The 72,089-nt window shown below is 40.8% G+C and overlaps 1 protein-coding gene across 2 annotated transcripts; it reads right to left on the bottom strand.

Moving 5' to 3' along the window:
• Nucleotides 1-22,435: 22,435 nt before the first annotated feature.
• Nucleotides 22,436-28,143, bottom strand: LOC136222150 (protein NLP9). Of its 2 annotated transcripts, none has more exons than XM_066009650.1 (7): nucleotides 27,951-28,143; nucleotides 27,608-27,799; nucleotides 26,358-27,503; nucleotides 25,489-25,533; nucleotides 24,551-25,306; nucleotides 24,281-24,404; nucleotides 22,436-24,038 (listed from the first exon to the last, which is right to left on the bottom strand). In XM_066009650.1, exons 3-7 carry the CDS (start codon nucleotides 27,297-27,299, stop codon nucleotides 23,014-23,016), a joined length of 2,892 nt encoding a protein of 963 aa, XP_065865722.1. In that variant the 5' UTR covers nucleotides 27,300-27,503; nucleotides 27,608-27,799; nucleotides 27,951-28,143; the 3' UTR covers nucleotides 22,436-23,013. The 2 variants fall into 2 exon arrangements, with proteins under 2 accessions (XP_065865722.1, XP_065865723.1); XM_066009651.1 differs by having other exon boundaries at nucleotides 24,614-25,306.
• Nucleotides 28,144-72,089: the final 43,946 nt, after the last annotated feature.

Here is a 72,089-nt window from a genome sequence, read left to right as displayed (position 1 = left end):
CGACAAGTTCCTCAAAACAGAAGAAACCCAATGCTAGAACCATGGTAAAGGTTCACACGAAATTCCACAACCTGGAAGTCCTAAAATGCCGCTGGTTCTCTCCCAGCTTCATCACTGCCGAAAAGCCATTTTATGAATGGATTGAGAAGAACGAGTGGACATGCCTCTTTTCTCTTCCCGGAACCACCTATCCTCGGTTGGTTAAGGAATTCTACTCCGGTCTCCATGTTAATAAGGACGATGCCGACTATTTGGAGACACACGTTAAAGGTCACAAGATTGTAATCACTCCGTCCTACTTGGCAACCTTACTCAACTTGCCTAACAAAGGAACCGAGTTTCGAACAACAAAAGAAAAGGTATCAACGGAAAAGCTTGACCAGATGAAGGGATTTTGCAAACCCAAAAATTACAAAGGAGAAATACCCAGCACCAGTATGGGGCAAAACCAGAAGTTGGCGCACTACATATTCACCAACTTCATCTTCCCTAAACTCAACTCAGCCTCGTCTGCCTCCAACTTTGAGCAGTGCTTTATATGGCACATACTAACCTATTGCCCACTCAATATGCCTGTATTTTTTGTGGGAGCACTTCAACGAGGGGGTAAGAAACTTCGACTAGGTTTTCTAATCACCAAGATCCTTGAAGATCACAAGATTGAGACCATCACTGAGACTAAGAGTTTGGGATCAGAAATCACTGCGGCTCTATTTTTTGGGTTATTGTTCAACCAACCTCTAAAGGGAGGTGAAGATGTTGAGGAAGATGAGGAAGAAAACGATGCTGAACAAGAAATCAAAACTGAGCTAGCAGCAGAAGATGCTAAGCAGAAGTTGAACCAGAGGAAGTTACTGCCGAGTCCCCTAAGGCAAAGAAGAAGAGAAAGACACTTGCCACTTGTGCAAAGGATATTGAAACTGTGCCCAGGAAGAGGAGGGCTATGACTAGAGGAAAGAATGTTGATGCTGACCTACCTCAGGGTACACCTAAGTCAACAGAGAAAAGGAAAGGGCAAGCTGAGCCCGAAGAAGAAGATGAAGAATCCCCAGAACAACCTCTAAAGAAGAGAAGTAGAAATTCTGGGTTGAAAGTTGTTGAAGCTGATCCAATTGATTGGGTTGTGACACCCAAATCTCACTGCACTCAGAACATTGGGATTGATCTTGAGAAAACTCCAGTTGAGCAAGCTGATGAAGGAGAAGAACAAAGACAGGTTGATACTCAGTTTAATGCTGAAGAAAAAGATCATGCTGAGCCGGAAAATGTTGAGCAAAATCAGGAGGCACATGTTGAACAAGAAGAAGAGGAACATCAAAGAGAGGATCTGAATGTTGAAGCCGAGGTTGAGGATGTCAATGGTCAAACTGACCCGTCACCTCCAAAAACTAAGTCCCTAAAAAGACTGAAAAAGAAAGCTGTTAAAACTCCTCTCATTGATCTCTTGGCAGATTCTCCCTCTTTGGAGCAAACTACGGATCCATCCAATATCCAGTTTGAGTATTTTTCCCACCATGTTGAGTCTCCTCCTAAGGAATCGGAGCAAAATCAAGCCTCTGTTACTCGCACTGAGGAACATGCCAAGACTCCACAAAATCCAAATCATGCCGAGCAAGAGCTCGAAGATCCAGCCACTCAACACGGGGAGAAAGCTATGGATCCACCTGTTCAACCTCAACATCCTGGTATTGCACCTCATCATGACCCAATTACTCAAGCTAGTAAGCAGCCAACTCCACCACCATCCAGCTCCACCTCCATTCCTGCATCTGAGCCAACTTCCACTGAGCCACATGCATATCTCAGTGCAACTCAGTCTGGCCGATGAATCATTGAAACGGCTCAATCTCTTCTCCAGGAGTTCACCACTTCTGATGCTGATAGGTCTGCTCATCCTGAGTCAACAAATATCTCTGCCATCACTCAACTTCTCACTGAAATTAAGGGACTCAAGGATCTTATCAGTGTTGTGACCACCGTCCAATCACAGCAACCTAAGCAAGATCACATTGCCAAGCTGACTGAGCTATTCCTTCTGATGATAAACCACATGAACTCCCTTGAAGGTAAAATCAACAATCTCTCTGCACCTAATCCAGGATATGCAACTTCGGCTGAGTTAGATCAACAATTTGCCAAACTGAGAACAGAACTACCCAACCTTGGGACAACGGCCAATCCTGAGTATGCCACATCTGCTGAGTTGCAGGGATGCTTTGCCAAGCTAACTGTCGATCTCACTTGTACACGTGAGCTGGTTTCCTCCACTTCTCAATGTACAATTGATCAACTCAGTGAAGCCGTGAGTCTTCTCAGTGTAAATAAAGCCCAGATAGATGTTGACCCCATCAATGATAATCTGTCAAAAGGTATTCTGCAGGCCATTCACTATGACAATGCTCAACGCATCTTCTATGATTCTGCCCTATTGAAGATGCATCATCAATCCTTTGCTTAGATTACCAGCTCCCTTACTTGGCTTAGTAAGTCCCATGAGTGTATTATCAACCTGATCACTGGGTCCATCCCAGTTCCTCGAAACATTCAAGATGATTGTGTTCCTGTGATAGATGGCTTGAGTGAGAGCACAAAGCGCTTACAACGCTATTCAATTGTTCTATCCTCTGCCGCTAGAAATGACACCTTTGTCTATAAACCCGATGCTGGAAAAACGGGGGAGAGAACTCAAGATGGAACTCAACAAAAGATAGGTGCATCAGGGAGCAAAGTGAAAGGAAAGGGTAAGGCCTTAGAGTGAGAAAAGAAAGGGTTAAGGCTGTGCTTGAAGCACAAGTGAATCTTAAGACTAGTGAAATTTTGTATGACTCTATTGTGTGTGGGCACAAAGTATTTTACATTTGTATGTTTTATTCTTCCAATGAACTGTGTTTTTTAATTCTGTTCAAATGCCATGCTTGTCAATACACATTAACATAAGCAAATTGAACAAACAAATACTCAGTATACATAATAACGAGTAAATCAAACTGAGTATTCAAGCATTTCTGAAAGCTGACCTAGACTCAAAATAAATTAGAACTAAATCTAGTCAGTACACACATCCTTAGTTTGTCTCAAATAAATCTTGGAAGGTTTAAGAGGTAAATTAACAGATGCAACCCTTACGGGGGAGAAATCTCAGAAATATGAAAAATAAATCAATCATGGGGAATTTCAAAACTGAGTTCCATAATTATGCATTTTGCCAACATCAAAATGGGGGAGTTTGTTGAAACACCTTTCCACAAGATTTTGATTTGACAAAATCATCCATGATTAAGAGACAATTAAATTTAAGTGCTTTATTTTAATTGTACTAATCCGTTTGTTCAATGTTGAGTATAAATATAAATAAAGATAAATATAAAGAGTAAGACAAGAAGAGGTCAGCATAGAAGCCTAAAGTATCAAGCTGAGTGGAATCAAACTTAGCATCAAAAGACAAAGACATACACGCCCACAACAACTGTCTCACGAAGCTGAGCTGACTAAAAATATACTCAGCTTGGAAATTGCCGATGACAATGATTTACGCAGTAGAAGCTGAGTGATTCTTCAGGACAGTATGAAAAAGTCGTTTGCTAAAAGACAATGATTACCGCCCCTCTGCACCAATAATTGAATCCTTGGAAATACACAGAAGACACATTCCGAGATGTATAGGTCAATGGATTATTGGTAAAGGACAACTGACACAAACAGACAAGCCAGATGCAAGAAGACAAGCCTGACGTCTGAAGGAATGCAGAGGAAGGGAATGGCCGGAACAGTCTGAAGCTGACCAGAATCTGTCCCCTAAAAGATCCGTTTTAACATCAACGGCTACATCATTTCAAAATGATCCATCACAGATTTTCCCTATTTAAGGACAATCAAACTTCTTGGATCATTGCCCAATTACAAAAAGAAAAATACAAGAGAGAAAAGATACAAAAGCACTTAGATACAAAAAGAGATCTTACACCCATCTTCTATTCCTTGTGTAAATGCTAGAGTGATTACTTGTAATCTTCTAAAGTGTTCTTTATTTGAAAAGGAACAAGTGTTTATCAATTGTAAAATTGAGAGTGTTGTGCTGAGTGTTTGGTTGTAAACATTCAGTGGTAGAGAAATCTAGGTGCTGGGTTGTAGCACTTAGTAGGAGTTGAGTAGACGAATAGAGGAAGGTACTCTTGCATATTCAACTGCCTTGTAATTGGTTTGTGATCTACCTTTAAAGAGCTCAGTATTGGATTCTAAAAGCCCGGAAGACTCTGGGGACTAGACGTAGGCGGAGAGGCCGAACCAGGATAAGTGATACTGAGTAATCTCTAAACTCTCTCTCAATATATATGTGCATGTGTTGTGTGTGAAGCTTACTCAGCATATAAAATTGTTTAAAGTTGATTCTGAGTAATTTCAAGTGTTGAGTTAGAAGCTGACCTCCAAGAGTGTCAATATCTAACTTATAAATAAAACAACTTTAGTCAATATCCGGCCAAAGCTGTCTTATAGCATATCTGGCCAAGCTGACCAAAAGCTGAGTTGACAAACTCACAAAAATAACTAAGTCAGCATACAATTAAACGAAAAAGTTATATTAGTTCCTAACCCCCCCCATTGGAACTAATCACACGGGACCAACAGGTGTTTCAACAAACTCCCCCATTTTGATGTTGGCAAAAATATTCAGTAAGGAACTCAGTGTTGAGCTCCCCCATGATAGTTGACCTTGTTTTTCTCAAGATACTCCCCCATAAGGGTTGAGCTACTGACTTAGTTTTACTTTAAACATTTCAAGGTTTAATCAAGTAAGTCTAAGGTCAGTTTTCAGAATTAGGTCAGCTCATGGAACATATTATATTTAACTCAGTTAAGTTATATGGAAGATTTAGATATCAGAGTACGCTGAGTATATCTTTGTTGAATGAGTTTTAGTTTAGAAGACATATAAAAGAGGTCAACTTATAGATCAACACATCAGACAATCATGAAGCAATGTAAGCACATAACACAGTTGATTTAATGAAGATACGTTAAATGTTTAGCACAAAACATAAGTAAGCATCACATAAGATTAGTCAATTTTGAAAAAGGTAGATGCATGCATAGTTTTGGATTAATGGTCAGCACAACAAAATATATCAGGAAAACAATACAAGTTTTAAAAGCTAAATCTAGCAATCCTGGTCAAGCAATTTTTTCTTGTAGTTGATGTGGGCAGAATGCTCTTTGGCTTTTTCCTTTTGTTTCTGCTGACTTTCGGATGCTTCTCTTGTATGCTGAGTTCTTTCAGCTTGTTCTTTCTCCCCCGTTTTGCCAGCATCAGGTGGAGGAGGAAAGAAGGTGTCGTTGAGGGAAGCACGAGTTAACCGTACAGAGAATGCCTTAAGCTTTCGCGTGCTTTCATTTATACCATCAAAAACAGGAACACCATCATCCAAGACAGAACGGGGAACCCTGACTGAGGCACTGAGCATACTCAGAATGTATTCTTGAGACTTCCCAACCCAGGTGATACTGTCAGTCAGCATGGCATAAGCTTGATGAAACATTTTAAGCAGAGCCGAGTCATAATACTGACGTTGAGCATTCGTATGACGCACATGTTTGAAGATGGATTGGGAGTATTGCAGAAGCTCATTTGTCTTGAGTTGGTCAGTTTCCATCTCTTCCTTACTCAAGTTGAGTAGACGGACAGCCTCACTAATTTGCTCAATGGAGCATTGGGAGGTGGAAGAGAGTTGCTCGTTGGTTCTAGCTTGCTCAGAGTGAAGCTGGTTGAAGAGTTGATGAACTTCAGCGGAAGTTGCATACATGGAGTTCGCAGCTGACAGGTTTTGAAATTGACCCTGGAGAGAGTTCATGTGATTGACCATTGTCAGCTGGAGTTCGGCCAGCTTTACTATTGATTCCTGCTTGGGCTGTTGAGAGTGGAGTGATGTCATAACACTCAGAAGATCCTTAACACCTTTGATTTCTGTGAGAAGCTGAGTGACAGAGGAAAGTTGAGTTGGCTCAACAGGAATAGACCTAGCGGCATCGGCATTGGTTTGATGAAGGTCCTGGAGTAGGGCTTGAGCTGAGTCAATGATTCTTTACCCAGACTCAGTGGCATTCAGATAAGCATAGGATCCATCAATGTTTGGCCCAGTTGCCGGAATATGAATGGAACCGGATGGAGGTGGTGTTTGGTTCAGTTCATTATTAGAAGTGCCAGCATGATCAGCTGCTGGTCTTGAGTTCAGATTGCCAGCAGAAGCTGACTGGTTGATATTCTGCATTTGAGGATGTGGAAGAGGGTGATCAGCAGAATTATCTACTTGCTCAGAGTCAGGCTGAAGCTGACTGGTTTGGGGAGGTTGAGGAGTTTCAGCACTGACCTGAGTAGGTGTTTCCTTTGCTATCTCAATGTTTTGAGCAGTAGGGACTTCGAGGATTTGCTCGGTATTATCTTGACCTTGAGTAGCAATTGAGTCGGCATGTTCCTTAGGCTGAGAAACAGAGGCTTGCTTTTGCTGTTACTCTGGTGGAGACTCAATGGGATTGGAGAAGAATTTGAACTGCATATCAGAGAGATCAATGATCGGATCCCGTAGAGGTGAGTCATCCATAAGGTCAATGACTGGGGATTTATATGCCTTCTTCTTAAGTCTCCTCAATTTCCTAGTCTTTGGAGGAGAGGGGTCAGCTGGAATAGACTCAATTGAGTCAGCAGGTGAAGTTTCCCCTTGATCAGCATGATCCTTTGCTGTTGGCTCAGCTTCTTCTTCAACCTGCTCAGTGTTGGTTGTTTCATATTGCTCAACATCTGTTGTCTCATGTTGCTCAACATCTGCTGTCTCCTCAGCATCAAACTGACCTCCTAATTCTTCTCCATCTTGGTCAGTAGGGTTTTTCTCAAGATCAATGCCTTGACTTCTCACAAAATTAGAGTCTTCAGAGATGACAACGTCGAGTGGAGGTGCATCGATAGGACTTAACGCAGAGGAGATCTTCTTCTTCTTTCTTAGTGGTTGCTCAGGAGTGTCCTCTTTTTCTTCTTCCTCAGGCTCAGCTTGCCTTTTGAGGTTCTCTGCGGACTTGGGTCCAACCTGACCTTGTTGAACTTGAGGCTTAGTTCCCTTGGACACAAACCGAATCTTTTTCGGTGGAGCGTCAGCGTCTTTGGAAGAGGTTTGAACAGCTTTCATCTTTCTGTCTTGCTTATCAGCTTGAGCTTTCCTTTCTTTCTTTCCTTCTCTAGTCAGCATCCCCTCAGATTCCTTAACAACTGCCCCTTTTCCTTTCTTGGGTACAATCGGTTGGTCGTAGACCAAGCCGAACAATGCAGCTGCGGTAATTTCAGTTCCCCAGATATTAATTTCCTCAACCATACTCACTTGATAATCTTTGAGGATTCTGGTAATAAGGGAGCCTAACCTAAAGGTTCCAGTACTTCTTTGAAAACCACCAATTAGAAAGACTGGCATGTTGATCGGCTGGTAGGTCAGCATGTGCCAGATGAAGCACTGCTCGAAGTTCGACGCTGAGGAAGTGGAGTTGACCTTTGGAAAGAGGAAGTTGGTCAATATGTAATGGGCCATCTTTTGATTCTGACCCATGGAGGTACTCGAGATTTCCCCGACATGACCGCCAGGTTTGCAAAACTCAGCGGGATAGTCAATTTTTTCGTGGTCACCGGTTTTTCAAAGTTTTAGCAGTTTGACTAGGTAAGGAGGGTTGATGAAGATATCTTTCCCTTGAACCTTGGTGACCATGTAGTCCCAGTCATCATCAGCGGCTCTTAGGTTAGTGTAGAACTCTTTCACTAACTCAGGGTATGTGGCTTCTCGAGTTGAGAACAGCTCGGTCCAGCCGTTCTTTGAGATCCACTCACAGAAGGGTTGCTCAGCTTCCACAAATCCCTTCGAGAACCAGCGGGAGTGGTCAACCTTATATCCCCTTACGCTGTTGTAAACTAGGGAGTAGGTACGTTCCATCGGCTTCTTTGCCTTGTCCTTTTGTTTCTTTGATGATGTAGCTTGGTCAGCCTGGGTTTTCTTGCTCGGGGTAGTGACCTTAGAATGGTCACGCTGACCAGGTTCTTGAGACTTGGTGGGAGTCTCGCTATATTCCTACTGAGCAGGAGATGGAGGGTTTTCATCGGAGCGGTTATCGTCGTAACCGGCACCGGAGACATTCTGAGAATCGTTAGACATGATTCTTAGAGAAATTTGAGAAGTTTGGGAATTTTAGAAAAGAGAGGATTTCAATACTAGAAATTTCTGAGCGTAAAGAGGTACAAGTGGGAATTCGTCCACTATTTATAGAGGTCTCGAGTTGATCTGAAGCGTTGAGGTGGCGGTTTGACCCCGAGATACTCAACCGACAAAGATTCTGGCATTTATGACACAATCGGCGCATGTATTTTCTAATTATTGCGCTTACGTCATCCTATGTGGCTATTTAATTTGCGTGTGTAGCATTAATTGTGCAACGGATCTTTACTCAGTGTTAAGAATTCTAAACGTTTAATGTTCTGAGTAGTCAGTTTTACGCAAAGGAATTATTCGTGTGCTTAGTAACTCAGCTTAAGATAACCGCTCAGCGTGTATATCTACTCAGCATGTAATAGTTATTGATTTAGCACAAATCACTCAGCATGGTAATCCACTCAGCATGCATATATCACATATTATACTTGGAATTTATTGAAGAGGATTAAACATACCAATGGCTTCTCTAAGTATGTTGAATTGCTCACGAGCCAGTGGCTTTGTGAAGATATCAGCAAGCTGCTCATCCGTTAGGACATAGGTCAGCTTGATCTCTCCCTTGAGTACATGATCTCTGATGAAGTGATGTCTTATGCTGACGTGCTTCATCCTGCTGTGCTGGATTGGGTTCTTTGATAGGTCAATGGCACTCTTGTTGTCACATTTGACTTCAATTGTTTTAGTCTGAACGCCATAATCTTCTAGCTGTTGCTTAATCCAGAGGACTTGAGCAACACAGCTTCCAGCAGCAATGTACTCAGCTTCAATGGTTGACAGGGCTACTGACGACTGCTTCTTACTGAACCAAGACACAAGACAGCTTCCAAGGAAGTGACATCCTCCTGAGGTTCTTTCTCGTTCAAGCTTGTCTCGTCCGTAGTCAGCGTCCGTGTATCCAATGAGTGTGAAATCATGAGTATTGGGATACCATAAACCTGCATTCACTGAGCCTTGGAAATATCTAAGGATTCTTTTTACAGCTATGTAATGAGATTCCTTAGGGTTAGATTGATATCTAGCACAATAACATACTGAGAACTGAATGTCCGGCCTACTAGCAGTTAAGTAGAGTAGAGAGCCAATCATACCTCGGTACAATTTACTGTCTACTGACTTACCATTTTCATCAGCGCAGAGGACACCAGATTCATCCAATTATTTTCAAAGCCCGATTTCGTCCATTTAAAGTCATTGTTTGCTTTCAATCCCTTCAACAAAGTTGTTCCTGACGTCCTGAGGTTCAATCTAGTATATTTATTTTCCCAATTCCGTGCTCAGAAACTATAGTTACAAGCTAATCTTTACAGCCCAAATTCTTGTAGATATTCTGTTTCCAAAATTTTCCAGATTCAACCAGTTATTTTCAACTCCCAATTTCGTCTATTTAGAGTCAGTTTTAGCCTTCGGTTCCTTATAGAAGTTTGTTCCTCACTTTCTGAAATTAAGTTTAGCCTGTTTACTCGTCCAATTCCGTGTTCTTAAGCACTTAATTAAGTCTACCAAAGTCAAGGGTTAAATCTGTCCCATTTGCCCAAGCTTTCCTTGATTTCTGAAACCAGAGAAACTCTTCTTGTCTCAAGACCGCTTCCAACTCATTCTGGAGCGATCTGAGAAGACAACTCAAGCTATGGTCGAATCTGGTCTCCAAACTACGTTGAATGCTTTCCATCCTACTCAGAATCTTCTGTTTCCTTCTAATAATGTGGCCAAAAATATTTCTATTCCACCCCACCACATTCCTTCTAAAACCTTCTGCAGCCATAAGCACATTGGATTGGGGTTTCCAGTTGTCATGGACAAAATTTTTGAACTCGGGGTGTGACTCCCAAGCCACCAGATACCTAAAGGGTCTTTCTCCTTTAGAATGAGGGGCTCTCATCAACCTGACCAAAATCGGGTAATGATCAGAATGATGGAAGGGAAGATTCAACACCGCAGCCTCAGGAAATCTGCTCTGGGCAATAATGTTAGCATAGACCTTGTCCAAACGAATAAAGGTACTATTCCTCTTCCAAGTAAACTTATGTCCAGCTGCACCAAGATTAGACAGACCACAAAGATCCATGTTTTATTTATGGTTGAGGCAACGATTAATATAATGGCTACCTCCCCCTCTTTGATCACTCATCAGGGCAATGTCATTAAAATCACCCACAATGAACCAGGCATCCACCATACCCGTGCTTAAAGAAAACAAAGCTTCCCACAGACGTTTGCGATTGGCAAGGATAGGATCAGCATACACCACAGTAATAAAGAAGGGTTTATTACCAGGATAAGTAACTTTACTATGAATAAATTGCTTATCCATCAAGATGACATCAAAATGGACAAGATCCGGCTTCTAGAAAAGCCAAATCCCACCAGCCCGACCCGTAGCCTCCGACCTGATACACTTCCAACTTTTGAAATGACTAGCCACCTCATCAGCTTTAACTCCACTAATTTTGGTTTCTAATAACGCAAAACAAGAGGGATTAAACTGTTTAATTAAATCTTTCACATGGATGCGGGTCGCCTTGCTAGCCGCTCCTCTCACATTCCAAACAAACAGATCCATCAAGAGAGGATAGCAACCCAAGGCCCGCCCAACTAAGCCAAATATTTATTCGGGGCTCCTAAGAGCCTAGTAGCGGTACCTACCGCCCCCCTTTTCTCCAAAGTATTAAAAGAGTTCTGAAAACTCTTTTGACTACCCTTCAGCTTTTTCATTTTTAGTTTATTGACCCCCCATGGTTTTCCCATTTCTAGTTTCAATGCTGAGTTTAGAAATACTAACCTCAATATTCTTCTTAAAAACTTGAGAACCAAGAGCCTAAGAATGACCCTGAGGATTTTCTTTGGATTCAAACAAAGGATTGACCGTCTCCATATTGTCATCAACAGGATCATCAGATTTTAAGTCTGGCATTCCCTGCTCTGCTTGCTCATTACTTGGATCAGGGTTTTGGACATCTTCCACCATTAGAGCCCCAAACCTTGAACCAGAACACACCTCCAAAGGCTTTCCAGGGACAGCCTGATCTTCCTGACTAGGCATCACCTTCCTTTCACTCTCCTTCTGGGCCAAGATCTGATTACTACTAATATCAGGAGGGATATTTTGGGCCACTGGGCCACGTGTCCTCCTTCTCCCCAAGTGCTTAGCAACCATCCAAGGACCAAAATTCCTCATATCCCCTTGACTCCCCTCTTCCCTAACCAAAACTGTCTCCTCAGCATCCTCTTTCTCCTTCTTCTTTCTAGGGCAACCCTCATAGTTGTGCCCAAACAAACCACAGTCATAACAGATGTTATGGATTCATTCATACTCAATGAAGTAGATGGTATTTTAAAGACAGAACTTAGACAGAAGGGGCTTAGCTAGGTCAATATCGACACAAACCCTGGCAAACTTGCCTCTTACAGCTCCAATTGTAGTTTTATCCACATGGTGGACTTTCCCAACAAGCCCGACAATCTTCTTTAAAAAGCTTTCATTATAATACTCAATTGGGAGTCCTGGGAATCTTACCCAAGTTAGAATCTTGTTAACCGAGCAATCCCTTGGATTAAAATTAGGAACCTAAGGCCTAATTGCAAGAACATGGTTAGATATAATATATGGTCCCCCATTAATAACCGCTTCATAGTCCTCGGCTTGTGTAAATTTAATTACGTAATAGTCATTTTCCAAATCAGTTATAATGATTTTCCCTTTCTTTGCCCATTGAGCACGAATTCTCTGTGCAAAATAATTAAAACCAATTTTTTTACCCAGGACAGTCACAATTAAGGATAATTTCCATTTGGATCGAAGGGAACGTTTGTCCGCATACGATAGGACACAAGGGGTCGACTTGCTCCTCATCTTCTATATATGAGTCTGACATGATTTCCTCCCAATCCTCATCAGTCATCCCTCCTATGCTAGAAATGTCCTCCTCAACAACCCCCAAAACGGTATCTTTCCAAGACATTTTAAGATTTCCTGAATACAAGGATTTATTACAATTTTCTGTAGAAATAGACGACCCCTGGCCTGACCGGCCAGATAGCCTTAAGCCGCCCTTCACACCATCTCTGTCCTCCCCGTTAGCAGACACCCCTTCCATTACTGACACCCTCAAAGCGACCTCGCTCGCCTTCCCCTTATTTCCATCGGATCTGGCGTTAGAAAACAGATCACCCGCCGCCGAACCCGAGACCAGCCCAGTCGCCGGAGCCGCGACCCTTGCAGGCACCGGAATCACGGCCAAGACAGTCGCTCCGGCCGACACAGGCAACTGCGACACAGCCTCCCTCCCACACTCACCCCGCGCCCCTTCCTCCTTCTGTCCGCCAGATCGCCAGGCCCCAGCCACCATCCCTGCGTCCCGATCTCCCACCTCTGCCCGCTCCTCCCTACCCACCGCCGGCCCTCCGCTGGATCTGGACCTCTCCCTTCGCCTCTCGTACGCCCTAGGGTTTTCTTTCATCGCTTCCTTCTTTTTTTGTCCGCTGTCATGTTAGAGATTTAATTAATTAGAGATATAATCACATTAAACCTTTTAATCAATATTATTCATAATCAGATAATTTAATTATAACCATAATCTAATTATAATTATCAATTAAATTATTTCATACCTAATGTACAAAATTTGGCTTATATACTTCCTCTCTCTTAAATTACCATTCTGTCCTCCGATTCCAAGTCCCGTGTGCGACCCATTAGGTTCTTATCGCTGCTAGCCGTATATATTTATTGGAATTAATTCAACCCGATTAATTTCAACTTATATATAACGGAATGACTTCGAGAGCTGTTACTAGCAGAACCTTAGACATTCCCCCAGTACGATAATAAACCAGGTTGAATACTGACGTTTATCTTTCCGTATTAGGTTCAGTATAATTCGATCATTCATCAACTATATCATTCAGACAATTCTTATAACCATGGAACGTGCCATGTTACATATAACGAAGAGTCTGTTATACTTGTCCAGGTGGAATTAACTCTGAAAGATAAGTGAAATCTCCAGTTCTACTCTTAACTTTATCACTTTGCAAGGATTTCAGTCAATTCATCACAAGCGGCCCTTTGGATATATCTCCTACTTATCAGGAGTGAAAAATTCTCAATCTAACATTAACTATCATGCAATTACTTTATGTGATACCCAACCCTGCTCTCACACAGGAGTTCCAGGTCTTTGAAAGGTTGTGCATGTTTTTGGTTTGTTTGGATCACTTTAGCGATGGCTGCTACTAACTTATTGAGCTCCAACATGATTTTTTGGGTAGTGAACTGATCCTTATGAAACTGGGCATTATCCAAAAAAATGGAGTCCATATACTGTTGTTGAGATGCTTGAACATCTAGCAGCTGAGCCTGTATATATTGTAGTTTTTTCGCCATCTGCTCGGCCTTTTCCAAAATTTGAGTCGAGAGAGCTTGGAAGTGTTGTTCAAGCATAGCCATCATTTCTTGGCAAGCTCTAGTAGCTGCTCGGGTTTTCTTGTAATGATTATCTACCATACAAGAACATAAGCCAAGGAAAGGGAATCTCTGATACCTATGTCAGAACTAGGGTTCTGAGTCAGAAAATTAGGGAGAATAGAAGAGAGCTTTAGGAGGAGGAAGAGAAAAAAATGGAGAAAGGAATGAATGTATTTCATTAAAATTCTAGATGAGGAAACAAAGCCACGCTCAACTTCTAAATAGGCAAGTAAAAACAAATAACTGTTAGCGGCAGATACAGCCATACTAACAAATTCACTACCAAAAAAATAGTTAACAACCTAGATAATCTATTTTCTAAGATAGTCGTTAGGGAATTAAAATGGTCACACAATGCCAACAATGCAAAAATAACAAAACAAATAAAAATAAGTAACTAACTTAACTAATAAGGCAAATATTTAGTCCCTGAACTCTTACAATATACATGACATTGTAATCTCTGGACTGCTAACTCCATTGCTCGAAACCAGAGGCGTGGAGGGTCGGCCGACCCTCTGGCTCTACCGGAAAACCCCATGGAGAGGTTCTTCATCCTGGCTCCGCCAGATTTCTCCTATGGCTGGAGCCTCTTTAGCCATGGCAGAGATTGAAGAAGGGGTGTGATTTCTGTTTTTCCTATGGATCTCATATGTTTGCATTTTTACCGATGATAAAGAGATGAACAAGATTAATGATACAATTGAGAGTAGAATAAAAAAGAAAGAAACAAAGAGACCCAAAAACGAATAAAGGTTCAAAAAAGGGTTTTACCAATACATTATAGTAATATTCAGCCCTCTAATTTAAATGTTAGGATACTGATAACAACCCAAATTATTCTTGAATAAGGAATAAGGGAAAATTAATAGAAATAATGGCAAACAATTATTCCTTCTAAAAGAGATATTTATGCATGATTAATGTGGAATTAATGATAATTAATGCATGGGCGAATATGCAAATAATGAGGAAAAGGAAGGAGTCTCTAGCATTATGCCACGCCACGTGGACCATGGCGAGATACGCCATAACGAGATACGCCCGATGAGAGCGAGTAGCGGAGACCCGCCATAGCTCTCAAGGAGAACGTACATACGCCTTAACGGATCAAAGAATACAAAAAGGCGCCTTTATTACCATCCATGAATGGGAATAAATACAATTAAATGGCAATTAATAGCCATTAAAGGGGAATAAAGACTTGACTGTTCGAATACCTCAACTCTGAGGGTTTCGATGCTAAATGCTGGGATTAATGGAGAATTGATAGCAATTAAAGATGAGTAATGACATGACTCTTCACCTGCTTCCCCATTAATGCTGAAGGTTACAAAAACCTATATAAATACCCCAGCTTCCTAGGATCAAAGGTACACTTACTGATTCTCTACTTTTGTGCTTACAGTTTATTCTCAAAAATATTACTGACTTTGGCATCGGAGTGTCCCTGGCCGATCCCAACGGCGCCTCACAGGGAAGTGCTCCGATCAAGGATTTTTCCACAAGTTATCAATTGGTGCGGTGATCGTGGATCTCTAACAAACAGAAGATCACAAAATCTTGATTGTATAGAGTTTCACAAAGAACAAAACAATGGAGTCAACAGAATAGAAATCACAATCTCAAACTTTGGCTCAATCAGTACAACAAATCTATCCAAAGATACAGGTCTCCATATATTAGTGGGAAAGAGTTTTCTACATTAAATATGGAATTTTATGATGAAAAAGATAAGTTTCCTCCCCTTTCTTATTCCATTTTTAATTAAAGAAAATTGAGATCTCTCACTCTTATAAAGTGCTATGAATATCATTACATGTTATTATGATAAATCTAATAAACTGTGAAAGATGAAGTCATAGACACAAATCTTTCATTAAATCTTGCATGCTTACTATGCCCTCATATTTTTATGCATGACAAGTGTAATATGATATTATCATTGAATTAGTACAAACGCATGTATAAGACCCGTAATCTTGGGATTTACAAAAAAAAAATTCATCCATTCAATATGATTTTGTCATTTGATATTAAAATATCATAAAAGGGCTCATGTAATTACAAATGATTTAGATCTGGTCGGTCTTTTGGATGAACATGCATATAACTATTAGAAAAAATTACAAAAAAAATCATATTTGGTTTTTCCTTGTACAATTCACCATCTATATATGGCTTTTCTCCTATATAGTACTTTTAATATCAGAAATTCATATTTTTGAATATTGTTTTGTCAAACAGTTATTTCATTCTCTTTTTTACAAGGATGTGTCTATTCATATAAAAACTGTTTATTTGACATTGTTAGAATTTCTGTTACCAACACAAGAGACTTAAAAATATTGAGTCTATTTGTAATTATCCTGTAATTGTCCCTAACTATTAAGGCCATTATGGCCTGATGAATTACCAAATTGGATAAACAAAACTTTCATGTCCTGAGCTAACTACAAAATAGTGCAAGTGTCGGTTTCGGATCAGAACATTAATTTATGCAAAATTCTTAGGATATACATGAGAATTCCTTAAAGATTGGAGGATTGTATGTGAAGGTAGGTGAGAGTGGATTTTGAGTAATTTTCCTTACACTCCAAATTGGAGGAGAATCATGGTACATGTATTTTTCTTCCAAAATTACCCTTTCTCTTTTATTTTATTCGTACAAATGAAATGATATAAGAGTAATTTTATATATAACTATATTATTAAATCATCGCTTACCTTTCTTTAATTACACCTCATTCAAATGAGGCTTTAATGATCTCTGAATGTCATTAATGTATGGATGCACAATATTACTTGCAAGTAAATAGCAACTATGTAAGATATCTTACCCAATATAGAATGTCATAACTTTTATGACGTTTAAAATAAATATGCTATCTTGGATATTAATGCGCATTGAAATACAAAATGACATTATTCTTTAAACCATTCTCATTATGGTTATTTATTAAGAATTCATTATGATATTCATGTGCAGTAGCAATCTTTATGGTTATGACCGTTATACGTGATATTATTATTAAAACAAGCACGATTAAAATTCTATTATGAATTTGTTTGACATATAATATTTACTCGGTTTTATCCTTTGACTAAGTTCATTCTAGAGTCAGGGACCAACGTGAAGGAATTATTAAGTTGATTCCAAGATGAACTAAAAATTCCATAAAGAGACATTGCATTATACATGATATTTGCCAACAAGGTCAATGCAAACAGTCTTTTGCTATGAAGTATGTTCCGTGGATCAAGCCACTGATCCCCAAGGTAAGTGAATATAGCTTTTATGTCTTACCACAATCTTTTAATAATGGACAGGGTATGCCCCACTTCTGGAGTTCTTTCAGTGCTAACCCACAGGTACAAGGGAATTGCTAAAAATGCAACCTGTGCCAAACACTAGCATGAAAAATAAAGCTCAATCCAGAGAAGTGTATATTCAGAGTCACTTCAGAAAAATTCCTTGACTATGTCATTAGCAAAAAAGGAGTTAGAGCAAATCCGGATAAAGTAAAAGCCATGCGAGGAAAAAGGTGAAAAGAGCGCCTAAATGAAAGCCCCACTATGGGTGAGAAAGATCCAGAGGTTGAACGGGCGGATCATCATACTAGAAAGATTGTCAACAAGCATATCAAGGTATAAAACAATTCCTAGCAGAACCACCCTTGATGAGCAGACCAATCTGAAGGGGAGACCTGCATTTGTATCAATCGGTCATGGATAAAGCTATGTGCACCGTGGTTATTCAAGAAGAAGAAGGTCAACAGTTCTCCATCTATTATGTTAGCAAAATGTTGAAGGATGCGGAGACAAGATATTCGAAGCTAGATAAAATGGCTCCCACGGTTGTGACAACATCCATCCGCGTTAAACCATAGATCCAAGCATAACCTCAACATGATCGAGATCAAGATCAAGAGCCGGCTTCACCATCATGATTCAACATTGAACACACGAATGATGAGATTGAAAGGCGAGTGCATGCCGCTCTGGATAGACAAGAGAACAATGCAGAAAGATACGCCATCTAGTTAACAGGAATTCGCCATTCACAGCGCGAATCATGGGGTACGAGGCGGAAAAAATGATTAAAGCTTCCAACTTGCCACAATATAAAAGAAAAGAATCAATATAAGCAGGAAATTACATATCCCGAACCCAAAGGAGGGGAGCATGTAACTGTTGGAAGAAACGCCAAAGCGTACTACATGTTGGCCACCACACTGAAGCTTGCTGGGAGCTGGCAAACTAGATAGCTTTGTCCAGAATAACAAATAACAAGACAACAAGTAGAAGACAGATCCCAAAAAGAAATTCAAAAGTGTCATTAATGTCATAGCAGATGGACCAGTGTATCAGCCACCCGTGGAAAAAGCAAAAATATCCGTTCTGGATAAAACATCCCTCAATTGCCCCTTTTGTAGAAACAGGTCCAGTAATCTCTCCACATACAGATGCGTTGACAATTGAAGGATGGGAGATGAAATGAAGCGAGTAATGGTAGACACGGGCAGTTCTTGCAATGTCATCACCATAGGTGCATTCGCCAAACTAAAGGTTGATCCGATCCAAATAGAAACAACCATTGTTGACATCATGGGAGTGACAGGTCACACTATCCGGACCAAGGACCAGGTAACTTTGGAATGCAAGCTGCCGGATGATGATCAAGCGTGGATTGGTGATCTGGAGTTCTCTATTATGAATGGACAATCAGCTTATAACATCATTCTTGGGCGGCTGTTCATCTCAGAGGTTGTAGCCCTAATTTCCATCCGTCGTATGGCAATGTACATTCCCACCAGCAAAGGAGGAATAATGATTAGCGGGAACCAAAAGGCGATTCAAGAGACCTACTCGGCGTCGCTATCGATCCGCCCACAGTTCAAAGATGACAAAGGTGAGGAAGATGAACTTGTCACTACAGCTTTGGGCGACACAGAAACGCTCCTTATTGCTGATGGAAAGCGGGTGCGAATCGCCAAAGGATTAAAACCTGAGATCAAGGAGGATGTTACGAAAGTTCTCATTGAGTCTGAAAGCCTATTTGCATAGGAGAATGAGATCCCCACAGGAGTAAGCCCAGATGTGATTACTCATAAGTTAAACATCATTGAGGATGCGGTTCTAGTTGCTCAGAAAAGACGGAACCATAGGCCTAAAAATCAGTATTTTTACGTATTCTTATATGTGCATTAAACTGTTAAAATATCCTATATTTTATAATTTATTCTTTCTCGCCATACTTCTTATATTCATTTGCCTAGCTTTTGTTCCTGATATACGCCCAGTGGCTGGCGAATGAAAAGTTCCACAGACGGATCAATTACCTCAAAGATAGGACAATTGATCCCCATCACGGGCGGATCCCCTTTCCACAAAGATAAGAAGCACAGACCCTCGGGAGCTTTCAAATGAGCTCAACTCTCTCCTCAAAGACAGGAAAAATATTGGTCACCATCAAAAGTGGGTTAAAATTATCTCAAACATGAGAAAATTACACCCTAAACTTTCTCCTCAAAGATAGGAGAACAATAATCTCAGCGGCGGATTGATCTACCTCAAAGATAGGAAACGATTGATCGTCGTCAGGGACAGAGTTAAAACATTTCTCAGACGTGAGAACTTTACACTCTCAAATACTCTTCCCAAAGAAGAGTCTCAAGACCTGGCGGCGGATCGATTCACCTCAAAGATAGGAAGCAAATCGATCGCCTAAGGCAGCTTAACTTCCTCACCAGGAATAAAAGCTTCTAACCTTCACAAAGGTTCACACATTGGGGTACGGCTGGCCACTTACCCTAAACAATCGGAGAAATCCTAAACCAGATTCTAAAAAGTTACTTGCTAAAAGATATAATGCATTAGTAAAAATAGTTCTGGAAAGAAAAGGGTTCATCCAACAATGAAGCCTCGTCTTCATCTCCAAATAATGAAGCCTCGTCTTCATCTCTAAATAATGAAGCCTCGTCTTCATCTCCAAATAATGAAGCCTCGTCTTCATCTCCAAATAATGAAGCCTCGTCTTCATCTCTAAATAATGAAGCCTCGTCTTCATCAAAGTAATGAAGCCTCGTCTTCATCTCCAAATAATGAAGCCTCGTCTTCATCTCCAAATAATAAAGCCTCGTCTTCATCTCTAAATAATGAAGCCTCGTCTTCATCAAAGTAATGAAGCCTCGTCTTCATCCAACAATGAAGCCTCGTCTTCATCAAAGTAATGAAGCCTCGTCTTCATCCAAATAATGAAGCCTCGTCTTCATCAAAACAATGAAGCCTCGTCTTCATCCAAGCAATGAAGCCTCGTCTTCATCAAAAGCAATGAAGCCTCGTCTTCATCAAAAGCAATGAAGTCTCTTCTTCACAAATGCAAAGTAAAAACACTTTGGAAAATGAGTAAAGGCTAAAAAGGCAAGTGCCTAGAGTGCCAAAACCCTCCACAAAATGCACAAAAGTCCCTAAATGGTTGATCATTCTTACTGATCCCTAAGGGCGGGTCATTCTCCTTAATATGGCAGAACTGAAGAAAAAAAGTCCCTAAGGCGAATCATAATCCTATGCGGTAGGAACAAATGGTCCCATAAAGGGCGGGTTATTCCATTTCTAAAAGAAATATAACTCTCAAAAAGCCCCTAGAGGCTAACAATGGATACAGCTGACCACCTATTCACGAAGAAGAAAAAACCCCTAAAAGTGCATCATATCCATATATGATCCCATCTAGGGCGGGTCCACTTTCCTCCAAGATGGAAAAATAAAACACCATTTAGACAGCCCTAAAGAGCATTTTATACCTTTAGGGGGGGCTTCTGATAACAACCCAAATTATTCTTGAATAAGGAATAAGGGAAAATTAATAGAAATAATGGCAAACCATTATTCCTTCTAAAAGAGATATTTATGCATGATTAATGTGGAATTAATGATAATTAATGCATGGGCGAATATGCAAATAATGAGGAAAGGGAAGGAGTCTCTAGCATTATGCCACGCCACGTGGACCATGGCGAGATACGGCATAACGAGATACGCCCGATGAGAGCGAGTAGCGGAGACCCGCCATAGCTCTCAAGGAGAACGTACATACGCCTTGACGGATCAAAGAATACAAAAAGGCCCATTTATTACCATCCATGAATGGGAATAAATACAATTAAATGGCAATTAATAGCCATTAAAGGGGAATAAAGACTTGACTGTTCGAATACCTCAACTCCGAGGGTTTCGATGCTAAATGCTGGGATTAATGGAGAATTGATAGCAATTAAAGATGAGTAATGACATGACTCTTCACCTGCTTCCCCATTCATGCTGAAGGTTACAAAAACCTATATAAATACCCCAGCTTCCTAGGATCAAAGATACACTTACTGATTCTCTACTTTTGTGCTTACAGTTTATTCTCAAAAATATTACTGACTTTGGCATCGGAGTGTCCCCGGCCGATCCCAACGGCGCCTCACAGGGAAGTGCTCCGATCAAGGATTTTTCCATAAGTTATCAGATACATAGGATACGATAGTATTAAGTAAAGGCTTACTACATTAAAATCCCTTAAATTGATGAAAATGTTGATCGGCTCTCTAAATTATATGTTGTCTCATTAGGCCCTCAACTTGTATAAAATAACCCATTAGCTATCTGAATTTATTTAAAGTGATATATTGGCCTCTTAAACTTGCTTAGAGTCATCCATTTGCTACTTAAACTTGTTTAAATTGATATATATTGCAATTTGTTTAAATGCTTAAAAAAATCAAAACTTAAAAAATAAAAGTTTAATTCATGATTCTGAGTTCTCTAAAACAAATTAACTTTCTGTTTCGTACATTTTTATGATGTTTTTATAGATTTAGGAACTTAATAATGACACTTTAAATAAATTTAGAGGGTTAATGAGACACCACGTAGGTATAAGCTTTTTGGACAAGTTCAAAGACAACCGAGTAAATTATGTGAGTCTTTACCAACTGCTCCTTAATGTTTTTTTACTTGTTTTTATTCCAACCATCCTATTATCAAAATCATTTTTCATACAATTTATAAGAATAATTCAATGTTTTTTTAATATATTTATCATTTGTATCTTCTTTCTAAATTTTACACCAAAACCACGTCATTTTGGGTTTGAGAATTATAAAAAAAAAATTGAGAAATAGAAAAGAAATTTCTATCATTTCTATTCTCAGTTAATAGTTGTCTTCATGGCCCTTGATGAACAATGAATCTTTGGGAAATAAAATTCATAAACACATTGTTAAGTAAGAATCAAAGACTTAGTCGTTATTCGGAAAAAAAAAAATCTATTAAAAATGAAGCCTTGAGTTCTGGCTCCACCACTCCTCCGAACCTTAACTTGCTCCGTCAGCTTCTTTTGCCACCGAGAGATGTTATGGACATCTTAAAGCTGCCTGGAGGAATTCAGGAGGACCACAGATTCGGGAGGAATTCGCGCCATGCTTCCCTCTTCCCCCACCCAACTCAGTCAGCCCCCCTATGCATGACGCGGAGATTCTCCGATATAGGCATTGATGGTATTAGCCAAGCTAACCTGGTTGCTCATGAGCCCGCCAGAGCGACTAGTTACATGTTAGTCACCTAGTGGTTAATGATGTAATCTATTCTTAGTTATTGCAATGAAATCTTTTCACCTTCAACAAGAAAAAAATTGTTGTTAACAAATAGAAAATAATTTGATAATAGTATAAATAAATACAAGTACTCAATCAAAAAATTAAAGTAATTAAACATAAATTTTATTTTTTTGCCTCTTCATACTGTCATTCTGAATGCTCTCAGAATATTGAGAGCATATACTGATTTAATGACAAAAGAATATCCAGAATACCAATTGACAATTCTAAAAACTTTCTACTTCTCAAATTGCAATAAAATGAAACAACTATACAGACTAAGATTAGGGCACTGCAGAACATATAATAATAATACAGTGCCCTATCCTACAGCTAAATGCCTACACTTTACAAAACTATACATTCTAACTTCATATCTATATTTCCCTTTCTTCCATTCCTGCATATCTTTAACCAATCAGAGAAAGCCGCTCCCATCGACTTATCATCTCGTGATTCTAGACTACAGCAGTGTTCAGCTCAAAGGGTGACGGTGCAGTACTCTGATTGGTTGGGCAAAAACGCAAAGAACAAGAACCGTTGTGGTAAAATCGTAGCCATCCAGCACTCCCCTGTTTAACCTTCATTACTAATATAATTACCATGAAGTTGAAACCATATATAGAGCAAATTCAGAAACCATAAAAATGAGCAAATGAGCATCACCCTAACCGAGAAAGCAATTGCTGCTGCCTGAGCTTCCCATCGAAAAGGGTATATCCCGAACGAGGAATTTTACAGTTCGAGTTCCGACAGAATCCAATATCTCAACACACTCCTGCAAGTCAGAGTCATTCACAAGCATCACCCACTCATCTTCATCGTCGAGATACCTGAGCTGAAACGTACCGTTTTGCAATTTGAACCTTTTTGCTACTTCTTCGTACAGTTGGAAACACCCTGCAGATACTTCAAACTTGAACCTTACTGCCTCCTCTTTGTATTTGGCTTTTACTGTCATTTTTAATCCACTGTCATCATAGATTGATTTGACTTTTAGATTTTTCGCATCTTCAATGCTTGGTGAGCTTGATATGCTGCCATGAATGAGAGAACCAGTGCTATTAGAAGAGTCGGTCATGCTTGAACAAGTAGTAGGGTCATGTTCCATGATGACATCATCGCTCTGCATTTTGACATTCAATTCTTTAATGGTTAAGGAGCATGAGCTCCCAGGCACCGAGTGGGGATTCAAATACCCAAGTTTCATGCTATTCTTGTTCGGATGCCACTCGCCTCCTTCAGTAAGTATAGAGGAATTTTCCCGATAAGCCCAAGACTTCTTATGCGTTCCAGCATTTGTTGCAAAAGATTTGGGTTCTTCAGCACATTCAACCCCGTAGACATCTAAAGAACACTCATCCCCTTCAATTTTAACTATGGAATTATTGCCATCATTACTAGGAGCTGGAGGAACAGAAACATCTTCAGATGCAGAGTCAGAATTTCTTGAATTTTGGTTTTTGTCAGAGAATACAAAACTTTTCCTATAATCGTGTTCTCCGGTCATGGAGCCTGCTGCAACAAATCCCCCAGTGGTTGGATCAAATCGCAGTCCTCCATCCACTCCCTGAACAGAATCAAGCACAGTTTGTATTTTCCTTAATGAGCGATTCACCTTATTTATCTTCCGGGATGGCCATCTGGAAATCCCATGCTGTCTGCATATCCTTTTCAATGTTGTGGGGCAAACTAAAAAAGAAGGGTTCAATTTCATGTTAATTAGCAAGACAATCTCACAATCAAGCATACCAGTTGTTAAAAAAGCATAATTGGTTACTAACATCATATGGGTTTGACCTTCATTTATTGACTCCATGGACTCCGATAGTACATAAACGTAAATAATCTAACGATAATTTCTTTTACTAAAAAACGAAAGTGAATATCTGCATTCGTTACTGTCATTAGCATTAACATAAGAGGAAGCTCACCGCCAATACTTTTGGCAGCATCCTTGAGACTTCCAGAAAAGTATTGCTGAAGGACAGCCAAGCTCACATTTTTTTCAGCTGTACTCCTCTTCTTCTCCATCGGTCTTCTGGATCCACTAATAACCTGTAAATTAAATGAACAGAAAACAGTAAAACTCAGTACCGTCTCTGTTGATGAAAAGTAAAATACAACTATTATTGCAAGAGGGGAGATAAATCAGATAATGATGGCTTCCTTTGCATCAAAGCACTACGTGTGCTATAAGTTACCCGTTCATGAGGACCGTCTGATTCTTTTCCATCATTTTTGGAAGTAGATGTATCACAAGGTACCTTGCCAGTCGAATTCAAGTTGCGTTCTGATATTGTTCCTGGGGAATTTCTTACTGGAACTGACATTGATGGGAAGCATGATACTTCTCCCTCCTGAAACTCAACTTTATAATCTTCTCCCCCAGTTAGCTCTGCATCTGAAACTGTTCTTAAACTCTTACAAATTTTTTGCATGGTACCTGAGAGATTGTTCAACAACAATTGTTGTTCCGAACTCCCCTTTATATTGGTAGGGAGAAAGAACTCTAATATGTAATCATCACAACCAGTGTAAGTACTTCTTAGCCTGATTGCAACTGCAGCATTCAGGTTATACTTGCGTGCATGATGGACAAGTGGATACTCGGATATATTATATGACTTCACATCAGGGACGAAAAATGGATGATTTGATTGAAGTGCTTTTCCAGCTACACCCTGTCCTTCCTCAATATAATGTTCTGAACATGCATGCACAAATCCTTCCATCTCCTTACTTGCATAACAAGCTGTAGCCTGAACGCATAGCACAGGTTTTCCGGCAGGCCTCGAATTTTCTTTTTTCAGACCTACTTTGATGACTTCACCAACAGATTCCTCCTCATAACTGCAAGGAATCCATGTTAAAGCCAGTGGCAATCTATGTGCATGACATACAGCACGTAAAACATCGGTTATTTCAGATAAGGCAGCTACTTGACTCCTTGAGAGGCTCTGAAAAATAAAACTTGTCTTTAGAGTCTTTGACAATGCGAAATGCATAAACTAAAAGTCATCTCAGTTCTTTTTTTGTCTATTTATTTTACTGATTTTGATGTGAACTCAACCTTCTTTATTCTTTGCGCATTAAAAGGCAAAATTGGCAGGAAAAAAAAATCAAAGGTAATCGAAAATACCTGAGTAAGAAGTCGAGGAGGTGCTGTACTCCTTAAATTTACAGCCTGCAGATATTTGGGTCAAGTCAACTGTTAATACTAACCAACGTCACCAGGAATACATCATTAATTGTGTATCATCATTAAAGCAGAAGCCAAGCTTTAATTACATTTGCATAAATTCAGATGTCTAACCATCAAGTGCAAGACATAAATCAAAGGTCCAGAACATCTGCAACGGCATTCACAATAAAACCATTGAGGTTTGAATCATTATATGATTAATAAATTATAAATATCTCATTCTGTTACAAAAATGGTTTTCTTCGTTAACAAACATATTAAATATTCTTAAGAGTAAAAATACCATACTTGGCTTTGATTGATTCTTATTACCTTTGAGGTACAACGAAAAGCCCTATTTCTTTAACTTCAAAAATGTTAAGAATCCTCCAGATACCAAATAATAGCTATTAATAAAAACTTGAATTAGAGAAACCATTTCACAAGACCTTTTTACAACAACAACAACAACAACAAACCCTTAGTCCCGAAATGATTCGGGGTAGGCTAACATGAACCGTCATACGAAACCGTGAAATCAATTTTCCGACAGGTGGAAGTCCTACAACAAGTACCACGAGTACCATAACCCTAATATAAGAGCTTTTTAAGGAAAAAAAAAACTAGTTTATTTCTGCAAAACATTTCAAGAGCCATCTAGATTTTTCTCGTTTTGTCCTTTTACCTTTAATTAGCATATTAACTACTTTCTGAAAGGGTAATGACCATTGAGTAGATTGCATATAATTGAGGAAAAGACAGAAGAATACAGGGAAGATAAGAAGAAAAGCTTCTTTTAAGTGAGTACTGGGTAAAACAAAAGTAACCTGGAGCGCGAGGCAAACATTTTCCATCTCTGAATCAAAATCAGGCTTCTCCTTAACAGTGACAAGTTCCAGTACAGCACAGCAGGACATAGCGGGAGGTTCAAAGATTGGGAAAGCAATCGAACCCTGGACTTTATGATCAACCGCATGCTTTACTCTTAAGTATTCATCAGTGCGATAATAAACTACATTTGAAGTCCATTCAGGCACTCTAGAGGTAAATACACGGCCAGGAAGCCCAAGAGGAAGACCGGGCTTCATTTCAGCAGAAAACGTAAATTTCCTCGACACTTCACGGTATCCTGCTAGACTCTGGTCAAGCAAGTAAGGTTGCTCATAAGTGCTCATGATATATTGATCACCTTGCCTCATTGGTACCCAAACTTGTGCCAAAGTGCCTCCACCAGCAGATTCTCTTAACAAGGATAACGCCTTCAGCATCTTTTCATTAAGTGACCACCCAAATGGTTTAGAAATCACAGTATTAGCCAAATCTGAGATAGCGCTTTGTGGCTGAGCGCAATTACTTTGTTTTTCAGCCAAATCATCACTTTCCATTGGATCTATTGGGTAGCCAAATTGGGAATTAGCTATTTTTTCTCCACAACTATAACCAGTCCCAGCAGCATTAGCACTGTCACCACCAGGAATGGTTGAACAATTCTGTTCTGAAAAAGTTAATCCATCAAAAGATGCGTAGGATGTCGACTGAAAAGATGAAACATAATAGGGGGCAAACATGTGATCCATTGAAGCAGGGCTGTTGCACCAACCAGCATACATATCGAAATTCATCAGCTCCGAGAAATTGTTGAATACGTCTTCTGAATTCGAATTCGGGGTCCTCGTACCACCATCTGGTGAAATTACACTATCCATTTGTGCTCGTGGCGAAGGCCACTGATTCATCCCCTTTTCTTTGGATGAGAAGGGGTATTCCATTTTGGTTAATCAAACCACTAACTCTCCCAAGTTCCCAATATTTAGTTCTATATTCAAAGAAATTCTCCCTTACTATCTTCTCTCATTCCCTAACTCCTAGCTTTCATCGTTCAATCCAAAAAAGTTTCACTAAAGACCCCAACTTTTTCCCCGGATAAACTGGAGCAATACCAGCACAGCAAAATAATGAAATCCGTTCAACCCCTTTAATGGCACAAATGAAAGAATAAAATATCAATATTCACATTTACCGTGTATTATTAACAGCTTACCATTTCATAAATGGCAATAAAAATCCCTAAACTAACCTCAAAGGGATGACGCCCAAATTTTTGCAATCTCAAAGCTGGCGCAATTCACTGCAACATAAGTCCAGATATTTCAATCAACAAATAACTCAGAGAATCGAACTTCAATTTGTCCTCTTACGCAAAAGGAACCAGCACACCGAATACTACGTGTATAGCATATCCATATCCATCATCTTTTACATACTTCACCTGCATATCAAATAAAAAAGACAGAGAAAGAGACAAATAAACAATCAATGAATTTGAAATTCAGCTGAAATGGACCCAAATTGGGAAAGAGGACCAAATAGAGAATCCCAATCCAAAACCCTTAAGAGATGAGAGTAAAGACCCGACCGACCTAAAAATATCAAGCTCCTCGGAACTCTACCAAGACATCTGTGTAGAAGAAGCCAAGAAAGCTTGTTGACTGAGAAAACAGAAGGAAAAGATGGAGATGGATATGGAGATGGAGATGGAGATGGAGGAAGTTAACTAAAAAGGGGAAGTTTCAGTGGTTCAGGCAACGGACATGGAGAGGGGAATTATAGTTTAGTTTATTGCTCAACTTCGCTTACCGTTACTATTTACCATAATTGGAAAGGTTAATTTTTAAAATATGCTTTTAAGGTTTTTTTTTTTTTTTTTTTTGAAACAAATAGGCTAGTATTAAGAATCATGACGAAGAGACATGTTTAGAAAGTGAGGAGGTACAGACCACTCATCCCGACAAATAGGAAATTGAAAATTTCTAGCTAGACAATGAGCTACCCCATTAGCAGCACGTTTCACAAACGCAATAGAGCAATTGGTGAGCTCGTTCAATAAATCAATACAATCTCTGACTATGGCGCTAAAAGGCGATGAAACCCCTAACGAGTTGGCCATTGATTGAACTACGACTAGGCAATCTGATTCCACAATAACTGAGCGCCAACCTTTGCTCTTGATCCAACTTAACGCTTCCCGAATGGAGAGAGCTTCTACGAGAGGCGGATCATCCTGATATGGAATTTCCCCACTCTTGGCTGCCACAAACTCTCCATCATCAGCCCGAACCACACAACCAAACCCCGCCATCTTTGACTGAGGAAAAATCGCCGCATCAACATTTAATTTTAGAGAACCTCTAGGAGGCCGAACCTAGTGGGGACTTGGGTCAGAAGCCGAAATAACAGCAGTACCAGCAGAAGTCTGGGCAGTTTTCCACGCGCTCAAGAACGCGAGAGACGATTGCATCGTAAATTCTGCTGATGAATTTTTGTGGTTCCATATCACGTTGTTCCGGTTATTCCATATCCCCCAACACAGGACCGCCACTTTCTCAGATAAATCCATAGGTTTAGCAGTAATGAAATTCCAGAAATCCAGAAACGTGGAATATTGGCCCGTACTAAATCCCAACAAAGAGGCACGCCACACCGCTCTAGCCGAGGGACAATGAAGAAAAATGTGGGCTGTGTTTTCAGGACCAGCACAACACAGACTACACAATTCTGGAATATCAACTTTCCGCTCCTTCAATGCACACTTTGACGGCAAACAATGTGAGAGGATTCGCCAAAGTAAATGTCGCACCTTCGGAGGTACATTAAGGTTCCAGACAGGGTTCCATCTAAGTGGAGAAGGATGTTGGGTATGAGAAGGACCCATTAGATGCTTATACCCACTTTTGACAGAATACAGACCCTTTCTATCATCAGCCCAGTACCAGATATCGTCATCAACTCGCCTGCTTAACGGGATTTTTAAAATAAGACCCACATCCCTTGGGGCGAACAAGCCATTGAGTAGCTCCATATCCCACGAACGGTCGAAATCATTAATCACATCCGAGACCATAGTAATTTCCATCCCTTCAATCCGATCACTCTCGACATAAGGGTAGATATTATCCGGGAGCCATGGATCCTCCTAAATTTTCGTATGCAAACCCGATCCAATATGTCGTCTAATTCCCTCACGCAACATCTTTTGGGCACACATAATGCCGCGCCAAATTAAGCTAGGACTAGCACCGATAGTAGCATCTAGAAAATCTCTATCCGGGTAGTAACAAGCTTTATACACTTGAGCAACGAGAGAATTGGGGTTCATCAAAAGGCGCCACCCTTGTTTTGCAAGTAAGGCGACATTAAAATTATGTAGCTTGCGGAAACACAAGCCACCGAGTTTCTTCGGAACGCAGAGGCGGTCCCAAGACTTCCAATGCACACTACCCTTCCTCGAATCATCAGACCCCCAGAAGAATGAATTCATAAGCTTTTCAAGATCGGAACACAACCCTATAGGAAACTCGAAAAGGCTCATAGCATAGGTAGGTAAGGATTGGAGTACCGATTTTATCATAACTTCCTTGCCCGCTCGAGATAGGAACCGAGCCTTCCAACTTCGAAGCCTAGAGCGCACCATGTCCTCAACGTAACCAAACACCTGGCTACGACTTCTCCCGACCACTGAGGGTAAGCCCAAATACTTATCGGGTAAGGAAACATTAGAAACCCCTAATATACCACTTGTGATGTTCTTGGCAACCAAAGGACAGTGCTTACTGAATGACAAAGAAGATTTAGCAAAATTTATTTTTTGCCCAGAAGCACGCTCATAGTCAGTCAAGCAAGCCTTGATAGCAGACGCTTCTTCCTGGTTGGCTCTGAAAAAGAGGTAGCTGTCGTCTGCAAAAAACAGATGGGATATCGGCGGAGCATGTTGAGCAACCGCGCACCCGTGAATTTTCCCCTGAGCCTCAAGCCGAGATAAGTACAGAGAAAGCCCCTCCGCGCAAATAATGAAAAGATAAGGGGACAAAGGATCCCCTTGCCGGAGACGTCTATAGGGAGTAATCGGCCCGATCATGCGACCCCCACTAACCACAGAATACCTGACTTTGCTAACACACTGCATCACAATTGAAACCCAAGCGGTTGGAAACCCAAGTCTCAACATCATTTGTTCAAGAAAAGGCCATTCAATCCTGTCATAGGCTTTTGACATGTCCAACTTCAGCGCTGCCAACCCATGAACCCGACGAGAAGACTTTTGGTGGAGGTAGTGATTAACCTCAAAGGCTAGCATAACATTGTTAGAAATCAAACGACCCGGGATAAACGCACTTTGCGAAGGAGAAATAATGTGATCCAGCATACCTTTCATCCGGTTAGCTAAGGCCTTAGAGATAATTTTGTAAATAACATTACATAAGGCAATAGGTCGCATATCAGACAACATTTCCGGTTTCGACTTCTTAGGGATCAGGACGATATGAGTCTCATGAATATTATCAGGGAGATTCCCCGAATTCAGCCAATTCAAACACGAGATAGTGACCTGTGGACCTACAATGTCCCAATATTTCTGGTAAAAGCCAGGACTAAAGCCATCCGGGCCCGGGGTTTTATCCGGGTTCATAGAAAATATAGCATTTTTAATCTCAATATCAGTGAAAGGCTTCAACAAGTCAACAACATCAGAACTAGAAACTTTAGCAGGCACATTACTGATTACAGGATCCATATGACACCCATTAGAGGAAAACAATATTTCAAAATAACTTTTGATAAGAGGTTCTAAACCTGAATCCCACGATTTCCAAGCTCCTGAATCATCCTTCAATCGATCAAAATTGTTCTTCTTTCTTCTATTTGTGGCAGCTGCATGGAAGAACTTCGAATTCATATCCCCTCCTTGGAGCCAGAATTTTTTTGCACGCTGCCGCTAGTAATTTTCTTGCTAAAGTTGAAGCTCCTCTAACTTCTGTCGAGTCTCCAGCACTAGCGATTGGGAGATCTGATCAGATTTGTTCTTTAAACCACGCAGCTTAGCCCGACAATCAGCCATTTGCGCTGTGAATTTTCTGCGCAAACCTTCACCCCATTCGAATAGGTCAGCTCCACAATCAATCTGCCTTACAACAATATCTGTTGAATCGTTTTTGAACCAGGCTGCCTCCACACGGTCTCTGCAGCCATGCTCATGATGCCAAGCAGACTCGAACCTGAAACGGCGTTGAACCCCCTTCAATTGCGGACTGGGAATAAGAACATGAGCCGTATGGTCAGAACAATGAGCTTCCTCATTCTGGATTTTCGCACCGGGGAATAATTGAAGCCAATGCGAAGTTGCTAAGCCCCTGTCCAGTTTCTCTTCTATAAGATTCAAAGTACCCCTACTCTTCTCCCAAGTAAAAGCATGGCCTAACATAGGAATTTCAAATAATTGACAAAATTCAACCGTATCGTTAAAACCTTGGATGAGGTTCAGGGGATGCATACGGCCTCCACTTTTATCATGCTGAAATAACAAATCATTAAAATCTCCAATCACCACCCAAGGAAGTGAATTAGTGCTTGATAAGGATTTTAACAAATTCCAGGACTCTGATCGTCTCCCTCTTTCAGGAAAACCATAAAAACCGATTAATCGATACTCCGGCAAACCCAGGACAGAAATTTTAACGTCAGTATGATTCCTAGAGGACCCCAGCAGACTCACAGCACCCTTAGTTTTCCACAACAGGGCTAAGCCCCCCCCCCCCCCCCCCCCACAATGCACAGGATCAATAAAAAATAAATCCGAATAAGAAAGAGCCTTCTTTATTGAATCAACTTTAACACGACTACATTTGACTTCCATTAAAAAAATCAAATCCGGGCAAAATTTAGCAACAAGGCTCTTCAACATACGAACTGTGCGAGGATTGCCCATGCCTCGACAGTTCCAACTTAAAGTACTCATGGCTCTGGGCGGGTCTGCGCAGCAGCACCCGCCAAATGATCATTATTAGAATCGGTAACATTTGTTTGAAAATCACATTCCATGTTCGAGTTTCCTCCTTGGGCAGAGAGTTTGGTCTTTTCTTCTTGTCTGCGTCTTTTAGTTTCATTAATAACAATGCCATCAGGAGTTGTCATTTTGGTCCCTGAGCTGATATCAGTAGTTCTTAAATTATTAGCTTCAGAGGTGCTGGACTTGTCCTTAAAGGCGACAGGAATAAAAGGGTTAATGCCTGGCGGAGCAGACAACAAGTACTTGGATTGTGGTCGAGAGGTTATTCGACGCGGCGGGGCTCTCATCGCCGCAGAATAGGGTCGGACAGCTTGTTCGGGGTTGGGATGTTCTAGCAGCTTGGAGCAAAATCTATCAGCGTGGCCAATACATGCACAGTAGAAACAAAACTGTGGCAACCTCTCATATTGGAATGTAATCCAACGTTTATCCTCTCCTTCCTTTCCAATCGTCATTTTGTCCCGTAATTTTTTTGTTGCATCCACTGAAACCCGGATACGCATATAGGAGCGATTTGGTCCAGAAAAGTTATTGGGATCAGATTCAATATACCGTCCCAGGAAATTACCAATCATCATTGCCACCCGTTCTGACATGAACCCCGACGGGAGATCATGAACCTGAATCCAGAATTCCGCATGTGTTAGGGTAATCTCATCCGTTGAATTTACGGCCTCCACCTTTTCTACAATCAATAGGTGTTGCTCAAAGGTCCATGGTCCTCCTTTGATCACACGCTCCCTCTCCCACGGGTGGTAGAAGTCAAAACGAAAGAGATTGGGGCCCAGAACCTCCACGAATACACCCTTCTTTGGTTCCCATAAATCAGCCAGAATATTCTGCATATTCCCAACCTTAATCGTCTTCTCAGTGAGAAACCTTCCCATGAGGCTCCATCGATGAACTGTTTCAGGGATCGGGACATCGTTCGCACTCAACGTTAAACCAGTCTCATCCTCGATCGTGAGGTGTTCTGTATTCGAAATAATCGTCTCCATGAATAAGCTAGGGTAATCACGATCACGAACAGGGTAGGCGGCGAGAATCTTCACCAGTGAATAGAGAACAACAACGGGCAAGAGTAAACCCTAAAAACCACTCCTCATAAGGGAGACCTTCTTGATATTCCTTACAAACATTTTTTTTTAAGAAAAATTGTAACTTTAATAAAAAAAAATAGTAAATTTCGAATTAGGTAATTACAATTCAGAAGTAAATTAAAAAAAAACTTGAATATACATTTTCAATATCATAAATCGTATTAAAGCAATGTTGAAATAAACTTCATCCAGAATCGACTTCAGAGTTTCTTTTTCTTCGAAAAGAACTTCGTAATCTTTCAGTAAACTAGAACTATGTCATGGTAGACATAACTATTCTATTTTTTCACGAAGGAAAACATTATAATACATATATATAGGGAGACAAACCAAAAGGAGAAAGATCAGTACCAACCATATAGAGAGAAATACAGTAAAAAGGAAAAAAGTTCAAATAAAAAGAAAAATATCAAATCTACCATAAACTATAAAAGAAAAACTCAAGCAAAGTAAGAAATAGCTTATTTTCCAACTAAAGACAGGAAGAAAACTCCAAAACTTGAATAAAGAACTTGGATTCTTGACAGTTAGGTTTTTACTCTGTTTATATATTTTTTATAATTATTTTAGGAGTAGATAATTTTGTTTATTTTTTAAGGTAAATAATTTATTAGAACATAAGTTTTTGTATATTACATTATTCATTTTTTTTATTTAAAAAACACATTATTATAAAGTTTTTTTACTTTCTAAAATTAACTACTAAAAGACTTTCTTTTTTTACAACAAAAAGTAAAAGACTTAATGCCTCCATTTCATAATATTTGTCATTTAAGGAAAATGCACATAGATTAAGAATTTGTAATTAATGATGTTATTTTATAAATAAAATGACTCTTTTACCCTTTCTAGTTAACAAAAAATTTGCTCATACTTTAATGACATTCGGTCACAGGCTGAGAAATCAGGTGGGGTCAGACAAAATCCTGCCCTAATGCGAGGTTTCAACGCAGCTATTGAGGTATGTGGTCTTTCTGACATTAAATTATTGGGTCATCCATTTATATGGGAAAGAGGTAGGGAGTCAAGTAACCTAATTGAAGAAAGAATTGATAGAGCCATGGCTAATTCAGCATGGCACGATCGCTTCCCTGAAGCAAAGTTATTTAATGAAGAGGTCATATGCTCTGATCACTCGGCTCTTTTTCTTTCTCCAATGCAGAATAGTATGTATAAAAGACATTGTTTCAGGTTTGAAAACACCTGGTTGTATGAGGTTGATTGTAGGGATAGGGTTACTGGTGGTTGGCAGGGCGATAGAGACTTTCCACTCCCGGAACGATTAAAGCAGTGTGGCTCCTCCCTGTTACAGTGGGGCGATGAACTTAGGAAACAATTCAAACAGAAAATTGAAGAGTGTAAAGTTCAGATCCGTAGAACTAAGAGAAGAAATGATGTCGATTCGGTTCAAGCTTACAAAGCAGCAAAGAATGAATTAGAAACGATGTTGATTCAAAAGGACAGTTACTGGGGTAAGCGAGCAAAACAACTGTGGCTTAGGGGTGGTGACCAAAATTCGAAATTCTTTCATAAAGCTACAACTGCGCGTAGAAAGAAGAATGTTCTTACTAGATTAAAGTTGTCAGATGGGGATTGGCGTGATTGGGAGGGAGGTCTGGATCAGATTCTACTAAACTATTATAATGATATCTTTACAGCCAACTCGTGTTTAACTGATCCTATTTTAGTTAATATCTCCTGTAAGTTAACTGTCACAGATAATGATGAGTTATTAAGGCCGTTTGTCCCGGAGGAGGTTAAAGCTGTGATTTTTTCTATGCACCCGGACAAGAGTCCTGGACCAGATGATTTTAACCCTAGCTTCTACCAAAAATTCTGGGGTGTTGTTGGTTCAAAAGTAACTGATTCGTGTCTTATTTGGCTTAATACTGGTATATTCCCTGCTGGAATTAATGAAACAACGCCGGTACTAATTCCAAAAAAATCCAATCCTGAATACGCGTCTGATCTGTGTCCTATTGCTTTATGTAACGTGATTTACAAAATTCTTTTGAAAATTCTGGCAAATAGACTTAAAGTGGTACTTCCTAGAATCATCTCAGAACATCAGAGTGCCTTTATCCCAAAAAGGATGGTATCCGACAATGTGATGCTCGCTTTTGAGGTAAATCATTACCTTAACAGGAAAACACAAGGAAAAACAGGTTATGCTTCATTAAAATTAGACATGGCTAAGGCTTATGATAGAGTGGAATGGACATTTCTTGAGGAAATTATGCTAAAATTGGGTTTTGCCCCCACAATGGATCTAGTTGTTGATGCAGTGTGTCTCTAAAGCAAAGTACAATATCATCAATGGATCTCATGAAGTTGGTCCTATTATTCCATAGAGGGGCCTAAGACAGGGAGATCCAATTTCACCATATCTGCTCTTAATCTGTGCTGAAGGGCTATCTGCTTCATTATCTGCTCTAGAAGAAAGGGGTAGCATTCATGGATGTGCGGTTGCAGCACAGGCTCCGACAATTACTTGTTTTTTTGCTGATGATAGTTACTCGTTTTTCAGGGCAAACATGGAGGAATGTAATGCAATCAAACAGTGTCTTCAACATTATGAGCAAGCTTTGGGGCAGAAAATAAATCTATCTAAATCTTCCCTCCATTTCAGCAGAAATGTATTAACAGAGACTTGCTCACTTATTGGTGCCTGTCTGGGTGTGGGTGTTGTTTCTAATCCCGGTAAATACCTTGGTCTACCGTCGCTAATAGGAAGAAACAAAAGGGAAGTGTTCGAATATCTGGAAATTATGATCAGAAAACGAATCAACAGCTGGAAAGTTAGGTTTTTATCAAAGGCCTGGAAGGAAGTTCTTATCAAGTCAGTGTTACAATCACTTCCTTCCTATATTATGAGTATGTTTCTTGTTCCAAATACACTATGTGTAGATCTGGAAAAATTACTTAATTCGTTCTGGTGGGGGGTCAGAAGATGGTGATGGGAAAAAGATTCATTGGAAGTCTTGGGAGAAGCTTTGTGAGCCTAAAAATCAAGGTGGCCTGGGATTTAAAAATTTCCACAGATTCAACATTGCACTCTTAGCCAAGCAGGCCTGGCATTTGCTGGTAAGACCATCCTCCTTGGTAGCTAAATTTTTTAAGGCTCATTACTGTTGAAACACCTTTCCACATGATTTTGATTTGACAAAATTATTTAAGTTAATCCCATGATTAAACAATTAAATTTAAGTGCTTTGATTTAATTGTACTAATGAGTTTGTTCAATGTTGAGTAAGTTAACTAACGAGAACATGAACTGAAAGTCTGTGAAAGACAAGACAAAGTCAGCAAAAGCAAATTAAACAGCAGAAGCTGAGTAGAATGCAACTCAGCTTTGCGAAAGAAATGTCTTCTTCAGAAAAGCTTGAAGGCGAAGCCACTAAGTCAAGCTGAGTAGTCGTCAGGTCAGCATCAATGATCCGTCAACTTGGAAGACAAGGTCTGACAAAATTCTGAAATAAATCAGAAGCCTCGAAAATCTATCCTGAAGACTTCTTCGAGAAAGAGCATGGACCATCTGACTTTTGCTAGAAGACAAACCTGGCATAAGAAGACAAATCTGGCATAAGAAGACAAATCTGGCATAAGAAGACAAACATGGCTCCTGTCTAAAACAGAAGATAGGATTGGTCTGCAGCTCTGAAAGCTGACCAAGTGATGAAGAAATGAGACTGTTTCCCCACAACGGCTATGTCGGAATTCAAATCATTGGCACCCCAAAGATTGCTATAAAAAAGGCCAATCCATCACTTGGATCACACAAGAGATATAGACAGACAAGCAAATCTTCATCAAGTCAGTTGAGAAATCCAAAATAGAAGCTGTCTGAAAAGAAAAAGCAAGCTCTTACACCAAACTCCAATCATTGTGTAAAAGTCTAGAGTGATTTTATTCATCTAAAGTGTTCTTCATTAAGTGAGAACAATTCTTGTATCATTTGTAAAAGGTTAGAGAGAAGCTGAGTACTCGGTTATAGTACTCAATGGTAGAGAGAAGCTGAGTACTCGGTTATAGTATTCAGTGGTAGATAGGATTGAGTAGACAAATAGAGGACGATACTCTTGCATACTCAGTTGCTATTTTAAAAGGTTTGTGCTCTACCTTTAAAGAGCTCAGTAGAGGATTGAAAAAGCTCGGAAGGATTCCGGGGACTGGACGTAGGCGGAGAGGCCGAACCAGGATAAGTCTGCTGTGTAACTTTTAACCCTTTACCTTGATATATATGTGTATGTGCTGCTTGCTTAAAATTACTCAGTAAATAATCTGTACAAGCGGAAGCTGAGTAATCTGAGTACTGAGTTGGAAACTGATTTAAGTGTTACTTCCCAACTCACAACTAAAACAACTCTAGTCAGTATCCGATTAAAGCTGTCTCACACCTCACTCAGCCTTGCTGACCTAAAACTGAGTTAAAATTATCAAACATTAAATTAAGTCAGCATTATTAAGCGAAAAAGTTATATTAGTTCCTAACACCCCCCCCCCCTTGGAAGTAATCTTATTACGTTACACGGGACCAACAAGTGGTATCAGAGCCTAAGAGCTCACTATTCAAGATAAAACTATCTTGAGCTGATCCCTGTAATGGCTGAGAACAACACTCGTTTCCTTCCAGGAAATCAAACAACCTAGATACTCCCTGAGCGATTATCTATTAGTTGGCCTCCTCTGTTCTTTGGATCTAATTATACATTTTGGAAGAACATGATGAAAAACTTCATTCAGGCAACAAATATGAGTGCATGGCTAGATATAGTCCAAGGCCCTTTTGTTCCCTATGAAACCATTGATGGTGTAAAAACTGTCAAAAGTGAGGCTAAGTGGTCAGAAGATGACCTTAAGAAATTGCAAAATAATGCTTCGGCTATAAATATGCTTCACTGTGCTTTAGATGCTGTAGATACAATAAGATTTCAGGTTGTGAATCAGCACAAGAAATCTGGAAGAAGGTGGAGGTGACCTATGAAGGAACCAGCAATGTCAAAGAGTCCAAAGTGAATCAACATATGCGGCTGTACGAGCTGTCCGAGATGAATGATAATGAAGACATCTCTGAGATGAATGCAAGATTCACTAACATAATCAATGAGCTTAAAAGACTCGGCAAGAACTTCACTGAAGAAGAACAAGTGAAGAAGATTCTAAGAAGTCTCCCTAAAAGCTGGCAAGCAAAGAAAACAGTTGTTGAAGAAGCTCAGGACCTGACCACATATAAATATGATGAACTCATTGGATCTCTGCTGACCCATAAGATTTTAATGAAGAACTTTGAAGTAAAAGAAAAGTCTGAAGACAAGAAGCAAAAATCACTTGTCATAAAAGCTGACTCAACTGATGCTGACTCATCAGATGATGAGGAAATGGCCATGTTCACCAGAAAGATGAAGAAGCTGTTTCGAAAGAATGACAAATACAGCAGAAGGACATTCAAGAAAGGTGATAAGTACAAAGCTGAGTCTAGCAATAGCAGACACAAGAAAGATAGCTCAAAGCCTGTTACTTGCTTTGAATGCCATCAAGCTGGGCACATCAAATCAAGTTGTTCCACTCTGAAGAAAGAAAAGAAGAGCAGTAGAAAGGCAATGGTGGCAACTTGGAGAGATAGTGATGAGTCAACCTCGTCAGAAGCTGATGGCACTAAGTCAGCAAACATCTGTTTCATGGCTGAAGAATTTGCTGACAATTGCCACTCTGAGCAAGCTGACCTCTCCGGTGGGTCTGACCATGAGGAACACTCAACTGAGGTAACATCTCTACCTTTGCTCAGAAATGAAATGATAAATGCCCTAAGTGATCTCTATACACTTATCAAAAAGTGTAACAAGAAAATAAGAGCACTCAGCAGGCGATGTGATGAGATTGAAGAAGTCAAACTCAGTGACCTTCGACATCTCCTCCAGGACAATACCAGGCAAGATGAAAATCTAAAAATCATGCATAGGTTTGTCTCTGAAGTCCAATCAGATTCTAAGAAGCTGAGAAAGGACATCACATCCATACAGAACCAGCTGAGTACATCGGCTAAGAAAAGGTTCTATTCAAAGACTGAGTATTCGGGTACTAGTCAGCAAAGACGGTACACTCAGCAGAACTGTCAGTGTGACTATTGTGGAAAGAAAGGACACACTATAAAGGTGTGTTGGTGATGACAAGTAGAGAAATTCTGATCAACCTCCGTCCCTGTGGGGGCGTCGTTGGGTTCGACGGGGGGAAGCTCCGATGCCAAAGTCAGTAAGGTAAATCAAGGGAGCAAGCTGAATTGACAAAGGGTGTCAGAATGTGTACCTTGATAGCCTAAGGATGTGGGCTATATATATCTTGGAAGTCGTAACCTTTGGCAACCAGAAAGTCTCCATTAATGCTCCATTAATGGCGGTTATAAGTTATCCTTAAACTAGCGGTTTAGCTAATTGATAGCTCATTAATGGCCTTTATGGCCGAGTCGGCTTTAGCTGTTACAGTGACGAATCAAGTAGATGAGGAGATCCGCCTTATAGGTTCGCCAACGGATCTCTTTGAGTGGGATCGTGGAGATCCGCCATCCGGATCTCCTTTGGGGATTAATACGCGGCGTTCTCTAGGTGAATATCCCTTTTGGTCCTTAGGATAATATCTCAATGTTATCAAAAGCCCCCCCAAAGTTCCCTTAAAGTCCTTTAGGGCTTTTGATCTTCTGGGCGCCGTCATGATTACCTGCATTAATGAACACTCCATTCGATGCCAATCGTAGAGTGACACGTGTAAGGAGCGCTCTGTTCAAAGAAAGAAAAGACGCCTTCTTCTTCATTCTCTCTCTCTCTCTTCCTCATTCCATCTTCATTTTCATCTGCGTGAAGCTTTTTTCTGGGAATTTCAGAGTTCAAAGCTTTTTTATTTCATGTAAGTTCATCTTTTCTTACTCGATTTGTTCTGAATGTTTAGGAGTTCTTCATCATCTTCTAGATCAACTTCGGAGCTTTTTAATTCGACCCCTTCTCCTGAAATAATAGTTAATTTTAGTTGGACCACTTCATCATCGGAGAACTCATCTTCCTCCAAGACCTCTGTTAGCTCTGAGTTAGCTGGGTTGTATAACTCGGCGCGTAATCGCTATCAGACTCGTTCAACCAGAAGTCAAGTTCTTTCTACTTCTGTCTCTAGTACCGCTCCGGCCGTTAAGTCCAGGTGTTTTCCGGGGGCAATGGCCTCTTCTTCAATCCAACCTAGGAAAAAGAACCCTCGAGCGGAGTCTACTCCGTCTCGTATGAGTGCCGCGGATCTAGCGGATCTGGCGAATCGCTTCCCTTGGATCGATAATTACGAGACTCAGTTAGCCGCAGCCCATCAACGACCCTCCTGTCCGCCTAGCGGTTTTCTGACCGTATATTGTAGTCATGTGGAGAGAGGGTTCCGACTTCCTCTCCCAAAGATGATGGCGAACATCCTCTCCTACTTTGATATTACTGCCAGCCAACTACACCCTAACGGTTGGTTGGATATCGCTTTAGACTGCTACCTCGCCTCAAATTTAGGAGTGGTTTATACGGGTCGTGTCTTTAGAGCTTTCCATAAACCCTCAAAACGGAAGTCCGAGTCTTATCTCACTTTCGCCAAATTCGGAGTATATTCGCCATTCAGTGACAAAATGTCCAATGTCCATTGGTGGGATGAGAAATTCTCCTATGTGAAGATAAAAGAGGGCGAATCACTAGGTTTTCCCTCGTTTTGGAATCCCAAGCCTTTACACATGACAGGCGATATGCGAATATTGACCAATAGCGATGAAGTGGTGGCGGAGCTCATGAAGAAGGTCAAGGCGGATGCATGGACATACGCGGACGCTTTAGCCTTCATGATGAGTGATATTCCGTTGATTCGCCGAGAGGGGGAGCAGTTCATTTACTCCAGGATTGCGCAATTTGACCAAGGTAACTTTTATTTCTTCTTGAACTTTGATTACTTTATTGTTTTCTTTGGCAGGGGTTTATCTAAGGCCAATCACGCTATTGCAGAGAAGCGTAGGAAGTTTCTAGAGGGTGAGGCACGTAGGAAAGATCAAGCGGCGAATCCCCAAAAGGATGACGGGAAGCGCCCTGCTGGAATAGTGGTTGAACCGCCACTAAAAAGGAGGAAGTCTATAGTTACTGGAGGCCCCAAGCTTATGGCGGATGCCATGAGGTCTGCCATGCCTGTAGGGGAGATAGAACATGTAAGTTGCCTTTTATTTTTATCTGTTCATCAAATTTTGGATCTGAGTTTTGATCCTTGAATATTGGTGCAGATGGCGAAGCCTGATCTGGGCGGATACTGGTCCGCCAAGTATGGCGCCCAAGGAACTTTGGAGAATGAGTCCGTCATAAACGACTTAGATGAGGCCCTGGGCTAGTTGGGCGAAGTGCAAAGGAATCAGAACCAGATCCCCGGTTCCATTCATGCACAAAAGGGGAAGACGGAGCTCCTCACGGTAAACCCCTTCACTAAAAAGGATTTCGTTTCGCTGAAAAAGTTGTTCTTTGGTTCTTTTCTTTTGACGAAACTGTTTGTTTTTGACAGATGTATACTCGCATACGTGCCATCGAAGCTGAGCTTCTTCAGAGCGTGGCGGATAAGGCTACCATTGAAAAGTTGGAGAAAGAGGTAGCGGATGCCAATGCGAACATCGCCTCTGCGAATGCGAACATTGCCTCTGCCACGGCTGCCTTGGTTCTTAGAGACGCGGAGATCAAGAAGTTGAAGGAAAAGATCGTGACAGACGCTAAGAACTATGAGGTGGCGATAGGAGAAGCAGAGTACACGGCTGGTGAGCAAGCTTTTTACTATGGCGAACTACTCATGGCGTACTTCTCTCTAGCGCATCCCGAGGTTGATTTCACAGACCCGCAGTTCACCGTCCCAGACCCAGATGATGTTGCCAAATATAACAAAATGCCAGACGCTAAAGACTACCTCCGCGATTATGTTCGAAGATGGATGAAGGGACCCATGGAAGAAAGCAAACCCCCCACTGACGTCGAGCTAGTGGAGCTTGAGGAAGTGCCCCCCAAGGCGGGTGAAGAACCGATCATCGATAACGCCCTTCCTCTTGGTCCAACATCTTCCGTGGAGAAGGAGGTACCCTTTGTAGGCGTATCTGAGGCTGTGGAGAAGGAAGCTTCTCAAGCAAGTGCCGTAAGCGAGAAGAGTGCAAAGGAGAATGATCCCATTATTACTTAGTCTTTTATTCTTGGGTTGTAATAATAAGCAAAACCTTAAGTACAATTTGTTTAATCCTTTATGGCAGCTACTTATTTTGCTATTACGTTTGCGTAAGTAGGCATTTAGGATTTATTTTGAAGTAGGTGGCCAGCCATACTCCATCGTATGAACCTTTGTGAAGGTTAGAAGCTGTTTTATTCCATTGGAGGAAGTAAAGCTGCCTAGGGGATCAATTTGCTACCTGTCCTTGAGGTAAAGTGATCCGCCCGTAGGACTTGTGAATCCTTTTTTGGGAAGGATGTAAGAGAGTGTAAAGACCTTGCATCCAAGGATCATTTTAACTCTATCTGAGGAGAAAAAGTAGCTATGAGATAGCAGTACTTTTTAATACGGAGAGCGTTGGATGCCCCCCTTCTTTTTAAGACTGGAATATTAATATTGCTGTAAGAAAAACTTTAAAAAGAAGATAGAGAATAGAACAATTGATGTTTATTGATAGGAGAAATGCTTTATTACAGTAAGCAGGTCTTACATGTGAGCCTTGTTAAAACCTTTAATAAGAAAAACCACATGGGAAAAAGCTTACTAAAGGAAAAAGAGTACTCAAGACCGTATGCACTCTTTATTTGCTGACAAAATATTTGCGGAGATTTTGGAGGTTCCAGGTGCGTGGCAATATGTTTCCCTCCATGTCTTGAATTTTAAAAGTGGCGAATCCAATCTTGTCTACTATTTGATATGGTCCCGTCCAGGTGAGCCCTAGCTTGCCCTTCCCTTCTCGAGACTGGATTTTGTCAGCTTTGCGGAGCACGAGATCACCCACATTTAGGTCCACAAGCTTGGAATTTTTGTCATGGTAAGCGGCGATCCTCTGCTTGTATGCCGCCATACGTACGTAGGCCTGGTCTCTTCGATCTTCCACTTGATCAAGACTCTCCTTTAACCTGTCACCGTTGTCCTCCTCACAATAGAAGGCAACTCTATCACTGGGGACCTGTATCTCAATCGGGATCACGGCCTCTACACCATGAGAGAGGGCGAACGGCGTTTCTCCTGTGGCCGTCCTAGGAGTTGTGCGATAGGCCCATAAGACGCTTGTTAGCTGATCCGCCCATTTTTTATCATGCTCCCCTAATCTCTTCTTTATGCCTTTTACAATCGTCTGATTCGTAACTTCAGTCATTCCGTTGGATTGGGGATAGTAAACGGAGGCGAATCTGTTTAGAATGCTCAATTTCTCACAGAAAGTTTTGAACTTGTCACAGTTGAACCGTGTTCCATTATCGGTGATGATGGTGTGGGGGACGCCATATCTTCCCACGATATTGTCCTTGACAAATTCCACCATTCGTTCAGCAGTGATGGAGGAAACAGCTTCGGCTTCTACCCACTTGGTGAAGTGATCTACTGCCACTACCACGTACTTCCTCTACCGGCGGGTAGGAGGGAATGGCCCTACAATGTCAATGCCCCAGAGGGCGAATGGTCGTCCTTCTATGATGGGCCTCTGGAGATGCTTGGCAGTATGTGATTCATTCGCATGAATCTGACAATTATGGCAAGTTTCCACCAACTTTTGCGCATCAAGTTCGGCTGTTGGCCAATAAAATCCTGCTAACCTGGATTTCTTCAAGATTGAGGCGGATGCTTCATGGGCCCCACACGATCCTTCGTGTAGCTCCTTGAGGACTTGTCGTCCTTCTTCTGGCAGGATGCATTTTAACCAAGGATGGCAAAAAGATTTTCTATAGAGACCATCGTTGATTATGGAGAAATAAGCCGCTTTTCTGACGATCCGCCGTGCCTCTTCCTTATACTCAGGTAGAGTTCCACTCAGCAGATATTGGCGAATGGCCGATCTCCAATCATCTTCAATTATTGTGAGCAGGGATACTTCCTCCGAGGCGAAGGCTGGAGCTATTTTAACTTCGAAGGGACATTGCGGGTCCGTCCAGTTCTCCTCACTAGAGGCCATTTTGGCTAAATGATCCGCCTCAGTGTTGGATCCCCGGGGCACATGAATTAGTTCCCACTTAGTTTCTTTAGCCTCAAGGTGATCTAGCAATTTTTTGACTTCTGCTATGTATTTGGCCAAAACATCATCTTTTACCTCGTAATTCTTGATTACTTGATTGACCATTAGCTTGGAGTCACTATAGATCACAATCCGCTCGGGGATGATTTCTTTGAGTAGGCGTAATCCCAATATCTGAGCTTCATATTCGGCGGCATTATTAGTTGCATGAAAATTCAATTTTGCTGCATATCGTAACTTTATGTATTGGGGACCCTTGATCACAACGCCTATGCCAGCTCCATCCGCCGAAGAGGCACCATCAGTGTACATTGTCCACTCTTCCACTTGAGATTTGGGATGATCTATCCCCTCTTCGGTGAATTCATTCACGAAGTCTGCCAAGACCTGACTCTTCAAAGCTGACCTGCTTTCATATCTCACATCGAATTCACCAAGGCGAATTTCCCATTCCATCAACCTTCCAGAAGTGTCCGGCTTCTGCAACACCTTTCTCATCGGTATATTCGTTCGAACCACTATAGTATGAGCTTGAAAATATGGCCTAAGGCGGATCGCTGTGGTGACAACAGCTAGCGCCATTTTATCAAGCTTAGAATATCTGGTTTCGGCATCTTTTAGAACCTTGCTCACATAATAAATCGGAAACTGCTGGCCATCCTCCTCTCGTATTATGACCGTGCACACAGCTTTATCCGTAACCGATATGTACATGTAGAGGTCCTCACCTTTCATCGGCCGACTCATCATGGGCGGCTCCGTGAGAAACCGTTTGATCCCTTCAAAGGCCTTTTCACAATCCTCGCTCCATTCGAACGCCTTTTGCTTTTTGATGACCTCGTAAAAGGGCTGACATCTACGCGCTGAACAAGAGATAAACCTGCCCAAGGCTACGATCCGCCCATTAAGGCGTTGCACTTCTCTGATGTTCCGTGGTGCTTGCATTTCTAGGACAGCCTTAACCTTGTCAGGATTTGGGCTAACTCCTTTTTCGCTGATCATGAACCCCAAGAATTTTCCATACGTCGCACCAAAAGTACACTTCTCTGGGTTCAGCTTAATATTGTGGCGTCGGAGTACGTCCAGTACCTCCTTCACATCATCCGCATGATTTTCAACGGTTGTGCTTTTAATGATCATGTCATCCACATAGACTGAGTAGTTATCACCCTTGCTTTCCGCGAATATTTTGTTCATCATCCGCTGATAGGTAGCTCCTGCGTTCTTAAGCCCAAAGGGCATGACTTTGAAGCAATAAGTGGCTTGATGAGTCACGAGCGAGGTTTTAATTCTATCCGAAGGCTCCATGGGAATTTGATGGTAACTTGACTTCACGTCTGTAAAGGAGTACATTGCATGCCCGGCAGTTCCATCCACGAGTATGTCAATACATGGCAACGGGAAGTTGTCCTTAGGACAAGCCTTGTTAAGACCTGTAAAGTCGATACACATGCGGTAGGATCCGCCTGCTTTCTTCACCAGAACGACGTTCGCCAACCATTGAGTATAAAGTACCTCCTCAATGGCATCCGCCCGTTGGAGCTTGGTGATCTCTTCTTCTATCACCTTCTGTCTTTCAAGCCCATGGTTCCTTCGCTTCTGAGCTACAGGAATTGCATCTTTATCAATGTTAAGCTTGTGAGTGATCACGTCTGGACTGATCCCGGGGAGGATCTCATCCTTCCAAGCAAAGACATCCTCCGCTTCATGGAGTACCTTGGTGATTGCGTCTTTAATTTCGCCCTTGAGCCCCTTGGCCATTCGCACCTGTTTTTCATCCGCCATGAGGTACATTTCTGTCTCACCCAAGGCCATTGTGACGAGCTCCTCCTCATCCTCCTCCTTAGATTGAGGGTGAATCCTTAGTGAGGCCGAATCCGTCTCCTGAGCCACCTTTTGGCTCCCTCTGATCATTACACCTCCCTTGGTTGTGGGGATGTAAAGCGTTAAGTGGCGTATGGAGATAAGGGCTGCTGCTTCGGAGATAAAGGGCCGTCCAAGGATGATATTGTAGGCTAACTGACCATCCAAGATAGAAAATTCCAGATCACCTTTCCAAACCTGATCATCGTCTGCAAGCTCGCAATCCAGAGTGAATTGGCCTTTTGTCTGGATGGTGTGTCCTGTCACTCCTAGGATATCTACCACAGTTAGCTCCACTTGGACAGAATCAATCATGAGTTTCTCGAAAGCTCCTCTAGTGATGACATTGCACGAACTTCCAGTATCAATCATCACTCTTTTCATCTCCCAGCCTTCCACCATCATAGTGATGACCAATGCATCCGCATGAGGAGAGATTTCAGGACCTACATCGATAAAGGGGCGATTTAACGATGTCCTGTCAAGAGCGGTGGCCTTTGCCTTCTTCAGCATTGGTTGATATCCAGGTCCGCCTGCTATGACATTAATGGTACCCTTTCCTTTCTTCTTTGGGTCCTCTCTGGATCTATCGCCATCTCCCTTCTTGCCATCATTTTGGATGAACCGATCCAATTTGCCTCTCTCAATGAGACGCTCGATTTCCCGAGCCAACTCCCAACACGCATCGGTGTCATGGCCATTTTTCCTGTGATATTTACAATAATTTTTAGGATTTTTACCAGTATTGGTGTACTCCCCCCCTTTTGGTTCGGGGTATGAAATGCTCCGTTTGTGTTGACTGTTCTCGATCCACATAAGCACTTCACTTTTAGAAGTATTGAGAGGCGTTAAAGAGGTACAAATGCCGATTTGTTCTTAGAACCTTTTCGCCGACCTCTAGAGGAGGAATCCTGGTGCTTGTCCTTTTCTCTATCTTGATGGCGAGAATCGCCTTTGTCCCTTCTAGGTGGAGATAGAGATTCGCGGCGAATGTCATCCACCTCCATAAAGTCCTTGCAGCGCTCTATTAGTTCTGCCATGCTAGTAGGCTTCTTGCGAATTAGATCCTCCTGTAAACTTTTACAAGTGGTATTTTTTACCAGAGATTCCACTGCCATGGAGATATCTACATCCACAATTTGTATACACAATTTGTTGAAGGAATTTATATAATCTCGAAGGGATTCATTCGCCTTCTGCTTTAATTCAAAGAGCTTCCTGGATTTGACCACTGGAGGGATACAGCCAGCGAATTTAGCACAAAACTCTCTACTTAGTTGGTCCCAACTATCAATCGAGCCAGGAGGCAGTGATTGGAACCAGCCATAAGCGGGACCTCCTAACGTGGTGATAAACATTTTGCATAGTACTGGCTCGATTGCACGATTGAGGCGAAGCAATATTCGATATTTTCTGACATGTGCCTCCGGGTTGTCAGCACCTGTGTATATAGTAAGATTAGGTATTTTAAAATGCCTATCTGTCTCCTCTGCTTCAATCTAAGCCGTGAAGGGCGAATCCCGATTGGCGAATGGGTTATGCCTGGCATTCTCCTCATTCATGCGGAGTACCGCTGCTCGAACTCTGTCGTCAAAATTCTCCGGATCCGCCCTTGGGCGACCCCTCCGTGGAGATCTTCTTGGAGAAGATGACGAACTGGATCCTGAAGACGGATCCGAGGGTGATCGCCCACCACGTCTGCCTCCGCCTCCATGCCCGTCTCCACCTCCACCTCCACCTCCTCCGCCTGGGGGAGCCTGACCGCTATCTCCTCCAGCGCCTCCTGAAGGAATATGCCCATTATTCCTCTGGTGTGGTGGTGGTGGTGGCAGCCCACTTGGATGTGGCATGTCTAATGGCCTTTTACTCTGCCTACGTCCAGTAGATGGGGGTGACCTGCCTCTACAGGAGGATCTCGGCTCTCGAGGCGAAGGTGATTCAGATCGCCTACTTTTTTCCTTTCTACGCTTCTTATGCTTTCGCCCTTCCGATCCACCCAAGGAGAGGTTTGTCCGCGGTCGCCTTGGGATATCTGATCCGCCCAGATCAATCCTCTGGCTAGTGGATCCGCCCACCAGAGTTTGAGTGGTTCTTTGACTCCCTCCTGCGCCAGCAGGAAATAACTCTCGATTGATCGGTCGTTCTCCTAACGCCGTCGTGGTGGTTACCATGGATTCCATATTATGGGCTTGGAGAAATGAAGAATTGTGGGCATTTGGCCCCAGAGTCATCTGGGGCCAAGAAGATATTGTAGATGAAGGAGACAAACTCCAAAACGGGGGAATGATCATAAATGACCGTAGGCGATCACCTGTTTCTGGGCCAAACTTTTCCCTTATAGCTTCTGCACACATGTTGATGAATGCGTCCGGAGGCATACTACTTTCAGCGTGCGCTGGAGGAACATTGGAATCATTGCGACCAGCACTAGTTATTAGTGGTGTCTCAACCTCTGAGGAGGGATTATGATCTCCATTTGTCATATTTCTTTTAATCGTGAGTGAAAACCCTTTATTTGTTTAAGGATTCCACGATCACCGCACCAATTGATGACAAGTAGAGAAATTCCGATCAACCTCCGTCCCTGTGGGGGCATCGTTGGGTTCGACGGGGGGAAGCTCCGATGCCAAAGTCAGTAAGGTAAATCAAGGGAGCAAGCTGAATTGACAAAGGGTGTCAGAATGTGTACCTTGATAGCCTAAGGATGTGGGCTATATATAGCTTGGAAGTCGTAACCTTTGGCAACCAGAAAGTCTCCATTAATGCTCCATTAATGGCGGTTATAAGTTATCCTTAAACTGGCGGTTTAGCTAATTGATAGCTCATTAATGGCCTTTATGGCCGAGTCGGCTTTAGCTGTTACAGTGACGAATCAAGTAGATGAGGAGATCCGCCTTATAGGTTCGTCAGTGGATCTCTTTGAGTGGGATCGTGGAGATCCGCCATCCGGATCTCCTTTGGGGATTAATACGCGGCGTTCTCTAGGTGAATATCCCTTTTGGTCCTTAGGATAATATCTCAATGTTATCAGTTGGTATGCCCAGCACCATCGTGCTGACCAAAAATGGAAATACCCCCAAAGGAAAGTTTATTGTGACTTTTGTGGGAAAGATGGCCACACTATAAATGTATGCCGTCACAAAATTAAGTATGATGCATCACCTGTTGACTCTAACAAACGAGGACCTAAAAAGACTTGGGTACCTAAAGATAACTAGTTACATTGCAGGTGAGCCTGAGGTGTGCTGAGAAGTCAAAGCTATGGTACATTGACAGCGCATGCTCAAGGCATATGACTGGTGATGAAACTCAGTTCATCACACTTGTGCATAAACAAGGAGGAAATGTAAGTTTTGGAGACAACAAAAAGGGTAAGATTGTAGGGTCAGGCACTGTTGGTGGTAATCCTACTATTGAGTCAGTCTCCCTAGTCAGGGGTCTTAAATATAACCTATTGAGCGTAGCTCAGCTATGTGACAGTGGTAGAAAGGTTGTATTTGATGCCACCGAGTGTAAAATACTCGAGGGAAAAACAAATGAGTTGATTTTAACTGCCCCTCGTGTTGACAACGTTTTCATGCTAAACTTAGAAAAGAAGTTTTCAAAGAATATATGCTTAGTGTCAAAGGAAGATAATTCCTGGCTATGGCACAGGAGACTTGGTCATGTAAGCATGGACCTCCTTGCCAAATTAGCAAGAAAGCAATTAGTTGAGGGATTGCCCAAACTCAGGTTTGAGAAGGATCAATTGTGTAATGCTTGTCAGCAAGGTAAACAAACTAAAAAATCATTTCAAAGTAAAAATGTAGTCTCAACCAAGCGTCCATTAGAGTTACTACACTTGGATCTTTTCGGACCAGTCCAGCCGCTGAGCTTGGGTGGTAAGAGATTTTCCTTAGTCATTGTAGATGACTTTTCTCGGTACACTTGGGTCATCCTGCTGAGTAGCAAGGATGAAGCTTTTGAGATGTTCTCAACATTGGTTAGAAAACTTGAAAATGATAAAGACCTAAAATTAGCTCACATCCGAAGTAATAATGGCGGAGAATTCAAAAATCAACAATTTGATGAATTTTGTGAAGTCAGCGGCATTGACCACAATTTTTCTGCTTCTAGAACTCCTCAACAAAATGGGGTAGTTGAGAGGAAGAACAGAACCTTAGTTGAAATAGCTAGGACAATGCTGAGTGAGAATAGGCTTCCAAAGTATTTCTGGGGTGAAGCTGTCAACACAGCTTGCTATATACTCAATAGGGCTCTAGTCAGACCTATACTTAAGAAAACCCCCTATGAACTTTGGAAAGGACGAAAACCCAATATTGGATATTTTCGTGCCTATGGTTGCAAATGTTTTATCCTAAATACTAAAGACAACGTTGCTAAGTTTGATTCAAAAGTTGATGAAGCTATCTTCTTAGGGTACTCAACAAACAGCAAAGCATATAGGGTGTTTAATAAACGAACTCAGGTTCTAGAAGAGTCTATACATGTTGAGTTCGATAAAGCTGACCCTGCATGGAAGATAAGTCAGCCTGCCGAAGATGACCCATGCTCAGCTTCCACTAACCAAAATGGAGCCGCTGAGTCACTACCTCAAGGGCTGACCAAAGGTAAAAACGAACCTCAAATTATCTTTACTGACCACTATAATCATGTAGAGATTGTTGAAACACCTACCCCTGAGGACACTACACTGTCAAAAGAGATCAAGGTTCTAAGAGGACACTCTGAAAGTAGCATTCTAGATGCCGCTGAGAACACCCTGATGACCAGAAATCAACTCAGGAGATATCTCAGCAACGTAGCCTTCGTGTCAGTTCTTGAACCAAGAAACTTCTCAGAAGCTGAGAACGATGAATTCTGGATAAACACGATGCAAGAGGAACTCGACCAATTCAAAAGAAACGAAGTATGGGATTTAGTGCCTAAACCAAGAAGTCAAAAGACCATAGGAACAAAATGGGTATTTCGTAATAAGCTAGATGAATAAGGAAACGTAGTCAGGAACAAAGCCAGACTTGTAGCTCAAGGTTATAGTCAGCAGGAAGGTATTGACTATGGTGAGACATTTGCCCATGTAGCCAGATTAGAAGCTATAAGAATATTGTGTGCATATGCTAGCTTTATGAATTTTAAATTGTTCCAAATGGATGTCAAGAGTGCATTTCTTAACGGAGTTATAAATGAAGATGTATATGTTAGTCAGCCTCCAGGGTTTGAGGATCCAAAATTCCCAAACCACGTTTATAAACTCAAAAAGGCTTTGTACGGCCTAAAGCAAGCACCACGTGCTTGGTATGAAAGGCTGAACAGCTTTCTGCTGACTAGAAACTATGTCAGAGGAAAAGCTGACACAACCTTATTCATTAAGAAAACGGGTGAGGATACCCTGCTGGCACAAATATATGTTGACGATATTATTTTCAGTGCTACTAATGAGTCAATGTGCAAGGAATTTAGCAAGCAGATGCAAACTGAGTTTGAGATGTCAATGTTAGGAGAACTCAACTTCTTCCTTGGACTTCAAATCAAACAAGGCAAGAATGGCATCTTCATTAGCCAGACCAAGTATGCCAAGGAGATATTGAAGAAATTTGATATGGAAAATTGTAAGCCAATATCTACCCCAATGGGTACTGACACTGTGTTTTGTGCTGATGAAAAAGGTAAGTCAGTAAAGAGCAAATTATATCGAGGTATGATTGGCTCTCTACTCTATCTAACGGCAAGTAGGCCAGATATTCAGTACTCAGTATGTTAATGTGCAAGATATCAAGCTGACCCTAAGGAATATCATTACATAGCTGTAAAAAGAATCCTTAGATATTTGCAAAGCTCAGTGAATGTATGTTTATGGTATCCCAACACGAACAATTTCACACTCGTTGGATACACTGACGCTGACTGTGGACAAGACAAGCTTGAGCGGAAAAGCACCTCAGGAGGATGTCATTTCCTTGGAAGTTGTCTAGTGTCTTGGTTCAGTAAGAAGCAGTCGTTAGTTGCCCTATCAACAACTGAAGCTGAGTATATTGCTGTTGGAAGCTGTGTTGCACAAGTCCTATGGATCAAGCAACAGCTGGATGATTATGGAGTTCAAACGAAAACAATTAAAGTCAAATGTGATAACAAAAGTGCTATTGACTTATCAAAGAATCCAATTCAACACAGCAGGATGAAGCATGTCAGCATTAGGCATCACTTCATCAGAGATCATGTACTCAAAGGTGAGATCAAGCTGACCTATGTTCCAACAGATGAATAGCTCGCAGATATCTTCACAAAGCCGTTGGCTCGTGAATAGTTCAACATACTAAGGAAAGCTATCGGTATGTCTGATCCTCTTTAATAAATTTCTGAGTGAAATGAACGTTGAATGATTATAATATGCCGAGTGATTATTGCATGTTGAGTAACTGCCATATACTAAGTAAAGATGAATACTATGAAATCACTATATGCTGAATTGCTAAACACATTAAGTGATTGCTAAAAGCTAAATTACTACGCATGTTGAGTACTGTTGAAACATCTTTCCACATGATTTTGATTTGACAAAATGATCCATGATTAAGAGGCAATTAAATTTAAGTGCTTTGATTTAATTGTACTAATATGTTTGTTCAATGTTGAGTATAAGTATAAATGAAAATAGAAATAAAAAGTAAGATAGGACGAAGTCAGCATGAGAATACAGCACAAGCTGAGTGGAGTGCAACTCAGCATAATAGAAGAAAAGTCATCTTCAGAACAAAACGCTTGAAGATGGATCTAACCAAAGAAGCTGAGTGGAATGCAACTCAATATCAAAGAAGAGAAGTCTTCCTCTAAGCCAATGCTTGCAGACGAAGCTGACCACGGAAGCTGAGTAAGAATATGACTCAGAAACAAAGAACAAAAGCAACGTCAATAAAGTCAAGCTGAGTGTTCGTCAGGACAGCGCGATTGATCCGTTTGCTAGAAGACAAGATCCAACAACTGTCTGCACAAATAACAGAAGCCTTGGAATTACGCACAGAGTCAATTTCGAGATGCATGGGTCAACTGTCAGTTAGCTAAAAGACGAACTGGCGCTAGAAGACGAACCTGCCGGAAGAAGACAAGCCTGACGCCTGCTAAATTCAGACAACAGGATTGGCCTGCAAAATCTGAAGCTGACCAGTACAATGACGCAATAGATCCATTTGAATCCAACGGATAATTCCAGATTCAAATCATTAGAGCTTCAGACCTCAACTATAAAAGGACAAGTTCATTCTTGGATCCTTAGCCGATTTTCGAAAAAACAAAAAGAGAAAAAGAGAATACATACAAAGCACACTCAAACAAGAAAAAGATCTTACACCAAATTTCTATCTCTGTGTAAAAGCTAGATTGATTTTGTAATCATCTAAAGTGTTCTTCATCTAAAAAGAACAAGTTTGTATCAATTGTAAAAGATTAAGAGAGTGGTGCTGAGTACTCGGTTTTAGTACTCAGCGGTAGAGAAATCTAGGTGTTTGGTTATAGCACTTAGTAGGAGTTGAGTAGACGAATAGAGGAAGGTACTCTTGCATATTCAACTGCCTTGTAAACGGTTTGTGCTCTACCTTTAAAGAGCTCAGTATTGGATTGAAAAAGCCCGAAGGGACTCTGAGGACTGGATGTAGGCGGAGAGGCCGAACCAGGATAAGTCTTGCTGAGTAATTTCTAACTCTCTCTCAATATATTTTTGTATGTGTTGCTTGATAAAATTGCTCAGGATATAAATTGTAAAAGCTGACTCTGAGTAATCGTGGTGTTGAGTTGGAAGCTGACCTCGAGTGTTAATTCCCAACTCATAAGTAAAACAGTTCTAGTCAGCATCTGACTAAAGCTGTCTTACATCTCTCGGCCGTGCTGACCAAAATAAAGTCAAATAACTTAAGAATTAATTAAGTCAGCATAATTAAACGAAAAAAGTTACATTAGTTCCTAAGCCCCCCCTGGAACTAATCACACGGGACCAACAAGTGGTATTAGAGCACAGTAGCTCAATACTCTAAGATATAACTATCTTGAGCTGATCCCGATAAATGGCTGAGAACAGCATTCGTTTCCTTCTAGGAAATCAAACAACACAGATACTCCCTGAGGGATTATCAATTAGTCGGCCACCCTTGTTTTTCGGATCAAATTATACATTTTGGAAAAACAGGATGAAGAACTTTATTCAAGCTACAAACATGAGTGCGTGGCTTGCAATAGTTCAAGGCCCATATGTGCCTTACAAAACTGTTGACAGCGAAAAGGTTGTCAAGAGTGAAATTGAGTGGTCAGAAGATGACCTTAAAAAATTACAAAATAATGCTTCGGCTATCAATATGCTTCATTGTGCGCTAGATGATGCAGAGTACAATAAGATTTCAGGTTGCGAGTCAGCACAGGAAATATGGAAAAAGCTGGAAGTGACCTATGAAGGTACAAGCAAGGTCAAGGAATCAAAGGTGAACCAACATATGAGATTATACGAGCTGTTCGAGATGAATGAGAACGAAGACATCTCGGAGATGAACTCAAGGTTCACAAATATCATAAATGAGCTTAAACGACTCGGCAAGATCTTCACAGAAGAAGAGAAGGTGAAGAAAATCTTGAGAAGTCTACCCAAAAGCTGGCAAGCTAAGAAAACAGCTGTGGAGAAAGCTCAAGACCTGACCACGTATAAATACGACGAACTGATCGGATCTCTGCTGACTCACGAGATCTCTATGAAAAACTTTGAAGCTAAAGAGAAGTCAGAAGACAAGAAGCAAAAATCACTTGTCATGAAAGCTGACTCAACCGATGCTGACTCATCAGATGATGAGGAAATGGCCATGTTTACTAGGAAAATGAAGAAGCTGTTTAGAAAGAATGATAAGAACAGTAAAAGGCCATTCAGATGAAGCGACAAATACAAAGCTGAGTCCAGTGACAAATACAAAAAGGACAGCTCCAAGCCCGTCACGTGTTTTGAATGCCACCAAACTGGGCACATTAAATCGAGCTGTCCAAATCTGAAGAAAGACAAGAAAGGTAGCAAAAAGTCTATGGTGGCTACATGGAGCGATAGCGATGAGTCAACCTCATTAGAAGCTGATGCAAATGACACAGCAAATATATGCTTCATGGCCGATGACGTTGTTGACCACTGCCAATCTGAGCATGCTGGCCTCTCAGATGACACTAACCAAGAGGACCACTCCAATGAGGTGAGCCTGAGGTGCGTGGAGAAGTCAAAGCTTTGGTATATTGACAGAGTATGCTCGAGGCACATGACTGGTGATGAAACTCAATTCATCACACTTGAGCGTAAACGATGTGGAAGTGTAAGCTTCGGAGACAATAAAAAGGGTAAGATAGTCGGTTCAGGTACTATCGGAGGTAACCCTACTATTGAGTCAGTCTCCTTAGTCAGGGGTCTCAAATATAATCTATTGAGCGTATCTCAGCTGTGTGACAGCGGTAGAAAGGTTGTATTTGATGCCACTGAGTGTCGGACACTCGAGGGAAAAACAAACAATTTGATTTTAACTGCCCCTCGTGTTGACAATGTGTACATGTTGAGTTTAGAAAAGAATTTTTCGAAAAACATATGCTAAGTGTCAAAGGAGGATAACTCCTGGCTATGGCATAGGAGACTTGGTCATGTAAGCATGGACCTCCTTGTCAAATTAGCAAGAAAGCAATTAGTTGAGGGATTGCCCAAACTTAGATTTGAGAAAGATCAATTATGTAATGCTTGTCAGCAAGGTAAACAAACTAAAAAGTCTTTTCAAAATAAAAATATTGTCTCAACCAAGCGTCCATTGGAATTACTACATTTGGACCTTTTCAGACCTGTCCAGCCACTCAGCTTGGGCGGTAAGAAATTTTCCTTAGTCATTGTAGACGATTTCTCTCGATATACTTGGATCATCTTGCTGAGTAGCAAGGATGAAACATTTGAGATGTTCTCCATATTAGTCAAAAGGCTTGAAACTGACAAAGACCTAAAAGTAGCGCATATTAGAAGTGATAATGGCGGAGAATTCAAAAACCAACAGTTTGATGAATTCTGTGAAGTCAGTGGCATTGACCATAATTTTTTTGCTCCTAGGACTCCTCAACAAAATGGAGTTGTTGAAAGCAATGTTATCAGAATCGGACCGGACATCAAATCGGATTGATAACTGGGTCACGGGTCACTTGGTCAGACCGGATGGCTCGGATTGGTCGGACCGGATGACGTAATAAATAAATAAATAATATTTATATATAAGTAATTTAAAATTATTTCTATAAATTAGATATAATCCAAATACTTAATTTATAATCCAAATATTATTATGCTAATAAGAATTTGATTTATATAAAAAAAATTGAGATACTTGCACAAATGAATAAAATCACTATGATAATAATAATAATAAGTTTGGGACAAATTCAAAAAGAAATTGGATGAAAAGTTTGGGACAAATTCAAAAAAAAAATAGAAAAAGGTATGGTCCATATAAGATTTTGTCAAATAGGATTTATCCCACATCCGAAACATTTGCTAAAGCAATCCATGAAAGGAGCTATAAATAGAGTTCAACAGCAAAAGAAACAATTACCTTGGTCCATTAAGGAAAAGAAAGTGAGTGGTGGGAGCCACTAACAGTTTTAATATATTTTTTTATAAGAGACTGCGCTAATAAAACCTTTATATGCGCATGAAATTATTAAACCGGGGTCACACCGGTTACCGGCCGGACCGCCGGTTCCCGGTTTGATTCTGGTTTTATCCGGTTTGTTGCATATGCAACAAACCAGTTCAACTCGGACCGAAGTTGTAACCGGTTTTCGGTTAAACCGGTCGAACCGGTCGGTCCGGTCCGAGTTGTATATAACATTGGTTGAAAGGAAGAACAGAACAATAGTTGAAATTGCTAGGACAATGCTGAGTGAAAATAGGCTTCCAAAGTATTTCTGGGGTGAAGCTGTCCACACAGCATGTTATATACTCAATAGGGCTTTAGTTAGACCTATACTCAAGAAAACCCCTTATGAACTTTGGAAAAGACGAAAGCCCAACATTGGCTACTTTCGTACCTTTGGGTGTAAATGTTTTATACTCAACAAAAAAGAAAACCTTGGTAAACTTGATGCTAAAGCTGACGAAGCAATCCTTCTAGGGTACTCAACTAACAGTAAAGCATATAGGGTGTTTAACAAATGAACTCAGGTTGTAGAAGAGTCTGTACATGTTGAGTTCGACGAAACTGACCCTGCAGGAAAGACAACTCAGTCCGCCGAAGATGACCCGAGCTCAGCTTCCGCTGACCAAAATGGAGCCACTGAGTCATCACCACAAGAGCTGACCAAAGGTAAGCACGAACCCAAAATTACCTTTGCTGACCAATCTACTCCTGCAGATATTGTAGAAACAGCTATTCCTGACAACTCAACATTACCCAAAGAAATCAAAATTCCAAGAGGACACTCGGAGAAGTCCATTCTTGATGCTGCTGAGAACAACCTGGTGACAAGAAATCAACTCAGGAGATATCTTAGCAATGTTGCGTTCGTCTCAGTCAACCAAAGAACTTCACCGATGCTGAGCACGACGAATTCTGGATCAATGCTATGCAAGAAGAGCTTGATCAATTCAAAAGAAATGAGGTATAGGATTTAGTACCAAAACCAAGGAATCAAAAGACCATAGGAACTAAGTGGGTCTTTAGAAACAAATTAGATGAGCAAGGCAATGTAGTCAGAAACAAAGCCCGACTTGTAGCCCAAGGCTATAGTCAGCAAGAGGGCATTGACTATGGTGAGACTTTTGCTCTCGTTGCTAGGTTAGAGGCTATATGTATATTATGTGCATATGCTAGTTTCATGAACTTCAAACTATATCAAATGGATGTCAAAAGTGCTTTTCTTAATGGATTTATAAACGAAGAGGTATATGTTAGTCAGCCTCCGGGGTTTGAAGATCCAAAATTTCCAAACCACGTTTATAAACTCAAGAAGGCCTTGTACGGCCTAAAACAAGCACCATGTGCTTGGTATGAGAGGTTGACCAGTTTCCTGCTGACCAGGAACTATGTCAGAGGCAAAGCTGACACAACCTTATGTTGGTCCCTAGTAATTAGTTCCAAGGGGGGGATAGGAACTAATGTAACTTTTTCGCTTTTAATTATGCTGACTTAATGTTATTTTAAGAGTTTGATAGCTCAGCGTGTTGGTCAGCACGGGCGATTGATTAGTCAGACAGTTTTAGTTCTATGCTGACTAAGACTGCTTGACTTGAGAGTTGGGAATTGACACTTGAAAGGTCAGCTTCCAACTCAGCATTCAGATTTACTCAGTTTCAGTTTTAACAATTTATAAGTTGAGTAAATTTCACAAGAAACACATGCACACACACACACACACACATATATATATATATATATATATATATATATATATATATATATATATATATATATATATATTGAGAGAAAGAGTTTAGAAGTTACTCAGCACGACTTATCCTGGTTCGGCCTCTCTGCCTAAGTCCAGTCCCCAGTTCCTCTTGGGATTTTCAATCCAATACTGAGCTCTTTCAAGGTAGAGCACAAACCCTTTACAAGGCAGTGAGTATGCAAGAGTACGTCCTCTATTCGTCTACTCAGCTCCTACTAAGTACTACAACCCAGCACTTAGATTTTTCTACCACTGAATACTTACAACCAAGTACTCAGCTCAACACTCTCAATATTTCTATTGATCACAAACTTGTTCTTTTTCAACTAAAGAACACCTTAGATGATTACAAAACAATCAATCCAGCATTTACACAAGGAATAGAAGATTTGGTGTAAGATCTTTTTGTATTTGAGTGCTTTGAAGATTTTCTCTCTTGTATTTTTCTTTTTATACTTCGGCAATGATCCAAGGTTCTTGATTGTCCTTTTATAGATGGAAATCTGCAGATGGATCATTAGAAAATTGTTTTAGCCGTTAACACCAAAACGGCTCTTTTAGGGAACATCTTCTGGTCAGCTTCAGACTGTTCCGCCATTCCCTTCCTCTGTTTTCTTCAGGCGTCAGGTTTTGTCTTCTTGCATCAGACTTGTCTTTTTGTGCCAGTTGTCTTTTACCAATAATCCATTGACCCATGTTTCTTGGAATTAGTCTTCTGTGTATTTTCGAGGCTTCCATTATTGGTGCAGAAGATTGGCAGACTTTGTCCTTTAGTGAACGGATCTTTCATGTTGTCCTGACTGTCACTCAGCTTCATTCGTTATCTTCAAATGCTCAACTTCCATGTTGAGTTCCTTCTTAGTCAGCTCCGTTCTGTTTATACGATTCTGAAGGAGTCTTCTAATTTAGTCAGCTTCGTTCTGGCAACTTAGAAGAAGACTTCTGAGACTGAGTTCTACTCCACTCAGCTTGGCTTATGCTGACTTTTGTCCTGTTTAACTTTATATATATTTTTGCACTCAATATTGAACAAACACATTAGTACAATTAAATCAAAGCATTTAAATTTAATTGCCTCTTAATCATGGATGATTTTGTCAAATCAAAATCTTGTGGAAAGGTGTTTCAACAAACTCCCCCATTTTGATGTTGGCAAAATACATAATTATGGAACTCAGTTATAAGTTACCCCATGATTGATTTATTTTTGAAATGACTCCCCCATAAGGGTTGCACATATTGTCTTAACTTAATTCTAAACCTTCCAAGATTTAATTGAATTAACCTTAAGACATTTGTGTATACTGACTTAATTTAATGTTAGATTCTTCAAGATCTGAGCTAATTGGATTTTAAGTCAGCTTTCAAAAATATTAGAAGTATGTTGTTACTCAGTTTATTACCTAAGTATTTTAGTGTTAATGTATACTGAGTATGTTTTACTTCTTAATTTGTTTGTTCAACTTTATCAACCAGATTGAGAAAATGGTACTTGTCATAGATAAAGTAATTAGATAAAGCAAAGACATATATGAGGAAAGACTCTATGCTAAGTTCTAAACATTGACTAGACTATATCTAGTTCTTCTTCTTCTTTTCCTTCAGATGGTCAGCTTGATCAGCTTGATATACTCCTTTGCCTTTATCCTTACTTCCTGAGGCATTACCTGCAAGCTGAGTTCCTTCTTGGCTTGTCTCCCCCGTTTTGCCATAATCGGGTTTATAAAGGAAGGATGCGAGCATGAGTGGAGAGGTGATTTGAGTAACGCTGGAGCCTCTTAGTACTTTCACGCAAGCCATCAATTATAGGAACACTGTCATCTTGTACATGGCGAGGAACCCGGAGAGAGCTACTAATCATGCTGAGTAGGCATTCATGGGATTTGCTAAGCCAGGGGAGCGCGCTGGTGAGCTGACCAAAAGATTGGTGGTACATCTTTAGCAAGGCAGAGTCATAAAACATGCGCTGGGCATTGTTGATGCGCATAGCTTTCATAATTGCTTGGGAAAAGCTCAAGAGTTGACTGTTTGAGACTGGATCAACATCCATTTGTGCTTTGTTGATGTTGAGTAAACTTACTGCTTCACTCAGTTGGTCAATTGTGCACTGGGAGGAGGAGGAGACTAACTCACGTGTACAAGTCAGCTCAGCATTGAACTTGGTAAAGCATTCTTGGAGTTTAGCAGATGTGGCATACTCAGTATTGCCAGGTGCGCTTGATTTGGACAGTTCTGCAGTTAACTTAACAAAATAGCCTTGAAGTTCAGTGGAAGTTGCATACCCTGGATTAACTTCCGACGGTTGTTGGATTTTCCCTTCAAGCGAGTTCAGATGGTTCACCATTGTGATTACCAATTCAGTCAGCTTTGCTATTTGGTCTTGGCTTAGTTGCTGAGTTTGAACGGTGGTTATAATACTTACCAGATCCTTGAGTCCTCTAAGTTCATTGAGAAGCTGAGTGATACCAGACAGTTGGGAGGACTCAGCATAAGAAGATCTAGTAGCATCAGCTTGAGGAGGGTTCAAATCTTGAAGCAAGGACTGAGCAGAGGCAATGATTCGTCGTCCTGACTCAGTAGCATTCAAGTATTGGAATTAAGCAGCATTTGACTCGGAGGCTGGAATTGAGCTTGATGGAAGTGGAGTTGGCTGTTTGCCAGATTGATCATCTTGCAGATTTGCTTTAGGAGCTGATTTATCAACATGTTGTGTTGGAGGTGGAGTGTGGTTAGTCATGTTGACCTGCTCATCTTGAGTGGGTGAAGTTGAAGCAGGATTTGTTCCATCTTGAGCAGTTTTTGGATTCTCCGGAGTCTTGGCTTGTTCCTCAATATGAGTAACAGAGGCTTGGTTTTGCACAAGATCCGTTGGAGGAGACTCAGGCTCAACATCATGAGAGAAATATTTGAACTGACTTTTGGAGAGTTCAGCATCAATATCTTGAGGAGGGGAATCATCCAGAAGATCAATTTGCTTTTGTGCTTTCTTCTTGAGTCGCTTGAACCTTGTTTCTTTAGGAGGAGATGGGTCAGCATGAATATCCTCCTCATCAGTATCAACTGTCTCTTCTACCACAGTTGGATTTTCATGTTGCTCAATGTGATCCTCAACATTTTCTTCTTCCTCAATTCTCCGCTCAGCATCATCCTGAGGTTGCTCAACATCAGCAGGTTCTTCCTGCTCAGTATGGACGTCTTTCTCAACAAAAGTTTCTTTCTCAGCTTCCCTTTCTAGGTCAGTTCCATGACCTTTGGAAGGTACAATCCAATCCAAGGGATTTGTTTCAACTGTCTTTGAGGTATGACCCTTCTTCCTTTTCATCAAAGGGGATTCCGGAGTTCCCTCTTCTTCATCCTCAGGCTCTTCTGGCCTCTTTCTTTTCTCTGCCGACTCAGCTTTCTCCTTAGCCTGGTCAGCTTTAACTTTTTCTTGAGACACTAGTCTCACTTTCTTTAGGATGGCATTGATGTCTTTGGAGCATGTTTCAATGGCCTTTCTCTTCTTCTTCTTCTTTTCCTTAGGGGACTCAGCAGGAGCCTCCACTTCTTTCACAGGCTCATTTTCGGGCACCTCTTCCTGTTCAGCTTCATCATTTTCCTCAACATCTTCAATTTCTTCATATCCTTTCAATGGTTGATTGTATAATAATCCAACCAGCAGAGCTGCAGTGATTTCGCTTCCCAAACTGTCTGTTTCATTCACGATCTCAATCTGCTTATCCTCCAGAATTTTTGTGATTAGAGAGCCCAACCGAAGTTTCTTACCTCCTCGTTGAAGAGCTCCAACTAGAAAGACTGGAAGGTTGAGAGGATTGTAGGTCAGCATGTGCCATATGAAGCACTGTTCAAAGTTGGAAGCGGATGAGGCTGAGTTGAGTTTGGGGAATATGAAGTTGGTCAGTATGTAGTGTGCCATCTTCTGGTCTTGCCCCATACACGTGCTGGGTATTTCTCCCTTGTGATTTTTGGGTTTACAGAATCCCTTTATCTGGTCAAGCTTCTCTTTTGGGACTTTTTCTTTTGTTGTCCTAAATTCTATCCCTTCTTCTGGTAAATTTAGCAAAGTAGCTAGATAGGCAGGGGTTATGGTGATTTTCTGACCTTTGATTGTAGTCTCCAAATAGTCAGCATCCTTTCATCAACAAACATGTTGGAATAAAATTCTCTGACCAGTCTAGGGTATGTTTTTCCGGCGAGTGAGAAGAGACCAGTCCATTTGTTCTTCTCGATCCAGTCACAGAACGGTTTCTCAGAAGTGACGAATCCTGGAGAGAACCATCTGCAGTTCAGAACCTCCAAGTTGTTGACCTTCTTATGGACCTTGATCATGTTCCTTTCTACTGGTTTAGATGAACCGGTGGGGTCAGCTTGAGTGGGTTTGCCAGATGTTTGGCCAAGCTGAGTGGTGACGTTAGGGATTTCGTTTTTGCCGGAAGCCATTGTTACAGATGAAGGTTTTAAAGTTTAGGGAGAGAGAAGAATTCGATTTCAGAAGATTTTAAGCGTAAAGAGTAATGAGTGGGGATCCTTCCACTACTTATAGAGTTTTGAGTCATTAATGAACTAGTCGTTTTCATCTTGGGACTTTAATCGACAAAGATTCTGCCATTTATGACAGGTTCGGTGCATGGGTATTCATTATTACTTGCGTTTTTCTAGGTATGATTTGTTACACGTGTCATTGTTTATCGGTGCAAGTGGGCTTTTACTCAGTTTGCCAGAATATGAGTCGTTTATGATACTGAGTATTTAATTCTACGTAGATGGATTTCCTATCTCTTAGTAACTCAACATATGTTAATCACACAGCATGCACATCTACTCAGCATACGATGATTACTCAATATGTTTATCTACTCAGCACAGAATATTTTACTCAACATTTGTATCTACTCAGCATAGACTATTAAGCTCAATGTGCAGTAGTTACTAGATTGATATCAGTCAGCATGGTAATCACTCAACATTTATTCAAATATTTAGAATTATTGAAGGGGATTAGACATACCGATTGCTTCCCTTAGTATGTTAAATTGCTCACGAGCCAAAGGCTTGGTGAAGATATTTGCAAGCTGTTCATTTGTTGGCACATAGGTCAGCTTGATCTCACCCTTTAGTACGTGATCTCTGATGAAGTGATGCCTTATGCTGACATGCTTCATCCTGCTGTGTTGAATAGGATTCTTGGATAGATCAATGGCACTTTTGTTGTCACATTTGATCTCTATTGTCTCAGTTCTTACTCCATAATCCTCAAGCTATTGCTTTATCCATAGGACTTGAGCTACACAGCTTCCAGCAGCAACGTACTCAGCTTCAGTTGTAGACAGAGCAACTGATGACTGCTTCTTGCTGAACCAGGATACTAGACAGCTTCCAAGGAAATGGCATCCTCCTGAAGTACTCTTACGTTCTAGCTTATCCCGTCCATAGTCAGCATCAGTGTATCCTATGAGTGTGAAGTCATTTGAGGCTGGATACCACAAACCTGCATCAACTGAGCTCTGCAAATATCTAAAAATTCTTTTTACAGCAATTAAGTGAGATTCCCTTGGATCAGCTTGATATCTTGCACAATAACATACTGAGTACTGTATATCAGGTCTACTAGCAGTGAGATAAAGTAAGGAGCCTATCATACCTCGATAAAGTTTACTATCTATTGACTTACTTTTCTCATCTTTGCATAGGACAGTGTCAGTACCCATAGGGGTTGATATGGGATTACAATCTTCCATATCAAATTTCTTTAACATCTCCTTGGTGTATTTGGACTGACTAATGAAGATGCCATTCTTACCTTGCTTGATCTGAAGTCCAAGGAAGAAGCTGAGTTCTCCCATCATAGACATTTCGAACTCAGTCTGCATCTGTTTGCTAAACTCTTGACACAAGGATTCGTCAGTAGCACCAAATATTATGTCATCTATATAGATTTGTGCAAGTAGGGTATGTTTACCCTTTTTCTTAATGAACAAGGTTGTGTCAGCTTTTCCTCTGACATAATTCCTGGTCAGCAGGAAGTTGGTCAACCTTTCATACCAAGCTCTTGGAGCTTGCTTCAGGCCATATAAGGCCTTCTTGAGTTATAAATGTGGTTTGGAAATTTTGGATCTTCAAAACTGGGAGGTTGATTAACATATACCTCTTCGTTTATAAAACCATTAAGAAATGCACTTTTAACATCCATTTGATACAATTTAAAATTCATGAAACTAGCATATGCACACAATATACATATAGCTTCTAACCTAGCAACTGGTGCAAAGGTTTCACCATAATCAATGCCCTCTTGCTGACTATAGCCTTGGGCTACAAGTCGAGCTTTGTTCCTGATTACATTTCCATGCTCATCTAGTTTGTTTCTAAAAACCCACTTAGTTCCTATGGATTTTTGATTCCTAGGTTTAGGTACTAAATCCCATACCTCATTTCTCGTGAATTGGTCAAGCTATTCTTGCATAGCATTGATCCAATACTCATCATGCTCAGCATCAGCAAAGTTCTTTGGTTCATGAACTGATACGAAAGCAACGTTGCTAAGGAATTTCCTAAGCTGGTCTCTAGTCATTACTTTGTTGTTGGCATCATCAAGGATGGACTTTTCTGAATGTCCTCTTGGAATCTTTATCTCCTTGGGTAATGTTGAGTTGTTTAGAACAGGTGTTTCTACAATCTCTGCAGGGACAGATTGGTCAACAAAGGTAATTTCAGTTTCGAATTTACCTTTGGTCAGCTCTTGTGCTGATGGCTCAGCACCTCCACTTTGGTCAGTATGAGCTGAGTTCGGCTCGTCCTCCATGGGTTGGGTTGTCTTACCTGCAGGGTCAGTTTCATCGAAATCTACATGGACTGACTCTTCTACAACTTGGGTTCTTTTATTATAAATTCTATATGCTTTGCTGTTTGTTGAGTACCCTAAAAAGATTGCTTCGTCAGCTTTGGCATCAAACTTTGCCAAATTATCCTTAGTGTTGAGTATAAAACATTTACACCCAAAGGCACGAAAGTATCCAATATTGGGCTTTCGTCCTTTCCAAAGTTCATAAGGAGTTTTCTTTAATATAGGTCTTACTAAGGCCCTATTCAATATGTAACATGTTGTATTGACAGCTTCTCCCCAAAAATACTTTGGAAGCCTATTTTCACTCAGCATTGTCCTAGCAATTTCTACTATTGTCCTATTCTTCCTTTCAACAACTCCATTCTGTTGAGGAGTTCTAGGGGCAGAGAAATTGTGGTCAATACCATTAGTTTCACAGAATTCATCAAACAATTGGTTTTTGAATTCTCCACCATTATCACTTCTAATGTGAGCTACTCTTAGGTCTTTGTCATTTTCAAGCTTTTTCACTAATGTAGTAAACATCTCAAATGTCTCATCTTTGCTGCTCAGCAAGATGACCCAAGTATACCTAGAGAAATCATCTACAATAACTAAGGAAAATTTCTTACCTCCCATGCTGAGTGGCTGGATAGGTCCGAAAAGATCCAAATGTAGTAATTCCAATGGTCTTTTGGTTGAGACAACCTTTTTGCTATGAAAGGATTTTTTGGTTTGTTTACCTTGCTGACAAGCATTACAAAGTTGATCTTTTTCATACTTTAATTTGGGTAATCCCTCAACTAATTGCTTTCTAGCTAGTTTGGCAAGGAGGTCCATGCTGACATGCCCAAGTCTCCTATGTCATAGCTAGGAGTTGTCCTCTTTAGATACTAAGCATATATTATTTGAAAATTGTTTTTCTAGACTCAACATGTAAACATTTTCTACACGAGGGGCTGTTAAAATCAAATAATTTGTTTTTCCCTCGAGTATTTGACACTTAGTATCGTCAAATATAACCTTTCTTCCACTCTTGCAAAGCTGAGCTACGCTTAGAAGATTATATTTGAGACCTTTAACTTAGGAGACTGACTCAATTTTAGGGTTACCTCCGATAGTTCCTGAGCCAACTATCTTGCCCTTCTTGTTGTCTCCAAAGCTTACACTACCTCCTCGTTTAAGCTCTAGTGTGATGAACTGAGTTTCATCACCTGTCATGTGTCTTGAGCATGCGCTATCAATATACCAAAGTTTTGATTTCTCCACGCATGTCAAGCTGACCTGCATTTTATACTATTCGTTTTTAGGTACCCAATTCTTTTTGGGTCCTTTCTTGTTAGCGTAAACAGGTGCAAAGTCATATTTCAACTTGTGACGACATACTTTTATAGTGTGGCCAGGCTTACCACAGAAGTCACAAAAAAGTACCCTTTGAGGGTTGTACTGAGTATGGTCAGCATTGTTGTGTTGGGCGTGCCAGCATACTTTTGTGGAATGCCCTTTTCTTCCGCAGAAGTCACATTGGACAATCCGCTTGTTATGCCAACACACATCTTTTGTGTGCCCCCTTTTTCCACAACACTCACATTGAGTGAATTGCTTATACTGACTAGTACTTGCGTACTCAGCATGGGGTTTATTTCTACTTGAGCCTTTCACTTGACTCTGCAAGGTTGTGACATCCTTTCTAAGTTTCTTTGACTCAGATTGAACCTCAGTGACAAACTTATGCAAGATTTGCATGTTGGTATGTAAATCTGAGTTGTCCTGGAGGAGATATCGGAGGTCACTCAGTTTGACCTCTTCAATCTCGTCACATCGCCTGCTGGGTGATTTTATTTTTTTGTTACACTTCTTAGTTAGTGCATATAAGTCACTCAAGGCATTTACCATTTCGTTTCTAAGCAAAAGTAAGGATGTTACCTCATTGTTGTTTTCCTCCTACTCAGAATCTCTAGAGAGGTCAGCTTGCTCAGATTGAGATTGGTCAGCTCCATCATCTGCCATGAAACATATGTTGGTTATTTCATTTTGCTCAGCTTCAGATGATGTCGACTCATCACTGCCACTCCACGTGGCCACCATTGCCTTTTTGCTTCCATTCTTATCTTTCTTCAGATTAGGACAGCTTGACTTAATATGCCCAGTTTGATGGCACTCATAACATGTGACAGGCTTGGAGCTATCCTTTTTGTATCTGGTGTCACTGGACTCAGCTTTATATCTGTCTCCTCTCTTGTATGGCCGCTTACTATTTATTTCACTTCTTCTGAACAGCTTTTTCATTTTTCTAGTAAACATGGCCATTTCCTCATCATCAGTTGACTCAGCTTCTGTGGAGTCAGCTTTCATCACTAGTGATTTCTGTTTCTTGTCCTCAGATTTTTCTTTAGCTTTAAAGTTTTTCATGGAAATTTCATGGGTCAACAAGGAACCGATCAGCTCATCATATTTGTATGTGGTCAGGTCCTGAGCTTCCTCTACAGCTGTCTTATTGGCTTGCCAGCTTTTGGGAAGACTTCGTAAGATCTTCTTCACTTGTTCTTCTTCAGTGAGATTCTTACCGAGTCTTTTAGGCTCATTTATTATGTTGGTGAACCTGGCATTCATTGCTGAGATGTCCTCATTGTCAGTCATCTCGAACAGCTCATACAATCGCATGTGTTGGTTCACTTTGGATTCCTTGACCTTGCTGGTGCCTTCATAAGTTACTTCCAGCTTCTTCCAGATCTCCTGTGCTGACTCACAACCTGAAATCTTATTGTATTCTGCAGCATCTAGAGCACAGTGAAGCATATTGATAGCCGAAGCATTATTTTGTAATTTTCTGAGGTCATCCTCTGTCCACTCAGCTTCACTTTTAACAATTTTCTCATTGTTAACAGTTTTGTATGGCACATGTGGACCTTGAAGAATTGCAAGCCATGCACTCATGTTTGTGGCTTGTATAAAGTTCTTCATCCTATTCTTCCAAAATGTATAATTTGACCCAAAGAATAGGGGAGGTCTAGTGATTGATAATCCCTCAGGGAGTATCTGTGTTGTTTGGTTTCCTGGAAGGAAACGAGTGCTATTCTCACCCATTTTTCGGGATCAGCTCAAGATTGTTAGATCTTTGAGTAGTGAGCTTAGGCTCTGATACCACTTGTTGGTCCCTAGTAATTAGTTCCAAGGGGGGGGGATAGGAACTAATGTAACTTTTTTGGTTTTAATTATGCTGACTTAATGTTATTTTAAGAGTTTGATAACTCAGCATGTTGGTCAGCACGTGCGATTGATTAGTCAGACAGTTTTAGTTCTATGCTGACTAAGACTGCTTGACTTGAGAGTTGGGAATTGACACTTGAAAGGTCAGCTTCCAACTCAGCATTCAGATTTACTCAGTTTCAGTTTTAACAATTTATAAGCTGAGTAAATTTCACAAGCAACACATGCACATATATATATATATATATATATATATTGAGAGAAAGAGTTTAGAAGTTACTCAGCACGACTTATCCTAGTTCGGCCTCTCTGCCTACGTCCAGTCCCCAGTTCCTCCTGGGATTTTCAATCCAATACTGAGCTCTTTCAAGGTAGATCACAAACCCTTTACAAGGCAGTGAGTATGCAAGAGTACGTCCTCTATTCGTCTACTCAGCTCCTACTAAGTACTACAACCCAGCACTTAGATTTTTCTACCACTGAATACTTACAACCAAGTACTCAGCTCAACACTCTCAATATTTCTATTGATCACAAACTTGTTCTTTTTCAACTAAAGAACACCTTAGATGATTACAAAACAATCAATCCAGCATTTACACAAGGAATAGAAGATTTGGTGTAAGATCTTTTTGTATTTGAGTGCTTTGAAGATTTTCTCTCTTGTATTTTTCTTTTTATACTTCGGCAATGATCCAAGGTTCTTGATTGTCCTTTTATAGATGAAAATCTGCAGATGGATCATTAGAAAATTGTTTTAGCCGTTAACACCAAAACGGCTCTTTTAGGGAACATCTTCTGGTCAGCTTCAGACTGTTCCGCCATTCCCTTCCTCTGTTTTCTTCAGGCGTCAGGTTTTGTCTTCTTGCATCAGACTTGTCTTTTTGTGCCAGTTGTCTTTTACCAATAATCCATTAACCCATGTTTCTTGGAATTAGTCTTCTGTGTATTTTCGAGGCTTCAATTATTGGTGCAGAAGATTGGCAGACTTTGTCCTTTAGTGAACGGATCTTTCATGCTGTCTTGACTGTCACTCAGCTTCATTCGTTATCTTCGAATGCTCAACTTCCATGTTGAGTTCCTTCTTAGTCAGCTCCGTTCTGTTTATATGATTCTAAAGGAGTCTTCTAATTTAGTCAGCTTCGTTCTGGCAACTTAGAAGAAGACTTCTGAGACTGAGTTCTACTCCACTCAGCTTGGCTTATGCTGACTTTTGTCCTGTTTAACTTTATATATATTTTTGCACTCAATATTGAACAAACACATTAGTACAATTAAATCAAAGCATTTAAATTTAATTGCCTCTTAATCATGGATGATTTTGTCAAATCAAAATCTTATGGAAAGGTGTTTCAACACCTTGTTCATTAAGAAAAAGGGTAAAAATACCCTGCTAGCACAAATTTACGTAGATGACATAATCTTTGGTGCTACTGATGAATCTATGTGCAAAGAATTTAGTAAACAGATGCAAACTGAGTTCGAGATGTCAATGATGGGGGAACTCAACTTCTTCCTTGGACTACAAATAAAGCAAGGGAAGAACGACATCTTTATCAGTCAGTCTAAGTACGCCAAAGAAATGTTAAAGAAATTCGATATGGAAGAATGTAAACCCATATCTACCCCAATGGGTACTGACACTGTTCTTTGTGCTGATGAGAAAGGTAAAACGGTAGACAGTAAGTTATATCGAGGTATGATTGGCTCTCTACTTTATCTTATCGCTTGTAGGCCTGACATTCAGTACTCAGTATGTTATTGTGCAAGATACCAAGCTGACCCTAGAGAATCTCACCTTATAGCTGTAAAAAGAATTTTCAGATATTTGTAGAGCTGAGTTAATGCAGGATTATGGTATCCAAATACAAATGACTTTACACTCATTGGATATACTGATGCTGATTATGGACGAGATAAGCTAGAGCGTAAGAGTACTTCAGGAGGGTGTCACTTCCTTGGAAGCTGTCTAGTATCTTGGTTCAGCAAGAAGCAATCGTCAGTGGCCCTGTCAACAACTGAAGCTGAGTACATTACTATTGGAAGCTGTGTGGCCCAGGTCCTGTGGATTAAGCAACAGCTTGAGGATTATGGTGTAAAAACAGAGACCATCGAAGTCAAATGTGACAACAAGAGTGCCATTGACTTATCCAAAAATCCAATCCAACACAGCAGGATGAAGCATGTCAGCATAAGGCATCACTTCATAAGGGATCATGTACTCAAGGGTGAGATCAAGCTGACATATGTTCCAACAGATGAACAACTTGCAGATATCTTTACGAAGCCTCTAGCTCGTGAGCAATTTAACATACTAAGGGAAGCTATCGGTATGTCTAATCCTCTTCACTAAAAATCTATGTTTAAATTGAATGTTGAGTGATTACTATGCTGAGTGATTTGTGCTAAATTAGTAACTGTCGCATGCTGAGCTAAATATGAATTATATCACCCTATGCTGAGTAGACATACATATTGAGTGATTATCATAAACTGAGTTACTAAGCACACGAACATTCCCTCTACGTAAAAACTGACCTCCTAGAATCTCAAACGATTAGGATTCTCGAAACTGAGTAAAACTCTCATGCACAATAAATGTTAGAACGCACATTAATAGCCACCTAGGATGACGTAGGCGCAATAATTAAAAAACACATGAGCCGATTGTGTCATAAATGCCAGGATAATTATCGATTGATCATCTCGAGGTCAAACCGCCACTCCAACGTATCAGATCAACTCGGCATTTCTATAAATAGTGGACGAATTCCCACTCACACCTTTTTACATTCAAAATTTTTGGCATTCTATCTCTCTCTATCTTTTAAATCCCAAAATCCTCTCAAAGTCTCTCAAAGAAAATCATGTCTGATTCTCAAAATATCTCCGGTGCCGATTACGACCAAAATCGCTCCGACGAAAATCCTTCATCTCATACTGAGCTGGAACATGAGGAGACTTCAACTGAGTCTCAGGGATATGGTCAGCATGACCAATCTAAAGCTACCAGTCCGAGCAAAAACCCCTAAGCTGACCAGGCCATTCCATCGAAGAAAC

The sequence above is a fragment of the Euphorbia lathyris genome, chromosome 3, assembly GCF_963576675.1.
Source record: "Euphorbia lathyris chromosome 3, ddEupLath1.1, whole genome shotgun sequence".
In the NCBI taxonomy this organism is placed as follows: domain Eukaryota; kingdom Viridiplantae; phylum Streptophyta; class Magnoliopsida; order Malpighiales; family Euphorbiaceae; genus Euphorbia; species Euphorbia lathyris.
This window is presented reverse-complemented; position numbering and strand designations above follow the sequence as displayed.

Bases quoted from the DNA above. Each gene is read 5' to 3' on its own strand.
- LOC136222150 (XM_066009650.1), bottom strand. From the start codon at position 27,299: ATGGAATACCCCTTCTCATCCAAAGAAAAGGGGATGAATCAGTGGCCT. The intron at 25,534-26,357 runs GTTACTTTTGTT...AAATATCTGCAG, and splicing joins ATGTTTGCCTCGCGCTCCAG to GCTGTAAATTTAAGGAGTAC. The intron at 24,405-24,550 runs GTAACTTATAGC...TTTAATTTACAG, and splicing joins CAGACGGTCCTCATGAACGG to GTTATTAGTGGATCCAGAAG.